The sequence below is a fragment of the Bos grunniens genome, chromosome 3 (genome assembly GCF_055505025.1).
Source record: "Bos grunniens cultivar Pamir isolate PY7600 chromosome 3, Bosgru_T2T1.0, whole genome shotgun sequence".
NCBI classification, from domain to species: Eukaryota; Metazoa; Chordata; class Mammalia; order Artiodactyla; family Bovidae; genus Bos; species Bos grunniens.
The window spans coordinates 79,054,874-79,126,962 of record NC_141167.1 but is presented as its reverse complement, the minus strand read 5'-3'; the positions used below and the strand labels follow the sequence as shown (position 1 = coordinate 79,126,962).

The 72,089-nt window shown below is 37.4% G+C and overlaps 1 protein-coding gene and 1 long non-coding RNA gene across 9 annotated transcripts; one reads left to right on the top strand and one right to left on the bottom strand.

The window, feature by feature from the left end:
• Window positions 1-19,690: 19,690 nt before the first annotated feature.
• LOC147375908 (uncharacterized) lies at window positions 19,691-21,648 on the bottom strand. Its single transcript, XR_015160582.1, has 2 exons — window positions 21,434-21,648; window positions 19,691-21,178 (listed from the first exon to the last, which is right to left on the bottom strand). It is a non-coding gene; the product is annotated as an uncharacterized LOC147375908 (long non-coding RNA).
• A 23-nt stretch (window positions 21,649-21,671) lies between these two features.
• Window positions 21,672-61,331, top strand: DPH5 (diphthamide biosynthesis 5). 8 transcript variants are annotated; one of them, XM_086391487.1, is made up of 8 exons: window positions 21,672-21,712; window positions 22,018-22,175; window positions 25,527-25,651; window positions 30,088-30,196; window positions 42,657-42,777; window positions 56,726-56,765; window positions 58,683-58,786; window positions 60,420-61,331. In XM_086391487.1, exons 2-8 carry the CDS (start codon window positions 22,041-22,043, stop codon window positions 60,641-60,643), a joined length of 858 nt encoding a protein of 285 aa, XP_086247613.1. In that variant the 5' UTR covers window positions 21,672-21,712; window positions 22,018-22,040; the 3' UTR covers window positions 60,644-61,331. The 8 variants fall into 8 exon arrangements, 7 of the variants coding, with proteins under 7 accessions (XP_086247613.1, XP_086247612.1, XP_086247616.1 ...); XM_086391486.1 differs by having other exon boundaries at window positions 21,672-21,803; XR_015160581.1 differs by lacking the exons at window positions 56,726-56,765; window positions 58,683-58,786; window positions 60,420-61,331 and adding exons at window positions 33,803-33,931; window positions 42,978-43,699 and having other exon boundaries at window positions 21,672-21,803.
• The last annotated feature ends 10,758 nt before the right edge of the window (window positions 61,332-72,089 follow it).

Here is a 72,089-nt window from a genome sequence, read left to right as displayed (position 1 = left end):
AAAGTATAAATACAAATTATTTGGGCCTTCCCAAGACTAAAACTACTCTCAGAAGTGCTTCTCCCAGCATTCAGGAGAAAGACCCTTGGACTTGTAAGTTAAAGCCAAAATTTGGCAAAATACTTATTTTTTAACATTGATATTGCAACAGAGGACCTACACTTAATTTATAAGCTAATTATAACATATATGGTTTTATTGTGGATGATTTTATTTAATTCAATAAATATTTCTACCAGCCTCAAATATACAAACACTGTCATAAATAAGCTGTCCCTTATTCTTATTTCCCATTTAAAAGTAAAAGATACAAGATTAAATGAAATAAAACTACTTTAAAAAAGGAAGAGAAAGTTTTTTTTTTAAAGCAATAAGAAGAACAAACACTATCTAGGAGCACAGCTCAGTTCAGTAAAGTCACTCAGTTGTGTCCGACTCTTTGCGACCCCATGAATCGCAGCACGCCAGGCCTCCCTGTCCATCACCAACTCCCGGAGTTCACCCAGACTCATGTCCATCGAGTCAGTGATGCCATCCAGCCATCTCATCCTCTGTCGTCCCCTTCTCCTCCTGCCCCCAATCCCTCCCCAATCAGAGGCTTTTCCAATGAGTCAACTCTTCTCATGAGGTGAACAAAGTACTGGAGTTTCATCTTTAGCATCATTTCTTCCAAAGAAATCCCAGGGTTGAGCTCCTTCAGAATGGACTGGTTGGATCTCTTGCAGTCCAAGGGACTCTCAAGAGTCTTCTCCAACACCACAGTTCAAAAGCATCAATTCTTCAGCACTCAGCTTTCTTCACAGTCCAACTCTCATATCCATACATGACCACAGGAAAAACCATGGCCTTGACTAGCTGCACCTTTGTTGGCAAAGTAATGTCTCTGCTTTTGAATATGCTATCTAGGTTGGTCATAACTTTCCTTCCAAGGAGTAAGCGTCTTTTAATTTCATGGCTGCAGTCACCACCTGCAGTGATTTTGGAGCCCCAAAAAATCAAGTCTGACACTGTTTCCACTGTTTCCCCATCTATTTCCCATGAAGTGATGGGACCAGATGCCATGATCTTTGTTTTCTGAATGTTGAGGGCAAATGCCCCTGTAATAAAGAACAACATGTCACCTTATCAAGTGGAAAGTTGGAGGAATAATGCAGGAAGAGTTTGTAAATCACAGACAAAAGTTTCTGAAGTTTTCACCAGCAGAAAAACTAAGACTTGGCCTTTGAAGGACTTATACGGGAATTGTTACTCCCGGTCCCCAGTGCTCATTCCCGCTTGCCGGGGGCCCTGGTAGGCAGCATCAACTGTCCTTCCTTTCTTCATCCATTGTCATCAGCACCAGCTGCAGACCCCTGGGCTCTGAAAGGTCACTCTTCATTTTTTTTTTTTTCTTTTTGGCTGCGGCACCTGGCTTCTAGGACCTTAGTTCCCCAATCAGGGATCAAACCCCAGGGCCCATAGCAATGAAACCCCCGAGTCCTAACCACTGAACCCCCAGGGAATTCCCTGAAAGTTCACTCTTAACCTCAGACTTTAATTATTATCAGTTCCTCTATGTTAAACAGATGGGTTTACATAAAAGCTTTGAGTATAGGGTTTTGTTTTTTTTTTACCAAGCAGAATTGATCATTGTTGAGCCTTTTCTCCCCATAGTGACTCAAAAGTTACGGAATATGTATCATGCAGAATACTGTGCTAAATACAGTAAAAAGAGGTGACATGATCAGCAAAGTGGAAAAAATAGAATATAAGCCCTTTCCTTAAGAAGATTATTAATTTGTTTTGTTTCTTTGCTTGAATTAAGTCAGGTCTAAAATGTGCTGGGATTGGAGATAAAGAGAAAACTAAGAGACTAATCAAGTCCTCTGGTTTCCAAGGATTCACAGCTAACTCAACATCTGTTTACTGATCTGACTAGGAATAGAATATAGTAAGGCAGATTAAAGCTGAAGGACCACAGACAGGTTGGGTAACATAGTGGTTAAAATCTTTGAGCCAAATGGAGTCAAGGTACAACTTCAGACCTAAACACTCTTTTTTCAGTTTCCTCATTTATAAGACAGGGACTATCACATGAATCTCATAAGGCTGTTGTGCCAATTAAATGAGAAAACTGATTTCAAAGCAACTAGCATGGTACCTAGCCTATGACAGAATATTTTTAAAAGTTAGTGATTATTATTAAACATCTAGTCTAAATTTCTCATTTAGTAGATGAAACTGCTGGAACTCCAAAAGAATATCTAAGGCAAGTGAACATACAAGTTAGATGTAAAGCTAAAGCTAGTGATCAGACAAGTTAGGAGTAAAATCCAGAATTATTTCACAGAGGGGACCAAGCTTCACTCTGAGAACAAAGCCAGAAATCCTACTAAGCCTTATTTTGTAATAGTAATGTAAAAGCATTCAAAATTTTTAATCAGATAATTCTTTTACTAAAATAAGGCACAATTTTCTTTACTATCTTTTCAGGACCTGCACAAATATCAATTATTTCCTTCAATGCCAGGAACTAACAAAATTCTTTCCTATATTTTCACTAGAATATAGTTTTTTAAAAATCTAAACATACCTGTTTCAGTATACTTACAATTGCCTTTGAGTTCTTTTTTTTCTCCTCTGCTATTCTTTACAATATAGGGACACAGTCCTTTGTCCTGCTTCTGAAGAATATACGGCACTACCTTTCATTCATTCTTCTCTTTGGTGCTTCTCTATTTTTAATATTGATGAATTGCATTGGTAGAAATGTAACTGAACTACTGATCAGTCTGTGACTTACGTAGTACGTAAGGACACAGACGAACTGTAGAGATTATTTGGGGGCCTGGGTCAGGGAGTGGAAGAGACTTCTGAAGCAGTAGCCAAGAAGTCAAGATGCTTAGGCCTCACTGGAATGATAAATCCACTGGACCCTACTGTATTCCAGCCTGCAAATCTTAACTGTGCTGCTTCTTCCATCCTTTCCTTTCTGAAATCTGGAACAGTGGGTAAAATGAAAAGAGTTTAAGTTTTGGAGTCAGTTGAATTAAGCTCAAATCTGGGTTCCAAGACTTACTAGCTTTGTATCTTTTAGCTATTCAGTCTTCCTAAATCTTAACATACTTATCTGTGAAATGGACTTTAGACTTCTTTACCAGGATTATAGTAAAGGTAACTGAAATAATGAACAAAACATCTAACTTGTAGCAAAAGTTTAGCAAGACTCCTCCTGCAATCCTGATTTTGATTTGAAGTCTGATACTGATCTGTAGTCTTTGTTTTTTATAACTCATTTAAAGATAGGCTTTTAATTTAGCATGAAGGAACCGACATGTGGCTTTCCATTTGAAAAAGAAATGATTTTAGATTTTATCAAATATTACAAAATAAAATATCATTTTGAAAAATACTGTAGTATGTTCAATGGTTTACAGAGGTACTAGTAAGTAGTGTTGCAAGAGATTTGCTTGGATTGGCTTCAGAAATGTTTTCACTGCAAGTTATACGTGTGCTTATATTTTGTTTTTTTTTTCCTAGTACATTTATATACAGTGAAATACACAATCTTAAGTGTAAAATAAGGTCTTGACAAATGTATAAATTCGTGTAACCAACAACCAGTTAATATATCACCTCAGAAAGTTCTATAGAGCACCTTTCTAGGCAAGTGCCACTCCCCATAGGCACCATGGATGAGTTTTGCCCAGTTTTTAGTTTCACTTAAATGAGAGCAATATGTATTCCTTTATGTCTAACTTCTTTTGATCAATATGTTTCTGATATTCACCCATCTTGCTGTGTGATCAGTAGTTCATTTTTAGTTGCTTATGGTATAGTATTCCATTGTATGACTGTATCACAATTTTTAAAAATCCATTTGACTTTTGATGGACATTTGGATTGTTTCCAATTTGTTGCAGATACAAATAAAACTGCTACAAAAACTTGTACAAGTCATTTCTGTGAGCATTTGTATTCATTTCCCTTGGATAAATATTGGGAGTTAAGTGGGTTATGTCATAGAATAGTTGCCTGCTTAATTGAAAAACAGGTCTCCAAAGTCCTTTTACCATTTTACATTCTACTAGAGAATTACAGTGCTCCACATTCTTGCAAACATTTCTTGGTGTTAGTTTTTAATGTTTTAGCCATTCTAATGGGTGTAAAGTGTTTCATTGTTAATATTAATATGCATTTCCCTAATAACTAATTATGCTGAGTACTTTTTCCTATGCATACCAGCTATCAATAAATCTTCTCTGATGATATGTCATTCACGTCATTTTTAAAAACTAGATAATCTTGTCTTTGAATGTTAGCGTAAAATAATAAGAAAATACATAAATATTTGTGTCTGCTCCTAGTTCTTGACACAGAACTCTTAAAATCCTTGTAAATAGGGATGCTAGGAGAATTTTTTTCTAATAGTCTTTGACCAGAGTTCCTGATGCAGAGATGCTAAGAACTTGGTAATTTCCTGAGTGATATTGAGTGTCTTTTGTTCTAACAAGATGACTCTTGATGGCTTCCAGATGGGACTGGTCACCAAAGATTGTCATAATCTTGGAACCTTCAGCTTCTCTCCACTCCCTCCTCTTGAATGTAATCATCAGTCATGCCTATATAGAGCCTCTGTAAATATCCAAATGGAGATTTGGAGAGGCTCTAAAAATGGAGTTAATAATCAATCATTCCTTTAAGTTGAAGCCTCCATAAAAACCCCAACAGTATAAGCTTCAGAGAGTTTCTGAGTAAGTGAACACATCTCTGTGCCATGAGGGTGGCTCACCCCAGTTCCACGGGGACAGAAGCTCCTGTGCTTGGGACACTGCCAGGTGATGCTCTATGCATCACTTCATCTGGCTATTCATGTGTATCCTTTAACATATCCTTTATTGTACAATAAGCTGGTAAACATGTGTTCCTGTGTCCTGCAGTTGTTCTAGATGATCCAATGCAAGGAGGGGGTCATGGGAACATCTGATTTGCAGCCAAACCAGACAGAAGTTGTGGGAAATGCTGTGATACTGGGCTTTATAGTAAGAAATACATTAATTGATCTCTGCCCACTGTTCCTTGCACATAGCTTATAAAACCTTGCAATTCCTTTTATAAGACCTGTAGGGGCATCTTTTGCTATATTTGGCCTTCTGTCATTGATTCCTGAAATAGCTCCAGAGCCATAAAGGTGAAAGGAATGCCTAGTTATTCACAAGCCCCTTTCAACTATACCTGAATTTATGTTAATGAGATGACTTTTGAAAATCTTCTAAGGATCGGGGCTAATTTTCAGGGAAACTAACCATGATTAAGCAATTGGAACTTTCAGTCCTACCACCTGAGCGCTGGAGAAGGGAGAGGGGCTTGTGGTTGGGTCAATCACCAATGGCCAATGATTTAATTAATCATGCCTCTTTAATGGAGCCTCTGCTGAACTGCTGCTTAGTCACTTCAGTAGTGTTCAACTCTGTGCGACCCCACAGACTGTTATCCACCAGGCTTCTGTGTCCATGGGATTCACCAGGCAAGAATACTGTAGTGGGTTGCCATGCATTCCTCCAGGGGATCTTCCTGACCCAGGGATGGAACCTGGGTCTCCAGCATTGCAGGATTCTTTACCGCTTGGTCACCAGGGAAGCCCAATGGAGCATCTACAGAAACTCAAAAGGAGAGGACTTGGAGAGCCTCTGGGTTTGTGAACAAGTGGCAATGGTGGGAGAATAGTGAGCCGAGAACATGGAAGCTCAGTACCCTTTCCACGTCTTGCCCTCTGCATCTCTTCCATCTGGCTGTTACTGAGTTATTTTTGTAATAAACCAGTGATGTGTTTGGAGGAGATGGCACTCCACTCCAGTACTCTTGCCTGGAAAACCCCATGGACGGAGGCGCCTGGTGGGCTGCAGTCCATGGGGTCGCTAAGAGTCCGACACGACTGAGCGACTTCACTTTCACTTTTCACTTTCATGCATTGGAGAAGGAAATGGCAACCCATTCCAGTGTTCTTACCTGGAAAATCCCAGGGACGGGGGAGCGTGGTAAGCTGCATCTATGGGGTCACACAGAGTCAGACATGACTGAAGTGACTTAGCAGCAGCAGCAGCAGTGATGTGGTAGTTCTATGAGCTACTATATCAAATTGATCAAGCCCAAAGAGAAGGTGGTGATACTCTCCAACCTATAGTCACTTGGTCAGCAGCACATGTAACACTGGAATTATGACTGGCACCTGAAGTGGGGGCAGTCTTGTGGGATTGAGCTCTTAACCTATGGGATCTTACACTATCTCCAGGTAGATAAAGCCAGAACTGAGTTAAATTTGTGGGACCAAGTAAGAGAAATAGAAAATTGGTGTTGGAAAAAAAAAAAAAGTTATACCTGGGCATCTACTACTTGTGATTGGCATCTGAAGTTGGGGGGCAGTCTTGTGAGACTGAGCCCTTAACCTGTGGAGTGTGTACTAACTCTGGTTAGTTTCAGAATTGAATTAAATTGTAAGCACTGAGCTGGTGCTGTGGGAAACCCCCTACATCTGGTGTCAGAAGTAGTATTGTAACAGTAACGTAGAAACAAAGAGTTCTATCTCTTTGTAGGACTTATTTATCCAGATATATATAGATAGATATCTATATATAGAGAGAGAATATCTTCTCTCAATCTGTGGCATCACTTTTTATTTTCTTAATGATGTCTCTGGATGAGCAGAATAATTTTGAATTTTCAGTTTATCAATTGCTTTTACGTTAGGGTTAGCACTTTTGGGGCCTTTTATAAGGAACTATAATCACAAGTCATTTTTATTCACACTATCTAAAACCAATGTGCTGTTTTATCCTCTGTAAATTTTTCAGAGTTTTGGAGGTTAAAGTCATAGAGAGATTTTCAGATTTCTTCCTATGAGTTATACTTCAGTCCAGCCTAACAGCTCTTAAGAAAGACTGCCAATATTGGTAAAATAGATTTAACATTGTCTGGTTACTTAAGGTAAATTTAATGCAGGTGGAAATCTTAATCAAGATTTAATTTGTTTATAAATAAAATTTTGATATATTATAAATGGTAAAAATATTAAATCAGTAAGAAATACCAAATTGAGGAAATAAATCTTTTCTAGGGAAGATAACTTTATCTATTCAATTTAATTTGTTTAATGCAGGACCTAACAAGATTTCATAGGTCATCAGCTTTATAAGAAGGAATATCCAAGTTTTATTCTCTTTAAATGCTCTTAATATTTGCATTAGCACAATTTCTGAAACATATTCTCTAAGTGAAGTTGGTATAACCTAACTCAGAAGTAGTTCTTAATTCTGATAAATTTTTCTCCTCTGGACAGCCTCTAACAGACTTTGCCAAATGGAAATTTATGCTATCAATTCAGTTTTTTAAGTGCCATTAAGACTTTTAAACTGTACATGAATGTCAAATTCCTTGCCCCACCCCATTTAAGAACATTTAAAGTCCACTGTCTTAGCAAATTTCAATTATACAATACAGTGTCATACACTATAGTCACCATGTTATATATCAGATCCTCAGACTTCATTGTTTCATAGCTGAAGTTTGTAACCTTTTATAACTTCTCCATATTTCCCACCACCCCCAGACCCTGGAAACCACTTTTTAACAACTTTTTAAAAGATTATACATATAAGTGATACCATGCAGAATTTGTTTGTGTCTGGCTTATTTCACTTTGTTTAATATCTTCAAGGTCCATCCATGTTGTTCAAATGGCAGGATTTCCTTCCTTGTCATGCCTGAATATTCCACTATGTATGTGCACATATACATGTATATGTGTGTGTACACACACACACACTCTGCATCTTCTTTATCTCTTCATTTGTTGATGGACACTTAGGTTGCTTCCATATCTTGGCTAATGTGAATGCTGTTACAATAAACACAAAAGTGCAAACCTCTCTTTGATACTGTTTTCATTTCCTTTAGACCATGGTCCTTTTTGGCATGATTAAAAAAGACAAATGAAGACAAATTCTAGGCTACCAATATAATTTAGGCTTTACCTAAGTTTCAATTCTGGTGGCCAGACTGTTTTAATTGTAGATGGTCTACTACTGGCTAGAGAATATAGCTGGTTTCTGTCCCCAGTTCCTGTGAGGTAGCCTTCTAAAGCCTTGGGATTTTGCCAGTGATAGGAGTGGCTCTATTATTCACGGTGGGCTTCTAGAGTTTATACTAGTGAGATTCAGAATGGGGGAGAGACATGCTAGAAAGAGCAATCAAGAGATTATAAGACAGGGACCTTAAGCACACAATATCAGTACAACCTTTGTGGAGGGGAGGGAGGATGGAGATTGAGTTTAACCTATGGCCAGTGATTTCTGGGGTTTCCCAGGTAGCTCAGTGGTAAAGAATCCTCCTTCCAGTGCAGGAGATGTGGGTTCAATCCCTGGATGGGGAAGATCACCTGGAGGAGGGCATGGCTACCCATTCCAGTATTCTTGCCTGGAGAATTCCAGGGATGGAAGAACCTGGCAGGCTACAGTCCACAGGATTGCAAAGAGCTGGACACGACTGAGCAACTAAGCTCACATGCATGCATGAACAGTTATTTGTCAAACTTACATAATGAATCCCAATAAAAACTCTGGACACTGAAGCTCAGATCTGCTTCCCTGGTTCAGTTCATTTCAGTCACTCAGTGATGTCTGACTCTTTGCAACCCCATGAATTGCAGCACACCAGGCCTCCCTGTCCATCATCAACTCCTGGAGTTTAACCAAACCCATGTCCATTGAGTCAGTGATGCCATCCAACCATCTCACCCTCTGTTGTCCCCTTCTCCTCCTGCCCTCAATCTTTCCCAGCATCAGGGTCTTTTCCAATGAGTCAATTCTTCACATGAGGTGGCCAAAGTACTGGAGTTTCAGCTTCAGTATCAGTCCTTCCAATGAACACCCAGGACTGATCTCCTTTAGGATAGACTGGTTGGATCTCCTTGCAGTCCAAGGGACTCTCAAGAGTCTTCTCCAACACCACAGTTCAAAAGCATCAATTCTTCGGTGCTCAGCTTTCCTCACAGTCCAACTCTCACATCCATGACCACTGGAAAAACCATAGCCTTGACTAGATGGACCTTTGTTGGCAAAGTAATGTCTCTGCTTTTCAATATGCTATCTAGGTTAGTGATACACTAATTATTGTCACACGTCAAATGTGAGGCAGGTAGCTGACTCCATGAGGAAAGGACACAGAAACTTCACACATCGGGCCCTTCCAGACACCACCCTATAAGTCTCTTCTTTTGACTGGTTCTGACTTGAATCTTCTGTGCCTAATAAAACTATAATTTATATTTAGTGCTTTCCTGAATTCTGTGAATTCTTCTAGTGAACAATCAAACCTGAGTGGGTCAAGGAAACCTCCCAAATTTATAAGCAGCTGGTCAGAAGTGAGGGTAGCTCTGGGAAATCATAAGCTTGTAGCTGGTGAATGAAATGTAGCTGGTGAACTGCCCTCAGGCAGTCTTGTGGAAGACCGTGCCCTTAACCTATGAAATTCGGCCCATGGGTAGACTCAGAATCGCATTGCAAAGGCTCTACATATTTACTGCCACCTGTATTCCTGAGCTACCTTCTTTAACCTCTAAGTTCTTTGGTTCAGAGAGGAATTTTGACCATTTTTAAAGAATAAGCTTGTTATACATTATATAATTTAATTGCAAGTGTAACAGTAGTGATTATTTCTGATGTAAATCAGACTCAGAGATTTTTTTCCCCAACAAACTTTTATTAAGGATATTCCATAGGTACGTTCTAGATGGCATGATACAGAGATAATACACAATTCCTGCTGCCAGGGAGTTTTGGTCTAGGAAAGACTCAGATAAACCATTACAGCAGAATTAATTAGTGTGATAAAAGAAACATGACATAGGAAACATGGCAATGCCAAATGAGTAAGTGAGAAAGAAAAGCAGAGGCCTGGAAGAAATGCTGTTAGAAGTAGGCGAGCTGGGCAGGATAAGAAGGAGAAAGAGGACAGTGTGGAAGGTGAAGAATGGAGTGCCCTCTGGGACCTGATACAAAGTTGACTTGTACATAGGAGAGGTAAGAGGTGCAGCAAGAGAGAAACATTGGGCCCAGAACATAAAATATCTTACAGACACTATGCTAAGAAGTGGGAGTGTACCTTGAATGTAGTTGGGAAGCACAGAAGGATTTCAAGCAGGAGAATAAAGTAAAAGATGTGTTTCAGAAAAAAAAAACAAAATAGAACAGTGTTATAAATAGATTAAATATCAGATGAGATTGGAATCAGTCTTAAGAAGTGACGAGGTAATTCCAGACAAAAACAGTAAGCTTTGGAATTGGAAAGATGGAGTCAGAAACAAGAGATATAAAGAGGTAAAATGGGAATGTACTTTTTTGATTTTGAAGGGGTCGGCACTTAGGGATGCATCAGGGTTTGGTCTGGATGGTGCTTCTTGTCACTAAATGGAATCCAGGAAGAAAAGCATCCATGGTGGGAAGAGTAGAGTTCAGTCCTGTATGTACTGAGATGCTGTGAAACAACTAAGTATAGCAGACATATGGCTGAACATGTGAGATGGCAGTTCGTGTAAGTTATTGCAAGTGAAAATGCAGACACGAGGCTCATAACTTTAACAATGATTCTGGAATTATAGGAATGAATAAGGTATCAAATTGGAGTTTGTAGAGCAAGGAAAGAATGAATAAGACCAAGAAAAGAATCCCCCCAAACGTCAACGTTTGAAAAGTAGAGGGAATGAGAACATAGAAATTGAAGAGAAATGGTGTCACAAACCAAGGAAGAATCTGCAAAGCTGCAAAGATCCAGCAGCAGAATTTAACGCAGGTCATTAGAGACCATGGTTTCACTGTAGAAGGGATGAAAATCAGATTAAAGAACAGCAGGATTAACAAAATAGCAGGAAGGAGGAATTTGAGATGACCTCTGGTTTTTGTTCAAAGCATGATATGTGAGGGGAAGAAGTATCGGGTAATAGCTAGGTGGGGTAACAATTAGAGGAAGGTTGTTCGATTATTTCTAAGATGGGTACACTCTAATATGCTGAAGGTAAAAAGCCAGCAGTGAGGGAGTAAGTGAAATTAGGGAAGAGGATAATGGTCTTCCCTGGTAGCTCAGTCAGTAAAGAAACTGCCTCAGTGCAGGAGACCTGGGTTCAATTCCTGGGTCAGGAAGATCCCCTGGAAAAGGAAATGGCAACCCACTCCAGTATTCTTGCCTGGGGAATCCCATGGACAGAGGAGCCTGGCAGGCTACAAGGGGGTCCATGGGGTTGCAAGACTCAGACACAACCTAGTGACTAAATCACCACCATAATGGATGAAGCGAAGGCTCTGTGAACATGGGAGAACAGAGTAACAGAATGGGTAGAGAGATACATGTTCAACAAACAATCTGAGGAATACCTTGTGGTGAGCAGAAAAGAAAAAACAATGGTAGGGATGCCACTAGGAAGAGAAAACTTAAATTACAACTCAAACTACTTACAAGGACAGGGCATTCCTTAACAATGGAAATCCTATTGAGCCTGCTATTCTTTGAAAATGATACAAAATAGGCAATGACTTATATACGTCCTCTATAGAGGAATGCCATACATAATATCAGGCCCAAATATCCCTTCCACACCATGGTTTCCTTTTCCTGAAGAAGCCAGGAATTAACTACTGAAGTAGATACATAAGTGGACACTCTGTTTCTGCTGAGTAGGCAGAAGGCATGACTATATTGTGGAGGTATATTTATAACATTTTAAACTAGCAATCACTAGTACTCATTTTTCTATGAAAACAGTTTCATAAAAATAGACCACAAAAACTTAATTCATCCTATAACAAATTTTTCAATATGACTTCAGCAGTTTTCATGGAAAAAACAAAACACTCTGAAATGATGGTGTACTTAGCTGTCTGGAATCCTTAAAAGGTGAGTCACTCATTTATGAATACCAACCCCACAGGGCAACCAATTCAAATTTATGTCCAGGAAACAGACTTCTGAAGGGGAACTTATAAAAATGGGGCTCTCAAGAATCCCATTAGCCTGCATGCTGTGTGGAAGACTGATATTTCCTTATGTTTTCCCAGAATCTAGGTAATAATATTCACTTTCCTGTAAGATTGTATGGTCATCAAGTAACCTTCAAGTTGGTATCTGAAAGAAGGAATGTCTAAATTAGGAATACACACCCCCTACCTCTCCCCAAACACTAATAAAGTTGACAAAATGATGCCCAGATTTTTGTATGGCAGAAACAGAAAAATATAGTTAGTATTAGTCCATTGCTATGACACTGGTATTCTGGGTAACCTGGAAAATCCAGTTAACATGTTTGTAAGGCTGAAGTTCATCTGCAACTAAGTAGTTCATCTGCAATATAGTTCCCCCCTCCAAACTGTGACATAAACAAACTGGTTATCTGGTGATCAGTCGAACATCCAGTTTCCTTGTGTTACCTAGATATTATAAAAAGAACAGAATTAGATCAAGCTATTAGAGCATTATCCAGTTTAATTAATCCCCTTTTCACTCTCTTCTCCCACTATACACTGCCTGTACCTTTATTATTGCATGTATTGCTGCCTATTATCATATTATCAGTATGGAACACAGCTACTGATGCTGTTTTTCCCACCTGAATATAATTTCTAGAGGGCATAGATAGTAATTTAAGCTTTTCTTTTTCCCTAAAAATACAGGGCACATAGCATTACATACAAGACACTCGATAAATATTTATTGTGTTGAACCAGGGACAATTAAGGTCAATAGGTATTATAGGGCTTCAAATTAGTTGTGAAAGGAATTAAGTTAAATCTCTACATGTGATGGACACTCACAGATATGCAAGAATATGTCAAAAATGCGGTGTTCCAGAAATTTGTATGTCTAGCTCTCAGGGCTTTTGGGGAGAAAGGCATAAAAAAGTATTCCAAGTAATTTGCAGAAATGAGTAATAGTCTCAGCTCTCACTCTATTTATTCCTGTATCCAGCTGGTTACAAGAGTGGGGGGGAGAAATCCCATAGCTCACTCTAGTTTTGTTGAATTTCACAAAAAAAACTGGATTTCATGTTTAAAATAATCAAATGTCATGACACCCCGGAAAGACTGAGAGTTTTTTAATGCTACATTTCTTTGTGGTTTTAAACATTACTAAAGTGAATGAAGAATATCATTAACTTAGGTCTGAATTTACTTTTATTCTCCTGACATTTGATATAAACTTCTAAAAGTAAGTTTAGAAATTTGTATTGAAACAGGTTCCAGTTTGGATTCACATCAGATTTTAATCAATCCTTGTCTTCCCTTCCTCCATTTAATTATGTTTCTGATCATCCACACTGATTTATATAATTAATGCATCTCAACTTATTTTGCCACCGAGTAGATTCAAGATTGATTATTACTTCAAACACAAGTCACTCTAATAGTTTATCAAATTACTTCCCTCTGTTTAGTCTCTCCCTTCTCAGTTCAGCATATCTACTTGATAGCTCTTGTTAAGCAGCAGTCTCACCAAGTCACTCTACAAATATTGAGCATCTATTACGAGCAAAGCACTGATACAGACGTTACAGAGAAGATAAAAACAGGTAAAACACTGCCCTTGTCCTTCAAATCCACAGTATAACTAAAGAAATAACAGGCAATAGTAATAAAACATTAAAGGAAATGAGAAGTGGAAGAAAGGAAAGAGATTGAAGCTCAGGTGAGATACTATAGTATACATTTAAAATATACTATATTTTAAACTAGAGTTTAAAAGTTAAGATGCCTATGGAATAGAGGTGTATTCCAGGTGGATGTAACAATACTAAGCAATGAGTGGCTGTGAAAGTTAAAATAACTGGAAGTAATATACAAAGCTTAGCCTCTCAGTCATGTCCAACTCTTTGCCACCCCATGGACTATAGCCCGCCAGGCTCCTCTGTCCATAGGGATTCTCCAGGCAAGAATACTGGAGTGGGTTTCTGTGCCTTCCTCCAGGGGATCTTCCCAACCCAGGCATCAAACCCAGGTCTCCTGCATTGCAGGCAGATTCTTTACCGTCTGATCCACCAGTGAATCCCAATATACAAAGAAGATGAGATAAAATAATTTGGGCTCAGCTAGTAAAGAACCCACCTACAATGTGGGAGACCTGCGTTCGATCCCTGGGTTGGGAAGATCCCCTGGAGAAGAAAACGGCTACCCACTCCAGTATTCTGGCCTGGAGAACTCCATGGGCTGTGTAGTCCATAAGGTCACAAAGAGTCAGACACAACCGAGCTACTTTCATTTTCACAAACCTGAGCAGCAATCTTATTACATGCTGTCTAATGAAGACTACTCTTTAAAAGTGCTACTCTAGTACACAATGATACAGCACATAATATTACCTTAAAATAAAAACAAACAAAAATCAAGTAACACAAGATCCAGGGTATGTACTCAAGAAAGAGCATAGCAGGTGAACAACAGTTTAAGAAACTGAAAACTGGTCATTGGGCCGGCAGGTGCAGCTGGGCAGGCTGTGTGCAGTCTATGTGAATGGCACTTTTGGTGCACTACCTGTTCAAAGGTACTCAGTAACCCTCAGGGTTTCAGACAGGTGAGTATTTAACTTTGTGGGGTCTCGCTTTGCAAAAGGGAGCTCACTCAGGGGGAGATGCATTTGAAGGCAAGAAATGGAAGTCAAAAGACTGAAATCGGTTGTATGGTTCGGTCTCTTGAAACAACAGGACAGAGATGCTGGTCCTTAGGAACTAGGTATAAGCAAGGAATCAAGATTAGTATGACTTCTGAGTGTAATTTCTATGTAAGATTATTACAGCTTCTTTAAGAAAAGGACTGGCCCCAGACAACACAATGCCATAATCCCCTCAAATATCCCCAACTTACTGATGGAGTTTAATTGGTCATAGACCAAAATTATTAGGACAGGAAATAATTGGAAGGAAATGTCATTGTATCATTATTAAAGGAAAAACATTTGTCTTTTCTTAATAGTGATTAATACCACATTTGCTTCCTTTCATTATAAATAACATTTCAGCTACATTATAATTTTTAAAAGCTTTGTGCTTTAGCTTAGAAATCTGTGCATTTTCTGAGTATAAATATACTAATGGCAAGTTCACTTTTTGGGTGAGGGGAGAGGAGAGAATGGTCCCAAAGTACAGCTTTAGTTAGACACAGAGAAATCTTGTAGAAACCAACTGATCAAAAAAAATCTTTGGTAATATATCAACTAATGTTAATTGTGTAGCACACTGAAGGCCTTTTGATATACACTTTACATACATTACTACATTTAATCCTCAGAAAACATCTAAAGGTAGTAATATTTATAATGGCAGCTAAGAACTGAATGATTACTAAGTACAACACACTGTTCAGAGCAATTCATATGCAGTATTACTGCCTGTAATCCACAAGACAGTCCTATGAGATAAATACCTTTATTATCTGCATTTTACAGATAATATATCTAAGGATTCAGGAATGTTCCTAAGGTCACACTTTTAGCACGGAGGGCCAGAATTCAAGTCTATTAGTCTGACTTCAAAGCCCAGGTCCTTAATCACAGCTTTTTACTGCTTCTGCAATTGGTATTCATGGCATAAACAGTATCTTTGATACTACTGTTGCATTTTATCAAGTGCCTATTTAATGAATTAAATATTATTATTTATTTAATAATAATATTATTATTTAATGAATGTTCAAAGAGAAGCAATAATCAGAAGTGAAGATAAGATTAAAATAGATTCTATTAGAGTCTGGATACCAATAAGCCATTATTTTCATAAAATGTAATGAACTTGGAAAGTGAGGTGCTGAAAATTGCTGGAAAGAAATAATACTACTCAGTTACAGCAGAAAACTTTACTGTAAATCAAGCAAAAAATAAATAAATAAATAAAATAAAATGCAAGGAAATAAGGTTAAGATGAATCATGCCCTATGCCTGCCTGGGATTTAGAAAATGAAAACCAAATCCACTCCAGGAAAATTAAGTTTGTGGAAATTCTGCAACTTGATATAGACAGGGGTTTAATTTTGGTTAAAAGGGTTTCTAGATTTACCACAGGAAAAAAACTGGCCTCTAAGTAACATAAGTGACCATATTATCTGAATAACTCAATGTCTACAGAGTTTATTAGTGTACATATTTAATAATGACAAGAACTTACATGGTTTAAAAAAAATTTATATTCTGGTTATGCTAAAAAAAAGTACTCTTTTAGTCATCCATATTGAGATTCTGAGATTCATCCAGGCTGTTTTATGTAGCAGTAGTTCACCTTTTTAATTGCTATATAGTATTGTATTGTAGAATGGACTACAATTTTCTTTTTAATTGTTGCTGAGCACCTAAAATTCTAAAAAATTAATTGTTTACAACCCAAGTGAACATTTTCTCTGCTCATCGGATTTTGTTTAGTAGAATACAAACAAAGTTCACCTGCATGCTAGCTTTCTTCTACTTTGAATATTAACATATTGGTAGGCAACACATATTTGGTGCCAATCAAGTCTACAGTGTAAAAGTCAATGACAGAATGATAGAAGCAAAGTTTTTCTCAGAAAAAGTAACTCAGAGTATAATAATAATGTTTGCTTAAGATGACTCTTGTGAATCAATAACATAGTCCACCTAGAGGTCTAATTGAACGATGTCAAGATTTCAGAGAACTATAGTGAATGAGGAAAAGAATGAGAACTAATCTTGGTGGAAGATGAGTCTGATTCTCATAATCTGATAGACATTGTAGATTACCATAAAATTAATTTCAAACCCCATATCTGCCATTATTGATTGAGTCTTTACTAAATGCCTAATACTGTACTAAGCCCTTAATATGTATTCTTTCATTTAACCTCATAATAATCCTATGAAGGATGGTATTATTACCTCTATTTCACAGATGAGACAACTGAAGTTTAGAAAGGGAATGCGCTACTGAAACCATATACAAGTCCCTTTGTCCCTGTCTTTTGAAATAAAACACTTCCCTGGTGGCTCAGATGGTAAAGAACCTGCCTGAAATGAGGGAGATCTGGGTTTGATCCCTGGGTCAGGAAGATCCCTGGAGAAGGGAATGGCAAACCACTCCAGTATTTGTGCCTGGAGAATTGCATGGACAGAGGAGCCTGGTGGGCTAGTATATGGGGTTGCAAAGAGTAGGACACAACTGAGTGACTAACAACCAACCAGTTTCCACTGAGTCTCCAAAGACTCGCTCAGTAGTTAATGATTAGGAAATGTGAAGGTACAAAGAATAGACATTGGCTTGGGAAACTGGTAACAATTTAGACTATAGATTGTTATCAGTAATCAGTTACTATAGATTCTTTCACATGGCAGAATCACTGATCTCACAGTTCCCTAAAAGATATAAAGGCCTGACACACATTCTTAAGCTGTCTTTAGAGGATGCAGACCCCCACCAGATGAAAACAATGCCCACAAGCACACAGACCCTAGACCTGTTGAGACCCAAAGGTTGATGAAGCTTGAAACTTCACCTTGATGTCAACCAATCTGAGAACTATGCATAAACTGATCATGTCTCCTCCCTTACAATGCCTTTAAAACCCCCTTTCCTAAGCACCTATATAAATGCCAATAAAAATTAATTAAAAACAACAACAAACACTCACCTGAAAGCCACTGGGGAGTCTGGGTCTTTTGAATATGAGCTACCCACTCCCCTTGCTTGGTGCCCTGCAATAAATGCTATACTTTCCTTCACCACAACTCAGTGTCAGTAGATTGGCTTTACTGTGCACAGGCAAGCAGACCCAAGTTTGGTTCATTAACACTACTGGGCAGAAACGCCTAAATTTAAACCAAGCTCTGAATGCTATCAAAATCTGAGTTCTTAATCATCATCCAAACTTCTCTCTGCATAATTCTTCCCTTACACATAATATATTTATAATACATTACTATATGTAGATGTGTACTCATTCATTCAACATATATCTACTGAGCATACATGCCAAACACTGTTCTAGTTTCTTTCACATTAGTAAACCAAATGGAACAACAAATTCTTGACTTTCTTGTGCTTATATTCTAGGATGGCACAGACAATAAACATAATAAATTAGTAAATTAAACAGTTATGTTAGAACGTAAATATGTGCTCTGGGGGAAACAGCAGATGAAGTGACTGAAACTGTCAGTTTTATACAGGTTAGGCCTCACAGAGGAGGTAAAACTGGGGCAAAGACTTCAAGGAAGTGCAGCCAGGAACAAACAGATATCTGTGGGGTGGTGGTGTGGAGAACACCAGGAGGTGAGGCCAGAGAAACAGAAGAGCAGTAAAATGCAATCACATGTGTACTTACGTAACTCCTGTAGAAATGCAACAAAATAATAACATAAGTTGACAGCTGAGTGGATGGATAAATATGTGATTGAACACATATAGTGAAATGTTAAAACTGTAAAACCTAGGAGGTAGCTATGTGGATATTTACTGTAAAACTGTTTTAACTTTTCTATATGTTTGAAACTTTTAATGATAAATTGTTGATGGAAATGCAGTCATACTTGAAACCTGTTTTAAATGGCAAGACAGAAATCAAACACACAGAAACATTCTGCAAAAGAAAAATAACACCAATTTTTTTCTGCTTATATTTGCTGAGGTGGGGAAGAAAAAAGACTGCCATAACATGTTTACTTTATCTACCTCCAGAAAAGTCCTCCAAATCCACACTCCTTTTGAGAAATGAAGGCAGGCAGAAAGGTGTGTTTAAGAATTCTATAGTGAAAGTAAGTTCCTTTGACTGAATTTTGAAAACTAAAATATGAATTACTTCTGTATTTAAAAAATACAGTATTTCTTTACCAACTCAGAATAACTTCACTTTCAATATAAATCTCCTGAAAATAGATAAAGTATACCTTCCTTTGGATTACAAATTATTCTTTATGGCAATGTTCTTTCCCTGTGAAGCTACCTTAAATCACTCAAGGAAAATCTGAAAACTGAAACATGCTAGAAATGATCAGTACATTGGAAAATTTACCTACTCAATAGTGAGCATATAAAGTATACATGATATGTCAGGAGCCTTTCAACATAAATGACTTCCTAAAGTATCATAAGCAAGGCATGTTTATGTTTGATAATTTCACCAATGATTTTTGACCGTCATCAAAATATCACTCTCTGCATTTCATAAAGACTGAAAAAGAAATCATTGTAACAAAGAAATTGCTCAGCTAGTAGTGAATAATGACCTATTTAACAAACATTTATTGAATACCTACCATGTACCAGACACTGTGATATGCCTTAGGGATGAGAATATAAATAAAATATGGCCCCTGATTTAATGAAATTTATGGTTTGATAAAGAAGATACACAACTACAAAACACCTAAATTGACCAGTAAGTATGTGTAAGGAGTGTTATTGTAACAAAAAGGAGATACCTAACCTAGTTTCAGGATCTCTGGGACTACTTCTTTGATTTAGTCTTAAAGAATGAGTAGCAGGGATTTAGGCAGGAGAAAATGGCCAAGGGTATTCCATGCTGAGGTGGCTGCCTGACTAAAGACAGAAAGGCACAGAGCAGCATGTTTTGGGCACAGAACTAGACAGCTAGAGAAAAAGCTCATGGTAAGTAGTGGAGACTATAGAGGTAGAGACTATGGAGGCTATAGAGGTAGACAACTGTCACATCATGGTTGATCTTGTGGGACATGTTAAGGAGACTGGACTTTCTCTTGGCCTCAAAAGGATTTAGAAGGGGAGTGACACTGTCCGATTGTATCTTAGCTCAATCTCCTTGGCTCTTGAGAGAAGGATGAGTGTGAAGGAGACGTGGTGACCAGCTGCAGGAGTGGCATAATGAGGACCTGAATCAAGATTGTGATGGTAGCCATGGTTTCTATTGAGAAAGACCAGCAGATTGTCAGATTAAAATGTGAGGTGACTTCCAGGTGTCTGGCTTCGATAAGAGTCTATAGATGGCAATGTCTTCCAATCAAAGCAGACAATACAGAAGGAAAAACTAAGTTGAAAGCTGATGGGTTCAGCTTTGGATGTGTTAGATTTGACATGCCTCTGGGTCACTCAGATGATTTCCAGAAAAAAGTTAAATACAGGATGCTGAGGAAGAGGTCTGAATGAGAGGTGAAAATTTGAGTCTGCAAAACATAAGAGATAACCTGAAATCATGGTAATGAATATTACAGATTTTGTTTCTTAATGTAGCCATTCTAATAGGTGTGCAACAGTAGGAATGGTTTTTAATAATTTCCCTAATGTCTAATGATGTTTGGCATCTTTTCAAATGTGTATTTGCTACTCAGGTAACTTCTTTGGGGATGTGTCCATATTTAATTTTTTCCTATTTTTAAAATTGTTTTCTTACTATTGTGTTTTGACAGTTCTTTGTATATTCTCAATATAAGTCCTTTATTGGATATATGCTTTGCAAATATTTCCTCCCAATGTGTGACTTCAATGTTTTCTGAAGACCATCGTTTTTATTTTGCTGAAATACAATTTTTTTTTTCTTTTCTCTATCATACTTCACGTGTTGCACCTAAGAAATCTTTGCCTAAATAAGTCACAAACCTTTTTCTCCAGTTTTCCCTCGGAAACTTGAAGTTTTCCACTTACATCTATGAGTGAATTTATTTTTGTTTATTATATGAGGAATGAATCTAACAGTGACAGTGGATAGAACCAATCATTAAGAGTGTACAGAATGAGAAGGCCAAAGCCTGGATGAAATTCAGAGTGAAAAGATGGTCAAGGCTAAAGGAAGCAGAATTGAGCAAAAAAGCACTGTCAGAGAAGCATAATGAAAATTCTGAATAATCAACATTGCCTGCTGAGATGTGCAATGGAAATTGTCTTTTTAACTTGGATGAGGTCATTAGTGACCTTAGGAAGAACATATTCAGTCATAACAAATCATCTCGGCATTGGAACTACATTTAACCAACTTTAAGAATTCCCCCTGTGGAAGCGTTGTGGCGAGGTCTGAAATCCGTGAGCATTCTTAAAGGTCACTTCTCGGGGCACAGGAGGGTTTTGGGCTTCCCGACACTGACGATGACTGAGGCAGATTCCAGTCACACACTCCTTGGGGCACTCCAGAATAAGGTTTCAGGGACAAACCCGAGGAATCACGGCCCCGCTAGGACCCGAGGAATCACGGCCCCGCTAGGAAATCAGAACCAACATTCATCACCAGTTTTGCCAAAATGACAGCTCGACAGGAAAGCAGCTGGTTAAATTACAGCCGAAAGAAAAGGCGAGGATGGGAATGTGTGCATTAGGGCTATCTCGGGGCAGACTAGGGAAACCCCTTCCACCCGCCACCCTCTGGTCTTTCTGGGGGAAAGAAGGAAGGCGTGGAGCTCCTTGGTCCAACCTCGCGGCTGGCTTTCCTCGCTGGCGAAAAGCTCTTGCACTTACCTGGTTCCAGGCTGGGATGTTTATAAAATTAGGGGATCGTGGGCAGGCCTCGTCCCTTCCCAAAGGCCATGCTGGGGAACTGGTCGGACTCCCCTGAACGGGTGAACTTTCGCCTCCCAGCCCCAGCACCCCGTGGGTCAACCTTAGTGGCGGTGGGACCGGGGTGCCCCAGCCCGGAGCCTGCAGAAGCCACCCCTTTCAGCTAGTCGTGAAATGCCGTAAAGCGGAGGCGCTTTGCGGCATCGTAGGTGAGGCCGGCGGCGTGGATCCTTTCTCCGGGTAAATCCTCCGCTTGGGCAACTACTTCTGGGGAACGGCGGCAGATAGGAATTTGGGGAGAACAGGGATTCAACTGTCGTTTTCTCAGCGGGTAATTGTCTACTCCTAGCGTTGTGTAATAAGAGAGAAAGCGGGTAGAGCTATTTAAAAACACTCCAGTCCTTATTTAAAAGGCGGGAAGTTCTTAAATCTCCCGCTGACATGCCGTCCCTCCTCGTGTTATTTTGGTTTTCGTTTTCATTACTAGATTTTAGGTATCCCCGGTGTAGCTGACACTTGATTTTCATATCCATTTCGTCCTGCAGTCACCCTCCCCCTGTTATTTGAGATGCTTTACATGATTGGTTTGGGCCTGGGAGATGCCAAGGACATCACAGTCAAGGGCCTGGAAGTTGTCAGACGCTGCAGTCGAGTGTATCTGGAAACCTATACGTCAGTTCTGACTGTAGGGAAAGAAGTTCTGGTAAGTGCTTAAGGCTTTCCAGCCTCCTGGGAAGACGGATATTTAACAGCTGATTCTTTTTACACTAAGCTGAATCGAATTTTTCAGGTCTCCTGGTTCAAACCCTTTAAAATACATCCCTTTCTCATGAAGAATCTGAGGAGTACAAGAATGGCAATCATACACTAACCATGTGACTTGGAAAATGAAAGCGTGCTTTTTCTTACAAGTCTAATTGTGTAGCTTTCTCCATTAAATAGGAAAGGAAAGTTATTTTACACTCCTGGGGATAGTCATCAGAATCCCTTATTTCGTGAGATAGCCAAGAAATCCTTTCTGAGTTGGGTGCTAATGAGGTGCTAACACAGCCTTAATGAGTTGGTTATGTATTCAGGGACCAAACTGAAGGCTTCCCCCTTTGAAGTATTTCCATAGGGAATGGTAATCACCTTTCTGCCTGTGTCATATCCAGAGAGATCTAACCTTTAAATAGGCTGTTCCCAGTCAAGCTTATACCCATACTCTTGAATGGGTTAAGTGAGCCAGGAACTTGGTAACCATAGAATTTGCTAGCATATCATGCATTTAGCTGGGTTTGGTTAAAGGCTCAGTAAATTTTGAAAGAGGGGTCAGATTCAGGTTCATCGTCAAGTTTCAAATGGAATGTAGATTAAGATGCAAAAACTGATGGCTATATCACAGGAGGAGGGAGAAGATTTTAGGATTGTCTGGTCTATCAAGTCATCCAAAGAAAAAGGTGACCTAGAGAATTTCCAGTCTTCTGGCCTCTCAGATTAACAGCCCAGGGAATTCTGAAGGTCTCACAGTTACTTTAAAACCTGAAGAAGGACTGCTAACTTGAATTAGCCATACTTTGAAATGAAAGGTGTGTCTAATGACCAGCTTTGATTTGTTGGCTTCAATTTAATAGGATGGAGCCACAGTCTCCAGCTCAAGATGATAGAAATATTCCTTTCTAATTAGTTATCAGGGGCATTTAGAATGAACTTAAAATCTTCTTAGAGAATATAGACAAATAACAAGTCAGTAGTTTTAAAGAACTGGGCCTGGTTTTATGTTCTGTCACATGTTAACATGTGACCTTAGACAAGCCCTTTAACTTTTGTTTCTTACTTTGTAAAAAGAGGATAGAAATGCCTGCCTTACAGGATTTTAGCATAGTGGACGGCACATTTCCAAACATCTCCACATGTCAATTCCTTCATTTGTCAAATGGAGATAATAACCAGTTGGAAGGCTGTTAAGATTCTATCATTTATTAGTGTATTTGAAACTGCTTTGCAAATTTAAGTGCTAGCTAAATGTTAATTGTGGTTGCTATGATTTTTAGAGTTTTTCCCACAAAAACATTTGAACAAGTATTACTTATAGGGTGAAGATCTGGGCCTGGAAGGGGGATGGAAAGTGAGGAAAGCATGGATTAAGAGTTTGGGATAGAGAATGGATAAACAATAAGGTCTTACTCCACAGCAGTAAGTGAACTATAGTCAATATCCTTTGATAAACCACGATGGAAAAGAACATGACACTAGATATTATGCTTCTTAGAGCAGAGGTTGGGTATGTCCACACTGTTTGCAACATCATGCATAGAGCTTGGCATGGAGGTTGTACACAAGAAATATTTTTCAAATGAGTGAATGAACAAATTCATAAATGGTTATGTTAAAAATAATGTAGTATCTGTCTATTTCTGCTTTAGCAGTTTCTTCCCTTTTTTAAGTATTCTTTTTAAAGAGGATCAACCATTTGATTATATTGAGGTATTAATGTGTATTTCTCTTTGAGGATTTTTTTTTAATATTCTGTTGTCTCAATTAGATAATGAAATATATCTTGAGTTAGGATAAGTGATAAATATGGAGTAAACATGATAGAAGTCTTAAGGAGAGAATGGGTTTTCTGTTGTTAAGTCATTTATAAAAGATTGTATCAGATTACTGCCAGCATTAAGCTAGTAACATGTGATTCCTTGATCTTTAAGGAATCTTAGAAGCTCAGAAAAGAACATCATTTCTTTCAGCTTTCAGTAATCATATGTGTGTTCTCTTACATATGTGACTATAAATGTTCTGCAACTATTAAGTTTACTGGGCTCACAAAATTAAAATAAGGTATATAAAGTGAGTGATTAAGAAAAGGTATGTGGTAAGAGGGAAAATAAAACATTTTTCATCCATGAAAACGTTGTCATTGGGAACTTCTGGAACATTATCTCTAAGAAGATGTGCAATGAAAAGGAAAGGATCTTTTTTCACAATTGAGAAACTGATTGTAGTTAAGTATTAGGAAATAATTATCACTTGGAACTATTTAGCCTTTATCTTCAAATGCTTAATGATTTGTTCATTTGCTTGACAAATATTACTGAGTAGCTGACACTTTTCCATTATAGCAATCTTATAACTTTTGACATATGATATAATCCTTAATGACTAAAATAAATTTATTAGCATGTAAGAAATAGTATTTATCTATGCATCCACTTTTACTGTATTTGAGTTATATATTACTCCACAGGAAATCAGTTATAAGATTCGTGATCTTGCGTAATAGGTTGTAACCACTACCCCATGACCCCTAGCTCAGTCTTACATGCTGCCATTCCAGTTAAGGTCAGCCTCTTAGGTTTATGCATTGGGGTTGAACTTCTGGGGATTTGTTCACAAGCAGTTGGTATGGAGATTTCCTATATATTTAGAATTCTTTTTTTTCTCCTGCAACTCTGCCTTTTTTTTTTTTTTTACCAGAAACTAGGAAGTACAGTTTTAAATTAGTCTTTCCTGCAATTATGTAGGAATGATTGCTGGTTTTGTAAACAACTAAATCATAATTTTTTACTATTTCTCATTGAAATTATCTTTTATTTTCATCAGGGTCTCATAGATTTTCCCAAGGAAATTTTAATAAAACCCAACTACCATATATGTATGGTAAACATATGTTAAATAAACATATATTATTGTTTAATATATTTATTCTGTAGTATTGTGTTTCTGAAGCAAGTAAGGCTCATGCATACATATTTTCTATTTAAAGTACAATGTTTGGCCTGGTCTATTAGACCCAAATTTAGAGGTTAATTTAAAATGCAAAAAGCCTCAGATGTTAGGAGGTCTACCTCCTCTTGGGATATTAAGATAGCCCCAAAGACAGAATTTAATTGCAACATGATACAGGGTACTAGTTCATTGATGAGTTGTATTCAGGGATCAGTGTTTGGATGGTTGCCAGGATTTGCACCAGCCACAGACAAAGATTGTTTTGTGTGTGTGAGAGTGTGTATGTGTGTTTATATGTGTTGAAATGGTCACCTGCTATCTCATTTTTATATTGAATTTAAATCTATAGGAAGAGTTTTATGAGAGAAAATTGATTCTTGCTGATAGAGAAGAAGTGGAACAGGAGGCAGATAATATTTTAAAGGATGCTGATATCAGTGATGTTGCATTCCTTGTAGTTGGTGATCCATTTGGGTAAGTCAAAGCAGATACTTTGACTTTTAATTTATTTACTTTTTTCATCACTAAGAATTATTATATTTAGAACTTTGTCTTCCAGGTGCTGATAGGAGACTCTGTTTACATAGGCTCTGTCTAAAATTTTATAGTTTAAACTTTGGTTATCTTTGAGATTAATGAAGAAAATTTACTTGGGAAAGATGGCATCATGTATCACTTACACTGGTTATCAGGTGTCAAGTTTATGTTGTTGCTTCTGCTTTCGTTTAGAAAGTCACTTAGGACATCAAGTAACAAAGTAGTATATTGTTATTAAATAAGTATATTGCATTATCAAGAGTCATACATGCCATTTATTTTGCAGGTAAGTGCAAGTGTCTTCTGCTTGCTTTGTCTTAGACTCCCCCCATTCCCGCCCCATTTTAATCATCTGCTATTTAGTGGTACTGCTATCACTTTACTTGCCTTGAATTTATCATTTATGAAGCCTCAGCTTTCAATTTCTTTTATCCACTGGAAGCTCTGTTCTTGCCCACATTACTGCAAAGATGGGCTTGTACTTGTCTAGTCAAGCATCATCAATCTCTAATGTCAAGCCAAATAGAACAATTCTTTTTCTCCAGCTGGTGACCCAAAATTTATGTCACAGATTTAAGGAGCATAAGGACAATTAAATCACTTTGAGCCCACCACCAAGGATAGTTTTCAAAACAATGGAGTTATATGTACATGTGTCTGTCAAAAAGAAAATAATTTATATCAATATGAGGTTTCAGAGATTATGTATCATTATTATATTTGGTTGCAAATGGTATCCAGTCACTGACAAAGTCCAGGAAACCAATGCTACTTGAAGTAAGATTTGCAGACTGTTACCAGCCTATAAACTTACCAGTCCATGATGAGATAAGTACAGAAATTGAAGGTAAGCATTTAGATACTTTTATAGCAGTTTCACAAAATAATTTTATCTCTGCTGAAACTAATAATAAAATAATAAAAATAAGCAGCAAATAATCACAATCTCATTGATATTCTTAAAAGATCACTAAATGTGTGGGTGAATGGACTTTAGGGAAGCAAAGTAGCCCTGGTGCAAGAGAGAAAAAAGACAAATTGGGGAAAATTTAGAAGGAAAAAATGCTCAGATGTATGTAATAGATGAGGAAAGGAAAGAAGTAAGTAAGTATTCTGGCTTTAGTAACTGAGTAGTTGATGCTGCCATTTTTTGAAATGAGGAAAACCAGCAAGGAAGAGGGCTGGGGGAAACAGGAATTGGTCCTGGAAACATTTTCACTTTCATGATACCTGCTAATGGAGTTCAGGGGAGAATCTATCCTGGTTATATGACTTTTAAAACCATCCATATCTAGATATTTAAAACCAGAGGAATGGGTGGAATTACTCTAGGAAAGAATAAGAGCAAGAAAAGAAGACCTAGGATGGGTCAGTCCCTAGGATGCTGGCATTTCATGGTCTCTCAAGAGCAGAGGAAGATGAAAACCATTAGAGTTGTGCTAAAGCAGAAGCCAAGGAAAGAGAATGTTTTAGAAAAGAAAGAGTGGTCAACTTTGATGTACTGCTGAAATGTTGAGTAGAAGACAAGGATAGAAAAGTCTGTGTAATTTAAAGACTTCATGGAGGAGTTGGTGCTGGGGGAAGGTCTGGTTTAACAGTTGAAGATTGTGAGGTAGGATGGTGGGGAGTTGGGGAGAAAGGGAAATTTCAGTATAAATGAAAAAACCTGAGGTCCAGAGCAAGTACTGCCGTGCTACTCAGAATCCTTCAGTGACTTCATGGCCTTAAGTCTTTTAACAGTTTATCTACTTTTTCCAAAAAGAGGCTGCTCCTCTTTTTGACTGTGGTAGAACCAAGCTATTTTGTAAATGTTTCAAGTATTCATTTTCTGTTTCTTTGCTCATACTGTTTCCTTAAAACATACTGTTCTTCCCAGTTTCTATTTAGTAAAATAATAGATTCTTTGAGACCCAGCTTAGATGCCACCTCTTCTAAGAATCTTCCCATATTTTATTCAGGAGTAAATGCTTTTTTTTTTTAAACTTCTAGCGAATTAATTTTCCTTATGTCAGTGACTAGTCATATCTAACATTGTTTTCGTATTTATGTGGTATTTACTGTACTGTAGTTGTTTTTCATTTACCAACTGGATTACTATTCAGATATATTAGTCATTGGAGATAAGATGATAAGGAAGGTATAAATTTTAATTGGGCTGTGAAAAATTTGAATTTAAATTAATTAAATGGATAAACCAGGAGTGGAATACAAAATGTAACAACGCACTGAAATGCTTCCTTATATGTGACCAAAAAATGTGTTTAAGTTTAAGCCTCTTTCTACTTTTTGAATAAAAAATTCAAAAAGAAGGGAAAATTGTTTACTCGATCTTAAATTATTTTTTGTAATTTTTTAAAAATTTCAAATATTTATAAATTTATAAAATTTATCATTTTAACCATTTTTGAGTGTACAGTTCAGTAGCATTAAGAACATTCATATCACTGTGCATCTATCGGCACCATCCATCTCCAGCAATCTTAAATTCATGAAGAAGGTACTTGAAAGTCAGTTAAGTCAGTTGGTGTAGTTCTCATCTTTGCCCTTTTATCTAGGTTGTTTAAAGGAATGTGGAAGTTAATCACATAATGAATGTAAATGACTTTAAAATATACTGCATCAGTAGATCTAACTCAGTCATGTGAAAGATGACAGTGCTAAACTTTCTATCCCCGTAAAGAGCAGTTGAACAAGGTTGTCATTAAACAGATTCTTTCTAAAGATAGTTCTGTTTTTATTCCATTCTGTATTTTAATGTGCTCTGTAACTATATGTATTTTCTAATAAATGAACACGTAATTTTTTATCTTTATGTTGTGTGCCATTTCCTTCGTGGCATGCACGTGTATGCACGGACACACACACACACACACACACACACACACAAATCTACCTTTCTTTGCCTGTCTCCTGTGTACCTTAATGTGAGTCATTTGATTGTTTCCATTCTGCAAATTAATGTTATTATAAAGTAAAATGTAAAATAAACATACTAAGCCTTATATATTCAAATTGATTTTGGTTAGAGCCACACATGCCCAGAAATAGTAATAAATTTGTCTTTACACACAGCAGTGCACATATGCATGTACACACCCACTCACACACACACACACACAGCCTTTCTCAGTCTACTATAGTGAAATATTTTCATGAGCCACAGACAGGAATGCCTGGTATGAAGGTGTTAAACATGCAGTTCATTCCAGTTTTTTTCTTTTTTTTTTAAATGAAGCAATATAATCTAGGTAATTGTAATAAAATAACAGTTTTACCACAGTTTTTCATAGCAGAAATCTGAGAAGCTCATTTAATCACATTTATAGCAGTTTCACAAAATCAAATCACTTTGCCAGGTCATTAAATCTTCATAGTATACCAACCACATCTGGTCATTTTAAATGAACTTGTGAAAAGGAGAATAATTCCAAACCAGTTTTTCTTTCTGCTCATCTATTTAAATAACTCACCAAGTAACTAATTTCATTTTCCCATATCTTAGTGTTAACTAGTGAAATTCTGTTTGAAAGGGATATTAAAAACATTCTTTACAATGGGCATTTGTATTTTTTTAAAAAGCTTATTCTAAGTCAAATTAATGATTATTTTTATAGTAGCTGTTGTTTCATTTTATGTGTGTGATTAAAAACAGACTTCCCTGGTGGGCATTTGTTAATCTGTTTCTGACTGCCTCGTGGGGTAAAAGCCCTTGATCTTGCTACTTGGTATGCGCTGACCAGTTGACAGGTTCTGCTTGTTTGTGTGTAGTTTCTCAAACATGCTAATGTTGCTTTCCCCAGTTGGGCCTGGAGTTTTCATCAAGGGGGAAACAAGCTGTTAATAATGCAGTTCTAAATTGATTTGAGGTTAAGTTTCACAGTATCCATATTTATGTTTACATGTATTCTCCCTTTACCCTGAGAAACAAAGCCTTCAAAATAGAGCAGAAATTAAGAAGTAGTCTGGTTGTGCTATAATTTGAACCTTTGTCACAGAAATTATAAGAGATTAGAGGTCAAAATATTTGAGAATTGCTTCTCAAGTTCAGTTGCTGAGTAATATTCACAGATGTCTTTTGTAGGTATTAACAGAATAAAAAGAGCAAGTTAAAAGTTCCCTTTTTTCTGTAGCTGCCAAGGCTGCTTTAAGAGTGTTAAAGGTATAATTTAACATTGTACAGGGTCTGTGTAAACTTATACACTTGCCAGAATTCCCGGATGACAGCTTAAGCAGGTGCTTTGAAATATTTGAGGGAGAACAGTGTCCTTGACTGATTCTTCTTGACGATTTGGGCTCATGAAATGTTGTAGATTTACTGTCTTAAAAAGTCAGTTTTTGTTAGTTTAACCCAACCTGATCTTTTCTCACTACAGGGCTACAACACACAGTGATCTTATTCTGAGAGCAACAAAACTGGGGATCCCTTATAGAGTTATTCACAATGCATCCATAATGAATGCTGTAGGCTGCTGCGGTTTGCAGGTAATACTACAAAAGAACGGTTTTCTTAGTGGTATTTAGCAAAAATGTTTTTGTTTTCTGCAAATTCCCATAGATTTTATTATATTTCATGAGTTATAAGACAATATTATTTTATATAAGACTGTGTATTAAGTTTTTTAATACTAGATATTTTATACTAATTTTCCTCTATCTTAGATTTTCTCCCCTCCCCCTTAGAATAGATCATTGAAATTTATCTAAAGAAAGATTTTAATTCTGTATCCAATTGGTACATACAAAAAAGGGACTATAACTCAATTGGTTAAGTATTCCTAAAACCTTTTTACATTATTCCAAATGACTTACTCTGCATTGCTGAGGGCCATGTTTTTCCACACTGGTATTGTTTTCTGTGTGGTCAAGAGCACTATGATGGAGCACTTCTTAAAATAATACATAAAAGAGCTAAATGCCAGTGATACTAGGCTTTTATGCCAACTTTGCAGTTACTGATATGCAAAGTTAGTTGTTTTTAACCCAGAAATCTTGGTTCTGAGGAGTTAAAGGAGTGTTCTGTAGCTGCGTTTAAGATTTTCTATTTCAAAGTTGGAACACGAATGCCAGGAACATTCATGTTCCAAGTTTGAAATTTGTGTTCTGATGTTCACATGTATGTAATCCATGACAGTTGTGACTGCTTATGGCCAATAGTAGTCTTAAGACTCCATTGATTGTTAAGACATAGTCCTTATTTCAGATATAATAGGAAAGAGAATTTGCACCTTACAACCTGTGAAATAAATTATGTATTCTTCCTGGAATACATAATTTAAAATAACTTTGCAAAGTAAGGGACAACATGAGCTGAGAACTGTTGGCCTGTATTACTTGGTTTCCTCTCTGTGAATATGAAACAGACATTTTATTTTCATGAAATCTTAAATATTTCGTTTATATATGTGGAATATTCTCAAAATCAAATAAAAGAAAAAATAGTTATTCTTTGGGGAATCATTTATGTATTTCCAGTATCTTGGGAGGTATAAAGATAGCTTGATCCTTTCTGCACATTTATTTTAAAGGAAATATAATCATATAAAACTTAATTAATACTTGTATGCTTTAGTGAAGCCCATGGGTAAAAGCTGCTGTTAGTTATGAAGTAGTGGCATGATTATTCTGATAAATGCAGTTTAAAATTTTCTACACGCTAGTTAGATGTCCCAGATGCATTACCACATAGAATAAGAGCTACTAATTATTAGGCACAAAGAGACGACTCACAGCCAGTGGATCACCTAGCTTCTGAATTCAGTGCTAGCTGTATATATGGGAAATCTCAGAAAACACTTTTTCTTTTATTCTGAGGGTCAATAAAATTCTATCTAATAATTCATCCGTTAAAAAAAAAAATAGCTGTTTACAGCAAGAAGCTACATTACCCTTGGAACTCAGTGCTGTCTCTGGGGCTTTAGAGGGACCTATATTTTTTGTATTACCTAGGAAGAGTAGTTCACTTTAATTGACTAGTCCTGGCCAGTCATCCCAGAAATATTGCTTTTGGTTCTGAAGAACCAGAGAAAAAGTATAAATTATTTACCTTTCAGTATTCATTACTTGCTCTTGGTTATAATTATGTCCAAATTGGTAAAGAACTTTGCTGTCTGTTTTGTCTCCTAACAAAATGCATACTTAAAAAAGCCTTGCCAACTCAAGTCTTTTTTTTTTGCACTTAAAATTCTTTCTGAACATTTCTGTGTTGGAGTAAATTGAATTCTTGATGCTCAGATTCTTGAGTGATTCTCAGTCTAATATGCTTTCCTCTGGATAATGCTGCCTTTCAATCACTTAAGAGTGATTGCCAGGAGAAAGGAAAAAAGAGAGGGCAAAAATTTTCATGTGTTAGACAAAAATATGTGAATGTTAAGCTAATTGACTATATGTATGTTTTCATATTGGTTTTGTTTTTATATCTGAAGAAGGTTAGTTAGTCCCTTTCCATCATATTTTGCTCTAAATTATCTTATGATAATCTATTATTTAGTTTTTAAGCCTAAATTTTTAAAAAGATCCTTGTCTTTATTACATAAATCTGTTATCCAGACTGGTTAAAGTTAGACTTGTCCCTCTGATCCTCTGCATTGATAAAGAAGTGCAGAGTTATTTTTCTTATGTTTAAAATGAATGAAGGTATTTGAGAAGGTATTTACTAAGAGAATTGAAGTTTCTATACATATAAGCCCTCAAGATCATATCCACATTTACATATATTATTATTATTTTTAAGTGTAACTTTCAGTTTTACGTGAGATTTCCCTAAGCAGCCACAAAGTATTGTTTCCTCATCTTAGTTCTGTTCTCTAATCTGGATATGAAATGACTTACTGCTTGTGTGAAAAACAGAAGATAGCTTTCTGTTTTCTGGTTTACATATTTATGAAATCTCTATGAAAGTATAATTCTTGTTCCATGCAAGGTATTCATATGCCAGGAGAAGGAGGGATTGATGCCTTAAGTATTGATGCCTTTGTATAGTTTTCTAAGATAAAAAACATGGAAAAATAATTGTATGCATGGCATGCTTAAATTTTAAAATAAACATCTATCAGTATCCTGCATAATGTAAAAATTCTGGCCAAGTCTCCTTCCTTATATTAGCTGGTCTTTTTCTCTGTACTGTTTTGACTAGCATTTATGGAAAAGACAGTAACCTGTACCAGTGGTCCTCTGTCTTTAGTGTTCATCAGAATTACCTAGAGGGACTATTAAAGAGTTTGCTGGACCTTCCCTTAAGATTTTCTGATACAGTATATATCTGGGGTAAGGGTCTGAAAATTTGCATTTCTAACAAATTCTCAGGTGATACTGAAGCTGCTGGTTATAGGCACCACACCTTGAGAATCACCAACATAGATAAAACATTTCTTAGAAAGTTAAAAACTGTACTGTCATTCTTTTAGTATGATAGAGTTGGAAAAGTCGATCTTAGTTCCCAGAAATATGCTTGCTAAATGTAGAATGTTACCTTGCTGTGCTCTCTTGCTCAATTTCCTAAAAGGGAAGTGGGCACCACTTTCGAAAGGCATTCTGTCATCTCTGTGAAAGAGCTTTCCTATGAATTCAAAAACAGCCATCAAGTTATGGAAGAGAAGTGCTACTCTGGGTAAGGGGACAGGCCTGGACCACATGTACTTTCCAACACCTTTCCCTTAGGTTAAGGAAGAGTGGTATGAAATTCCTTACCTGAAAATGGGTGCAGTATTTTTCAGCTATCACTTATTATCCTTCCAAACTGTCTTTTTTGTTGTTTTTAAAAGCAGCATAGAGAGCTCAGAATCAACCATCGAGTATTTTTTTATTAACTTTGTAGTTTATTAACCAACAGGAGACTCTTAATTATTAGTATCAGTGAAGGTAAGTAGTTGCATAGGCTAACACTTCTACTCACACACACAGACAGTTGCTATGTGTTTTATTACAGTATGCCATAAATACAGTTCTTTACCACAAATCACATATACCTAATGAAACTTTTGTTGTTGTTAAATGGAAAGTATATTAGAGGTTGCCAAGTTAGACATCGTTAAGAGGAATAGTTATCTGTTTATTCAGCAAATACCGTTTGCCTTCTTATTGGGTTTTCAGATGGTGAAGAATTGGCCTGCAATGCAGGAGACCTGGGTTCAATCCCTGTGTTGGGAAGATCCCGTGGAGGATAAATGACAACCTACGCCAGTATTCTTGCCTGGAGAATTCCAGGGACAGAGGAGCCTGGTGGGTTATAGTCCATGGGGTCATAAACAGTCAGACTTGACTGGATGACTTTTACTTTCTTATCATTTGCCTATTGAGTTTCTTTCAATATGGTAATAAACCTGACCAAGAAGGTCTCTGCTCTCAAAGAGCTTACATTCTAGTAGGACAGAGAAGCGATAACAAAATAAATGTCAGGTAGTGGTAAGTATAAGAAATTCAAGAAGTCTGCTAGGTTAGAGAGTGACTAGATCACTCCTGTTGTTGGGTGGTCAGGAGAGGTCTCTCAGGGTGCTAACATTTAAGATTAGATAGGAATCAGGAAGGGACAACCATATCCCAAAGTTTGGACAAAGACTCTAAAGTGGAAATGAGCTTGGCTTCTTAAAAGAAACAAAGGAAGGCTTGCTGGAGAGTTAGCAGGCACAGGGGAGAGTGATCTGAGGCTGGATAGGTGGGTGGACTTGGATCACTAGGCTGTCTAATACACTATCAGGAGTTTGGATTGTATTCTAAGTGATATAGACTAACTGCCTTTAGAGGGCTTTAAGCAGAGCAAATACTTGATCTGATAAGTGTGTTAAAAAGATATCTCTAGTTGGTATGTGGAGATAGAATTGGTACCAGGCAAGACTAGAAGTGAGGAAATCAGTTAGTAAGTTTATTGTATTCCTTTAGAGGAGAGATGATGGGGGCTTAGATCGCATGGAGAGGGTGGGGTATAATAGATGATAAGTTCTAATATCCTATATATTGGAAGCTAAAAAGTTGGCCTGTTTTCCAACTTATTTTTTTATTTATTTATAAAATATTTATTTGTCTGTGGTATCATGCGGGATCTTTCTTTGCATCATGCAGGCTTCCCTCTAGTTGCAGTGTGCAGGCTTAGTTGCTCCTTAGTATGTGGGATCTTAGTTCCCCTACCAGGAATTGAACTTGAGTCTCATGCATTGTACGGCAGGCTCTTAACCCCTGGACCACCAGTGAAGTCCGTTTGCCAACTTTAGGCAAAGGTTCCCTAGATTTTCACTGAGTTAACTTTGAGATTTTTCATAATTAAAATGTTAGTTACAAACGTGTACTTTAAAATCATGTTGTTTTAAATACCTAGGCAACAGGTAACACATTATTTGTATTCTGAGGATTTTTCTAGTCAAAGAAAAATCTATTTATTTATCAAGAGCCAGGCATATTTATACTTAAATTTATATTTAAATTTTCCTGGTAATGAAAAATCAAGGATTTTTCTAAGTATACAAAAGACAAGAGGAACAAGTCCTCTTTTTCTTGAAATCTTCAAGTTAAACATTTAGCAGTGTAATCATGCTCTGCTTTTGAAGAGTCATTTTGTGATTTTTTTCTTGATAATAAATGACATATATACTCAAAAAATTGGAAAAATACAGTAAGTATAAAGAAAATAAAAGCATCTATTGTCTCACCTCCTAAAGGTAAACACAGTTATCATTTTGGTATATTTTCTTTCAGTCTTTTTACTTAGCACTTACTATGTGTACATTCTCCTGAATCTCACAAACTAAAGAACTATGTAATAATGAAATGCTTTTTTTTTGGCCTAGTATTTATTTATAAATAATAAGTTTATTTATTATAAATAACAAATTTATTTAGAATTTATTATTAGCAATTTGTGTGATAGAATGTATTAATTCCTGTAAAAGTTTGATGACTGAAATAATTTTGAGATATTTAAAGGAAATGTAAATAAAATGGTTTGATGAAACCAGGTAGCAATGATTTCTGCATAAAAACTTCCTTATCAGTTGTGGCTGACTTCAGGGAAAAGGCTGTATAAAAGCATTTCATCATTATGAAATGCTTCCACTTTCTCTGACTGTTGCATGAGTGACCTTGATTATTGCCATATGTTCCCCTGTTTATATAATACCTTTCTACTTTGGGAAAAATATATATTACTTTCAAAAAGTAAGAACTCATTTCCTTCCTTTTGTAAAATAACATTCATTGTGATAGTCAACATTTTTGACCTTGTCCTAGTTCTTACTGTTAGTTTTCAGAAGCATTAAATTGGTTTCATTGTTGTCCAGGCACTATTGTAGAAATGATAAAACCTAATGAGTACAAAGAACACTAGATTAGGTAATAAGGGGATCAGAGCTCTGCATTACTATTGTAACCTTAGAAAATCTTAGAAAAACTCATCCAGTAAGTTCTCTTTTCTTTTAGTCACTTCAGAATTATTTTTGACCACCTGTTAAATCATGAGTACATTAAATTTTTTCCCCTTCCTTTTCATTTCCTTTTTTTTAGTCACTGTTTTAATAGCCATCTTACCATCATTCTCTTACAGTTTATAGTTTTCTGCTTAAATTGTATGTCTGATTATGCCATTCTTCTATTCAAACAGTCCTGGTAAATCTCCATCCTAAAAGAGAGTTCAGTTACTTGTGTATGTTTATGTGCTCATCGTATTACAAACTCCTTAATTTACTCATCTTCACATCTTCCTTGCTACTTTATTGCAGTGTCATGCATGTAATCAATGTGCAACAAATATTTGCTGAGTTGCATTGCTTATTTATTTATCCCCCCCTGCTTGCCCCCTACCCCAAGTGAATCTTGTCTTTGGAATTGTATGCTTTAAATTGTGATTCTTTCACTTAATTTGTATGTGGGCTCTCTTATTTATATGTGAAAATATAAATCTTAAAGCTCTTCTGTCTACATAGTCATTCAACTTTATCTGTGTATCTACTTCTGTTTGGACTAAGGTTCATGACATTGTACAGGAGACAGGGATCAAGACCATCCCCATGGAAAAGAAATGCAAAAAAGCAAAATGGCTGTCTGGGGAGGCCTTACAAATAGCTGTGAAAAGAAGAAAAGCGAAAAGCAAAGGAGAAAAGGAAAGATATAAGCATCTGAATGCAGAGTTCCAAAGAATAGCAAGAAGAGATAAGAAAGCCTTCCTCAGCGATCAATGCAAAGAAATAGAGGAAAACAACAGAATGGGAAAGACTAGAGATCTCTTCAAGAAAATGAGAGATACCAAGGGAACATTTCATGCAAAGATGGGCTCAATAAAGGACAGAAATGATATGGACCTAACAGAAGCAGAAGATGTTAAGAAGAGGTGGCAAGAATACACAGAAGAACTGTACAAAAAAGATATTCACGGCCAAGATGATCACAATGGTGTGATCACTCACCTAGATCCAGACATACTGGAATGTGAAGTCAAGTGGGCCTTAGAAAGCATCACTACGATCAAAGCCAGTGGAGGTGATGGAATTTCAGTTGAGCTATTTCAAATCCTGAAAGATGATGCTGTGAAAGTGCTACACTCAATATGCCAGCACATTTGGAAAACTCAGCAGTGGCCACAGGAATGGAAAAGGTCAGTTTTCATTCCAATCCCAAAGAAAGGCAATGCCAAAGAATGTTCAAACTACTGCACAGTTGCACTCATCTCACACGCTAGTAAAGTAATGCTCAAAATTCTCCAAGCCAAGCTTCAGCAGTACGTGAACCATGAACTTCCAGATGTTCAAGCTGGTTTTAGAAAAGGCAGAGGAACCAGAGAGATCAAATTGCCAACATCCGCTGGATCATCGAAAAAGCAAGAGAGTTCCAGAAAAACATCTATTTCTGCTTTATTGACTATGCCAAAGCCTTTGACTGTGTGGATCACAATAAACTGTGGAAAATTCTTCAGGAGATGGGAATACCAGACCACCTGACCTGCCTCTTGAGAAACCTATATGCAGGTCAGGAAGCAACAGTTAGAACTGGACATGGAACAACAGACTGGTTCCAAATAGGAAAAGGAGTATGTCAAGGGTGTGTACTGTCACCCTGCTTATTTAACTTCTATGCAGAGTACATAATGAGAATTGCTGGGCTGGAAGAAGCACAAGCTGGAATCAAGATTGCCGGGAGAAATATCAATAACCTCAGATATGCAGATGACACCACCCTTACGGCAGAAAGTGAAGAGGAACTCAAAAGCCTCTTGATGAAACTGAAAGAGGAGAGTGAAAAAGTGGACTTAAAGCTCAACCTTCAGAAAATGAAGATCATGGCATCTGGGCCCATCACTTCATGGGAAATAGATGGGGAAACAGTGGAAACAGTGTCAGACTTTATTTTGGGGGACTCCAAAATCACTGCAGATGGTGACTGCAGCCATGAAATTAAAAGACCCTTACTCCTTGGAAGAAAAGTTATGACCAACCTAGATAGCATATTCAAAAGCAGAGACGTTACTTTGCCAACAAAGGTCCGTCTAGTCAAGGCTATGGTTTTTCCACTGGTCATGTATGGATGTGAGAGTTGGACTGTGAAGAAAGCTGAGCACTGAAGAATTGATGCTTTTGAACTGTGCTGTTGGAGAAGACTCTTGAGAGTCCCTTGGACTGCAAGGAGATCCAACCAGTCCATTCTAAAGGAGATCAGTCCTGGGTGTTCTTTGGAAGGAATGATACTAAAACTGAAACTCCAGTACTTTGGCCACCTCATGTGAAGAGTTGACTCATTGGAAAAGAGTCTGATGCTGGGAGGGATTGGGGTCAGGAGGAGAAGGGGACGACAGAGGATGAGATGGCTGGATGGTATCACCGACTCGATGGACATGAGTCTGAGTGAACTCCGGGAATTGGTGATGGACAGGGAGGCCTGGCGTGCTGCGATTCATGGGGTCTCAAAGAGTCGGACGCAACTGAGCGACTGAACTGAACTGAACTGAACTTCTGTGTATAATCTTTCTTACTGTTAGCAAAAATCAGTGTGGTATCAGTGTTAAGCAAAATGCATGTGAAGATTAAAAACAAAAACAAGTATTCTATATAAAAAAGAAAACTAGTAACTCTTGATTAAATGGTTTTGTGGTACATTTTTGGACAGCCCTGCTGGCTCAGCTTTCTTTTACATCACAAATTTAAGTGATCTGGTTAGGATATACATACATAAAATGATATATGTAGGGCTCGCTAAAGTTCTTAGCAAGTTAAATTTTCTAATTTTTCCATATCCAAAAAAGATACTTTTTAACTTAAAAATCACAAAATATTTTCATTTGAATATAAAATGTGTGTGCGTTCTCAGTTATGTCTAACTCTTTGTGACCCCATGGATGGTAGCCCTCCAGGCTCCTCTGTCCATGGGATTTTCCAGGCACGAACACTGGAATGGGCTGCCATTTCCTTCTCCAGGGGTTCTTCCCAACCCACGGGACTGACCCCGGGTCTCCTGCAGTGCAAGCAGATTCTTTACCATCTGAGCCACCAGGGAAGCCCTTGAATATAAAATACCAAAGCATTAAAATCTAATTATAAAATGGAGTTTACAAAGCATCTGTGCTTCTGAAAGAAAGGAAATATCAGCAGTGAGATGAACAATAAGACTATTAAGGTCATTCAGGCAAGTGGTATTGAGAATTCAAACTAAGGTAGAGAGAAAAGAAATGAATAGTCTCTGGGTAAACTATAGAGCAAGAATTGACAGGAATTGGTGCATAATAAGATGTCAGGAATTAGACATGTTAGAGGCAAGTCAGGCAGTACTTACTTCTAGATAGTTGCTTAATGTCACTCTCAGTATTGCCCAAGATTTCCCGCCTCTGATCCTTTGTTTACATCATCTCGTTCTGCATGTTCAGCTTCCCTAGGCTAAATCTTACCCATCCTCTAAGGTCCAGCTTGTATTCTGTCTATTCAAAAGTTACCTTCAGGTGCTCTCTAGGTGGGGGAAACACTAAACTCATAATCTATATCAAATTTTTTATTATTGTTTATTACCTCATATTTGTCTTATGCATTTTTTCACTCTTAACTAGTGCCTTATATATGATTAAATATTTCATTTTGAATTGAGTTTTTATCTTCAATAGATTAAAAAAAATCATTATTCAGTATCAAGTTAGATAAACTGCTTTCCCTATAACTTACTCTCGGTTAAAATAAAAAAAGCCTGTATTTACCTCATGTTTTTGAAAACTGCTCTTTTTATAATCTTTAAATGTAGACCTGCATCAGTAATGGTTTGAAGGGAAATGATCATAAGAACAAATGCTTACATTTTTAGAATAGTAGGTACACAGGCCTCGGCAACCTCAGTTCTCGTCAACTGTATGATTTTGTTCCAGTTTCCTTTTGTACTTTACTGGTAAGTCCTTGAATTGTGAAACACAAAGGGACTGGTCCTTCTGTTCTTTGAGGTACTGACATCTAAATGGTGAAACTGTTTGCATAATGTTCCAGAATTCATTGAAGAAGTTTGTACCACAGCCATGGAAATGGTTACAGTCTATAAATCAGGGTCCTAGAAAGCAGTGCTTATGTGAGGTTTTCTTTAATCGCCCAAATTAGACAGTTCAGAGAAGCTTTTACACAAAGTGTTTCAGCTAGTGTTTACATGTGACTAGCATCTCAATGCTTTTTTAAATGAACTGTTCCTTGCTTTTTGAATGAAGAATTTATGTCCATGACTATATTTCTGTGACTCTTAAAATATTGAAAACTTGTTTATTTATTTATGGTGACATATATAATTTTCTTTAATGGTTTTACCTTAAGGTTTTTTTAAATAGAGTAATGTTAATATTCCAAAATCTGATCAGAGATGCCAAAAATCCTTTTCAAAATGTAAACGATTGAACTTGTCAGATTAAGTCATAAGCATAGTTTCAAATATTTGGTAATATTTGAGCTCATTCCAATAAGGAAAGCAGTTGGATTATAGTGTGACACAGCATTTTAGAGCATCTTCATTATAAACATTATCATTGTTAGATTATCACATCCCTAACATTTATTAAGTCTTTACTATAGCACTGGGCGCTACATACAGTATATCAGTTAATCCTTAACAAAACAGATTGTTAGGTTTATAATTATTGTATCGAATTGGCAGGGGAGTTCCTCCTGGAAGTCACCCAGCTAGTCACCATGATCATCCAGGTAGTAGGAACCAGAGCAATGCTTGCTCCACAGCGTTTGCTTGCTGTGTGAGGTATTAGTAAGACTGCATATTTCCTGAGAGCTGGAGCTCTGTTTGCTTCTCACTTTATACCCATGCATAATGTAATGCCTGGCACATTGTGGATGATTCATAGTAAATATTTGTTAGATACGTTTGCCTCTCATAGAACAATAGCAGTGACAGAAACCCCCAACAGAGCAAGGCTTATTCCTTGTAGCCTACCTGAATGAATTCCAAAGATCTCACATTGAAACTCTACAGTTTTTTTACAGAGAAATCATATTAGGTATGGCTGGAAGGTTTATGATTTCATTCTGAGAGTTATATAGGTCTTTGTAAACTAATCTGTGAGTTTGACTGCCCTTGAATAGCATGGCTTCAATGCCTCTTTAGACAATTTTCAAATGGACTTTGGGAATAAAGCCTACTGGTAAGTAGGTTGGAGGTTGTGACCATGTGAGGAATATGATGAAATGAACCTTCTCTTGGTAGCTCAGAGTCATCATTATGAGTGTGAGTGATAGATTTTAAGCCTTCCATGTATAAACATCCAGAAGGGTCGAGCTTCTTTAGGCATGTAGAGATGGGGGACTCTGAACATGCCTCTTGCAGCAGCATTGTTCAAATGAAGAACTTTAGGCTTAGAAAAGTTAGGTGATCTCGTGAAGTCATACAGCTGTTTCAACCGAACAGCTAATTTGTGGCAGAGGACTAGGTGTGATTTTCAGCATTTAGTGCTTTCCAGCTGTATTAAACATTATTTTAGGCACTCTTTAAATTGAATAGTTAAGATCTTTATGTAACAGCTTTAGTATTAGGTTTTACAATATATTAAGTCTTTGAAAATAAAGTCCATTGTGCAATACCTAGATAAGAATTAATATAAGAATATCATTCACAGCTTAAATAACTTTTTACATGTTATTTGGTTCACACAACTCTGTGGGTAGGAAGGGCATGTGTTATCACTGTTCTATTATAGAGATTAAGACTTGGAAAGAAAGAGTAATGTCACCCAGCTAACAAGTTGCAGAACCAAAGCTCAAAACTAGATTTTCTCAACATAAGATTTGGAGTTGGATTCATTTAAGTGAGATGTGTGGCTAGCCTGGAAGCAAGTTGGAACAAAGACGCTTCTTGGTTGTGTGATGATCATGTGGAGTAGATGGGCCACCGTAGGGGGAAAGAAGGAGGTTTGGGAAAAGGCCCTTATCATTGAACTCTAGAGTCGGGGAATAAAGAGTGGGGAAAGTAAGGGCGTAGGTTTTGAGATGTGACGACAGTGAGTATGCAGTGTATGAATTTTACTGAGCTGGCATGGTGGAAAGGAACTCTCCCTCAGACCCAGGTTTGAGTTTCTTCTTACTAAGTAGCTGTGTGACCTTAGGCAAGCCAGTTCATCTTTCTGAGCCTTGGTGGACTCCTCCATAAAATGAGGGTAATAGGAACCTTGTGAATACTGCTCTGACTGCTCACATGTCTTTTTTTTTTGGCTTCCTTCTGGGTTCTCTGTATTTCAGTATTTTTAGCAGCTACCTAGCTAAATCATGAACTAGTTACATGTGTTCCTGTACTGAATACAGAAATACTAGAAGCCTCCTACCGAAAGGGCATCAGAATGACACCAGCTGCTATGGAGCAAAGGGAATTTTTATTACTTTTTTTGATGACAGAGTTGATCCCCAGTCCATCTCAAGTTTGGGTCTCACTTTTTATTTTGGTTGTTATCTATGAGACAGTAGTTAGTGAATTGTTACATCATTAACTAATGTTTTATTTCTTCTAGTTGTATAAGTTTGGAGAGACAGTGTCTATTGTTTTCTGGACAGACACTTGGAGACCAGAAAGCTTCTTTGACAAAGTGAAGAAGAACAGACAAAATGGCATGCACACATTATGCCTACTAGGTAAGTGCTCTGCAGTTTCTCTAGGGTCACAGTATGGAGTTGTCATATTGTTCTTGTTTTGATTTTGTATGAAGGTAAAACTGTTCTGTGTGATGTGGTCTAGCTACTCTGTGCATGGTGTGCCCCCCGCCGATATTCTTGTGGAGAAGTGAATTTTCATTCCAAATAAGAATTAAGAGCCTGTCCTTATCAATTTACAGCAACTCAGAAGACTTATACTGAACATTTACTCTTACCAAGTTCCATCCTATCTTTCTTGAGGTGTCCTTTGAATACTGCAGTCGTGATGCTATCAGAATCACAGAATTGTAGATCTGAGAGAGACTCTGGAGATCATCTTCAGTGAAATTGAGGCCCAGAGACATTGGATCATTTTCCCACTTATTGGTTGCAGAATTGGTAGAATCTACAGAGCTTGTAATTCACAGCTCTTTTCACAGTATTATGCTGCCAAATTGTATTTCCTACCTAGTGTGGAAAGAGTTGGGGTGGCTGTCTTTGTGTACAAAGATGATGGCACTGATAGAGCTTCAGGAGTTTCAGCTACTGCATTTGCCAGCAGAGGTACTGGAATTATAATGATTCACATTCATTTTCAGTTCCTTTTCTACAGTATGTGTTGTAAAAATACTGTAATCAGAGCTTTAATCTGTGGCTGGTCAACAGAAGAGAAATAACTGTCGTCTTTGATAACTTGGAAGTGACACTTGTACTTGACATCAGAAGACAAAATCTGAGTGCTACTCTGTACTAGCTAGAGAGTATTTTGAACAGTCCATACCTTTGCCTTCTTTTTTATCAAATAGTAATAACCTTTTTCTTGTCTTTTGGAAGTGTTTAGATCAGTATATATGTGTGTGTGTGTATGCACATACACATATATAAAATAAATACATAAAAATAAATGCATTTTATTTATTTACTTTAAAGTTTCTAGTCTTTTGTGTTGAAGTCAGATTACTATAACACTGTAATACTGTAAACACTGATTCACACTCTTGTAGTTTTTTTTTTTTTTTTTTTTTATCATTTGTTGGGAACAAAATGCTCACATATTGGCATCAGTCCCTGGATCATACACTGAATTGCACTGTTTTGATTCTACTGTGTGTGAAGTTATCCAGTAGAAGGATGTCTGCCATGGAGCACAGAATCAGGGCAAAGAAAGAACCCATAATTTTGACCTCTGTAGTAAGTATAGATATTCAGAACATTAGAAGAGATTCCTATTTGCCAAAGACATTTAGGTTGTCTTGAGGGGCGGTCCTAGGATGGCAGAAGAATAGGATGGGGAGACCACTTTCTCCCCCACAAATCATCAAAAGAACATTTAAATGCTGAGTAAATTCCACAAAACAACTTCTGAATGCTGGCAGAGGACATCAAGCACCCAGAAAAGCAGCCCATTGTCTTTGGAGATAGGAAAAAATATAAAAGGTAAAAAGAGAGACAAAAGAGGTAGGGTTGGAGATCCGTCTCGGGAAGGGAGTCTTTAAAAAGAGAGAAGTTTCCAAACACCAGGAAACACTCTCACTGGCAAGTCTGTGGCGAGCCTTGGAACCTCAGAGGGCAACATAACCAGGAGAAAAAATAAATAAATAATTAAACCCCACAGATTACATGCCCAATGGTAGCTGTCAGTGGAGGAGCAGCGTAGATGCTCGCATCCACTACTAGCAAGTGAGGGATGGGCAGGGAGGTGCGGGCTGCATTGCTTAGGGTAAGGACCAGGCCTGAATGCCCTGAGGGCAATCTGAGGGAACTAACTTGAGATAGCAAACCAGACTGTGGGATAGCTATCCCACCAAAAGCCCTAACCTAAGACACCACCAGGCCCACTCACAGAACAAAGGACTGAGCAGAGCTAGCCAGCTGTGGATCAGCCCATCCCCTGCTGGAGACAGGCAGGCGAAGGCAGCCAGAGACGGAAGGGCACAATCACGGCCCCAAAGAGGCACCATCTACCAAACTGCGAGCAGGCTTCATTGCTAACCAAGACTTCTTGGGATTCTGGACAATCAACGTCCGCCAGGAGGGTCGCAGCCAGAGATCAGCTCCGCAGAAGAGACACATGGCACACCTGAGAAGATGTGCTGGTTGTACACCCAGAAAACTGAGTGGCAGGGATGGGGGAGGTGATAAGTTGCAGCCTTCAACTGGGGGCAACCGCGCTCACCAAGCACCTGGTCACCTGAGCTGCTAGGACCTCGGAAGGGCACAAAACACAGGCCCAACTGAGTCTGCGCCTTTGTGGAGTACTCGAGTACCTGAACCTGTGTGGCTTAGACCTGGAAAGTGCATACAACCCAGGGCTGGCCTCAGACAGTTCCCGGCAGAGGAACCCAGAGCCTAAGCAGTGTAGACTGGGAAAGCACACACACTGTGAGTGGGGGCAAACCCAGTGTGGCTGAGACACTGCAAGCACACACCAGTGTTATTTGTTTGCAGTGTTCCTCCCTCCCCACAGCATGACTGAACAAGTGAGGCCTAAAAAAGTGACTACCGCCCCCTGGCATCAGGGCGGAAATTAGACACTGAAGAGACCAGCAAACAGAAGAAGCTAAAACAGAGGGAACCACCTTGGAAGTGACAGGTGCAATAGATTAAAACCCTGTAGTTAGCACCAGGAGAAGGCAATGGCAACCCACTCCAGTACTCTTGCCTGGAAAATCCCATAGATGGAGGAGCCTGGTGGGCTGCAGTCCATGGGGTCGCTAAGAGTCGGGCATGACTGAGTGACTTTACTTTCACTTTTCACTTTCATGCATTGGAGAAGGAAATGGCAACCTACTCCAGTATTCTTGCCTGGAGAATCCCAGGGACAGAGGAGCCTAGTGGGCTGCCATCTATGGGGTCGCACAGAGTCGGACACGACTGAAGTGACTTAGCAGCAGCAGTTAGCACCAACTACATAGGAAGGGGCCTACAGATCTTGAGAAGTGTAAGCCAGATCAAGGAACTATCTGAAAATGAACTGACCCCACACTGTTCACAACAACATCAGAGAAAGTCCTAGATATATTTTTACTATTATCATTTTTTAAATTAAAAAAAAAAATTTAAGTCCTCTATTACTCCTTTAATTTTCATTTTTATAACCTACTATTACTTTGCAAAAAAGAGACCCTATTTTTTAAAGCAAACTTCATATATTTATATTTAATAATTTTTGTGACTTTGTTTTTTTCTTTAATATTGTATTTTTGAGAATCCAACCTCTACTCTAGATTTTTAATCTTTGCTTTTTGGTATTTGTTATTAATTTTGTACCTTTAAGAACCCAATCTTCAGTACCTATTTTTACTTGGGAACGAGATTACTGGCTTGACTGCTCTCTCCCCCTTTGGACTCTCCTTTCTCTCCACTAGGTCACCTCTATCTCCTTCCTCCCTCTTCTCTTCTCTACCCAACACTGTGAATCTCTTTGTGTGTTCCGGACTGTGGAGAACACTTAAGGAACTGATTACTGGCTGGATCTGTCTTGCTCTTTTTGATTCCCCCTCTTTTCCTCCTGGTCACCTCTGTCTCCTTCCTCCCTCTTCTCTTCTCTGTATAACTCCGTGAATATCTGTGAGCAGTCCAGACTGTGGAGAGCACATAAGGAAGTGATTACTGGCTAGCTTGCTCTCTCCCCTTTTGATTCCCCATCTTATCCTCCTGGTCACCTCTATCTCCCTCTTCCCCCTTCTCTTCTCCCTGTAACTCTGTGAACTTCTCTGGGTGTCCCTCACTGTGGAGAAATTTTTCATCTTTAACCTAGATGTTTTATCATCAGTGCTGTATAGATGGGGAAGTCTTGAGGCTACTGTAAGAATAAGATTGAAAACCAGAGGCAGGAGGCTTAAGTCCAAATCCTGAGGACACCAGAGAACTCCTTACTCCAGGGAGCATTAATCAATAGGAGCTCATCAAAGCCTCCATACCTACACTGAAACCAAGCACCACCCAAGGGCCAAAAAGTTCCGGAGCAAGACATACCATGCAAATTCTCCAGCAACACAGTAACATAGCCCTGAGCTTCAATATACAGGTTGCCCAAAGTCACACCAAACCCATTGACATCTCAAAACTCATTACTGGACACTTCATTGCACTCCAGAGAGAAGAAATCCAGCTCCACCCACCAGAATATGGACACAAGCTTCCCTAACCAGGAAACCTTGACAAGCCACCCATCCAACCCCACCCACAGTGAGCAAACTCCACAATGAAGAGAACTCCACAAACGACCAGAATACGGAAAGGCCACCCCAAACACAGCAATATAAACAAGATGAAAAGGCAGAGAAATACCCAGTAGGTAAAGGAACAGGATAAATGCCCACCAAACCAAACCAAAGAGGAAGAGATAGGGAATCTACCTGATAAAGAATTCTGAATAATGATAGTAAAAATGATCCAAAATCTTGAAAACAAAATGGAGTTACAGATAAATAGCTGGGAGACAAGGATTGAGAAGATGCAAGAAAGGTTTAACAAGGACCTAGAAGAAATAAAAAAGAGTCAATATATAATGAATAATGCAATAAATGAGATCAAAAACACTCTGGAGGGAACCAACAGTAGAATAACAGAGGCAGAAGATAGGATAAGTGAGGTAGAAGATAGAATGGTAGAAATAAATGAAACAGAGAGGAAAAAAGAAAAATGAATTAAAGAAATGAGGACCTCAGAGATCTCTGGGACAATATTAAACGCCCAACATGCGAATCATAGGCGTCCCAGAAGAAGACAAAAAGAAAGACCATGAGAAAATACTTGAGGAGATAATAGTTGAAAACTTCCCTAAAATGGGGAAGGAAGTAAGCACCCAAGTCCAAGAAACCCAGAAAGTCCCTAACAGGATAAACCCAAGGTGAAACACCCCAGGACACATATTAATCAAATTAGCAAAGATCAAAAACACAAAGAACAAAGATTAAAAGCAGCAAGGGAAAAACAACAAATAACACACAAGGGGATTCCTATAAGGATAACAGCTGATCTTTCAATAGGAACTCTTCAGGCCAGGAGGGAATGACAGGACATACTTAAAGTGATGAAAGAAAATAACCTGCAGCCCAGATTACTATACCCAGCAAGGATCTCATTCAAATATGAAGGAGAAATCAAAAGCTTTACAGACAAGCAAAAGCTGAGAGAATTCAGCACCACCAAACCAGCTCTCCAACAGATGCTAAAGGATCTTCTCTAGACAGGAAACACAGAAAGGATGTATAAACTCAAACCCAAAACAATAAAGTAAATGGCAATGGGATCATCCTTATCAATAATTACCTTAAATGTAAATGGTTGAATGCCCCAACCAAAAGACAAAGACTGGCTGAATGGATACAAAAACAAGACCCCTATATATGTTCTCTACAGGAGACCCACCTCAAAACAAGGTACACGTACAGACTAAAAGTGAAGGGCTGGAAAAAGATATTCCATGCAAATAGAGACCAAAAGAAAGCAGGAGTAGCAATACTCATATCAGATGACATAGAATTTAAAACAAAGGCTGTGAAAAGAGACAAAAAAGGACACTACATAATGATCAAAGGATCAATCCAAGAAGAAGAGATAACAATTATATATGCACCCAACGTAGGAACACCGCAATATGTAAGAGAAATGCTAACAAGTATGAAGCAACAGTTAGAACTGGACATGGAACAACAGACTGGTTCCAAATAGGAAAAGGGGTACGTCAAGGCTGTATATTGACCCCCTGCTTATTTAACTTATACACAGAGTACATCATGAGAAACGCTGGGCTGGGGAAGCACAAGCTGGAATCAAGATTGCCGCGAGAAATATCAATAACCTCAGATATGCAGATGACACCACCCTTATGGCAGAAAGTGAAGAGGAACTAAAAAGCCTCTTGATTAAAGTGAAACAGGAGAGTGAAAAAGTTGGCTTAAAGCTCAACATTCAGAAAACAAAGATCATGCCATCCGGTCCCATCACTTCATGGGAAATAGATGGGGAAACAGTGGAAACAGTGTCAGACTTTATTTTTTTGGGCTCCAAAATCACTGCAAGATGGTGATTGCAGCCATGAAATTAAAAGACGCTTACTCCTTGGAAGAAAAGTTATGACCAACCTAGATAGCATATTGAAAAGCAGAGACATTACTTTGCCAACAAAGGTCCGTCTAGTCAAGGCTATGGTTTTTCCTGTGGTCATGTTGGACTGTGAAGAAAGCTGAGCACTGAAGAATTGATGCTTTTGAACTGTGGTGTTGGAGAAGACTCTTGAGAGTCCCTTAGACTGCAAGGAGATCCAACCAGTCCATTCTGAAGGAGATCAGCCCTGGGATTTCTTTGGAGGGAATGATGCTAAAGCTGAAACTCCAGTACTTTGGCCACCTCATGCGAAGAGTTGACTTATTGGAAAAGTCTCTGATGCTGGGAGGGATTGGGGGCAGGAGGAGAAGGGGACGACAGAGGATGAGATGGCTGGGTGGCATCACTGACTCGATGGACATGAGTCTGAGTGAACTTCAGGAGTTGGTGACGGACAGGGAGGCCTGGCATGCTGCGATTCATGGGGTCGCAAAGAATTGGACACAACTGAGCGACTGAACTGAACTGAACAAGTATGTAAGGGGAAATTAACAATAACACAATAATAGTGGGAGACTTTAATACCCCACTCACACCTATGGATAGATCAACTAAACAGAAAATTAACAAGGAAACACAAAATTTAAATCATACGATAGACCAGTTAGACCTAATTGATATCTATAGGACATTTCACCCCAAAACAATGAATTTCACCTTTTTCTCAAGCGCACACACAACCTTCTCCAGGATAGATCACATCCTGGGCCATAAATCTAGCCTTGGTAAATTCAAAAAAATTGAAATCATTCCAAGCATCTTTTCTGATCACAATAGAGTATGATTAGATCTCAATTACAGGAGAAAAACTTAAAAATTCCAACATATGGAGGCTGAACAACACGCTGCTGAATAACCAATGAATCACAGAATATATCAAAAAAGGAATCAAAATATGCATAGAAATGAATGAAAATGAAAACACAACAACTCAAAACCTGTGGGACACTGTAAAAGCAGTGCTAAGGGGAAGGTTCATAGCAATACAGGCATACCTCAAGAAACAAGAAAAAAAATCAAATAAATAACCTAACTCTACACCTAAAACAAGTAGAAAAGGAAGAAATGAAGAACACCAGGGTTAGTAGAAGGAAAGAAATCTTAAAAAATTAGGGCAGAAATAAATGCAAAAGAAACAAAAGAGACCATAGCAAAAATCAGCAAAGCCAAAAATTGGTTCTTTGAGAAGATAAATAAAATTGACAAACCATTAGCTAGATTCATCAAGAAACAAAGGGAGGAAAATCAAATCAATAAAATTAGAAAAGAAAACGGAGAGATCACAACAAACAACACAGAGATACAAAGGATCGTAAGAGACTACTGTCAGCAACTATATGCCAATAAACTGAACAACGTGGAAGAAGTGGACGAATTCTTAGAAAAGTACAACTTTCCAAAACTGAACCAGGAAGAAACAGAAAATCTTAATAGACCCATCACAAGCACAGAAATTGAAAGTGTAATCTGAAATCTTCCTGCAAACAAAAGCCCAGGACCAGATGGCTTCACAGCTGAATTCTACCAAAAATTTAGAGAAGAGCTAACACCTATCCTACTCAAACTCTTCCAGAAAATTGCAGAGGAAGGTAAACTTCCAAACTCATTCTATGAGGCCACCATCACCCTAATACCAAAACCTGACAAAGATGCCACAAAAAAAGAAAACTTCAGGCCAGTATCACTGATGAACATAGATGCAAAAATCCTTAACAAAATTCTAGCAAACAGACTCTAACAGCATATTAAAAAGATCATACATCATGACCAAGTGGGCTTTATCCCAGGGATGCAAGGATTCTTCAATATCGGCAAATCAATGTAATACACCACATTAGTAAATTGACAAATAAAAACCATATGATTATCTCAATAGATGCAGAGAAAGCCTTTGACAAAATTCAACATCCATTTATGATAAAAACCCTCCAGAAAGCAGACATAGAAGGAACATACCTCAACATAATAAAAGCTATTTATGACAAACCCTCAGCAAACATTATCCTCAATGGTGAAAAATTGAAAGCATCCCTAAAGTCAGGAACAAAACAAGGGTGCCCCCTCTCACCACTACTGTTCAACATAGTTTTGGAAGTTTTGGCCACAGCAATCAGAGCAGAAAAAGAAATAAAAGGAATCCAGATTGGAAAAGAAGAAGTAAAACTCTCACTGTTTGCAGATGACATGATCCTCTACATAGAAAACCCTAAAGACTCCACCAGAAAATTACTAGAGCTAATCAATGAATATAGTAAAGTTGCAGGATATAAAATCAACACACAGAAATCCCTTGCATTCCTATACACTAATAATGAGAAAATAGAGAAATTAAGGAAACAATTCCATTCACCACTGCAATGAAAAGAATAAAATACTTAGGAATATATCTACCTAAAGAAACTAAAGACCTATGTATAGAAAACTATAAAACACTGGTGAAAGAAATCAAAGAGGACACTAATAGGTGGAGAAATATACCATGTTCATGGATTGGAAGAATCAATATAGTGAAAATGAGTATACTTCCCAAAGCAATCTATAGATTCAGTGCAATCCCTATCAAGCTACCAATGGTATTTTTCACGGAGCTAGAACAAATAATTTCACAATTTGTATAGAAATACAAAAAGCCTCAAATAGCCAAAGCAGTCTTGAGAAAGAAGAATGGAACTGGAGGAATCAACCTGCCTGACTTCAGGCTCTACTGCAAAGCCACAGTCATCAAGACAGTATGGTACTGGCACAAAGACAGAAATATAGATCAATGGAACAAAATAGAAAGCCCAGAGATAAATCCACCCACCCATGGACACCTTATCTTTGACAAAGGAGGCAAGAATATATAATGGAAAAAAGACAATCTCTAACAAGTGGTGCTGGGAAAACTGGTCAACCACTTGTAAAAGAATGAAACTAGAACACTTTCTATCACCATACACAAAAATAAACTCAAAATGGATTAAAGATCTAAACGTAAGACCAGAAACTATAAAACTCCTAGAGGAGAACATAGGCAAAACACTCTCGGACATACATCACAGCAGGATCCTCTATGACCCACCTCCCAGAATATTGGAAATAAAAGCAAAAATAAACAAATAGGACCTAATTAAACTTAAAAGCTTCTGCACAACAAAGGAAACTATAAGCAAGGTGAAAAGACAACCTTCAGAATGGGAGAAAATAATTGCAAATGAAGCAGCTGACAAAGAAGTAATCTCAAAAATATACAAGCAACTCCTGCAGCTCAATTCCAGAAAAATAAATGACCCAATCAAAAGATGGGCCAAAGAACTAAACAGACATTTCCCCAAAGAAGACATACAGATGACACAAACACATGAAAAGGTGCTCAACATCACTCATTATCAGAGAAATGCAAATCAAAACCACAATGAGGTACCATTTCACGCCAGTCAGAATGGCTGCTATCCAAAAGTCTACAAGCAATAAATGCTGGAGAGGGTGTGGAGAAAAGGGAACCAACCCTCTTACACTGTTGGTGGGAATGCAAACTAGTACAGCCACTATCGAGAACAGTGTGGAAAAACTGGAAATAGAACTGCCATATGACCCATCAATCTCACTGCTGGGCATACACACCAAGGAAACCATAATTGAAAGAGACACATGTACCCCAATGTTCATCACAGCACTGTTTATAATAGCCAGGACATGGAAGCAACCTAGATGTCCATCAGCAGACGAATGGATAAGAAAGCTGTGGTACATATACACATTGGAGTATTACTCAGTCATTAAAAAGAATACATTTGAATCAATTCTAATGAGGTGGATGAAACTGGAGCCTATTATACAGAGTGAAGTGATCCAGAAAGAAAAACAGCAATACAGTATAATAACGCATATATATGGAATTTAGAAAGATGGTAATGATAACCCTATATGTGAAACAGCAAAAGAGACACAGATATGTAGAACAGTCTTTTGGACTCTGTGGGAGAGGGCGAGGGTGGGATGATTTGGGAGAATGGCATTGAAACACGTATATTATCATATGTGAAACGAATTGCCAGTCCAGGTTCAATGCATGATACAGGGTGCTCAGGGCTGGTGCACTGGGATGACCCAGAGGGATGGGATGGGGATGGAGGTAGGGAGGGGGGTTCAGGATGGGGAACACATGTACATCTGTGGCAGATTCATGTCAATGTATGGCAAAACCAATACAATATTGTAAAGTAAAAAAAAAAAAAGACATTTAGGTTGTCTCATGTACAAAGTTCTCTATTATTCAATAATATATAAATTTGTACATTATCAGAACCCCAATCAATATGTCTCTTTAAAAGAGAAGACTGTAGAAAAGTTTTACTAATGGTTAGCATTTCTTATAGGGTAGAATTTGGAAATTATGTAGAGCAAAGGTTAGCAAACCACCTCTGCTGGATGAGATATAGGCTACCACCTGTTTCATAAAGTTTAATTGGAACACAGCCGCGCTACTTCATTTATGTATTATCTATGTCTGTTTCATGCTACAATGGCAGCAATAAGTAGTTTTGACAGAGACCTTGTGGCCTTCAGAACCTAAAATATTTACTACCTGGTTCTTTACAGAAACATTTACTGACTCCTGATCTAAAGTAAAATTCTGCCTAATGTAATGTACACCCTGTATTCCCCAGTGATTTTCTTTCCCATTACCTTGTGTAACTTCTTGTATTACCATTCATCTGAATTGTTTTATTAACTCGTTGGTTTTCTTCTTTACTTTGTAAGAGCAGGGACTTTGTTTTACTGATTCCTCTCTTTCTAATGTCTAGAAGTGTAGCACAGTGTAGCTGTCCAACAGATATGTAATAGAAGTTAATTGGTTAACATTTACTTTTAGTTTCAGACTTGATCTTATTACCCATTGTCACAGAAAATCTTTAATTCTTGCTAGTTCATTCAGTTCCAGCTAGATAACATTCCTTTTTTACTCCAGTAAGAGTGACACCTAATTAGTTCTAGATCTAGATCAGGCCATGCATGCTTCTCTGGTATTTTTTTTGGCTTATGCCTGAATCCCACAATTTACTGGTATGATAATGCTTTCTTATTTTAGTTAATTATCAGTGTAATTTAGTAATTCATTATTAGCTAATTAGCTTTATAGTTTTGTGTTTGGATTTTCCATGTGGAAAGATACTAGTCTCCCTCTTTAGTAGTTCTTATTGGCAGAACTTATTTTGTGGTTCTTGTTAATTCATGTGGAATATGCCATTAAAGGTATCCATCATGTTATCTTAAACTTAGAGCCAATTAAGGCCAGCGCTATGTAGAAAGTCAAAGGAGAATGATGCAAGAGGTACAGGCATTTAAAAAAGCTTTTATTAAAGGCAGAGGTAGAAATATATGCAACTGAGGGATGACAAATAGGGATTCATTGGAGCTCAGATATGAAGTGTGTGTGTGTGTGTGTGTGTGTGTGTGTGTGTGTGTTTAAACAACAGAACTGAGTTTTTAAAACAGAATGAGGATAAAAGTAGTCTTAAGAGGCAAGCTACCTGTGATAACATCTTCATGTATCACGAAAAAAAAAATAGAGGAAAGGGGGGAAAATTGGAATTATCTTTTGGAAGCTTTGAAAGGGCAGTTAGAAATTCAGCTCACAGTATTTATTAAGTATTTATGCCCACTGTGGAGTTAGGTTCTTCTGGAATACCAAGGAAGTATTAGACCTGGGTCCTGCTCTCAGGATTTTGAAATCTAGTTGGAACTAATGTGCTGTGTACCTGAAAGTTGAGAGAACAATTAAGTTCTATTGTATCGAGGCAGGAAGGACAAACCAGAACTTTGGCTCCTGAACTTTCTCTAAGAGCTGCTGCCTCTTTTCTTGGCTTTCCTGGGAAAAGACAAACAAGGTTAAACAATATATCTTCCTTGCTCCATTAACAAAAACAGGAACAAGGTGTGAAGTATAAGATATCATGATTCTGACTTCGCAAACCATAGATCTCATCATTTAATCACCTGGAGTTCTCATTATTTTTAATTAGTATGTATTTATTGAATGGCTGCTCTTATGGGCCATACCCTGTAAGGATTAGTGAGAATATGTCATGGTAAGAAACCATAGAGAATTTAAAATTTACTTGGAAAGGCAAGACTAATATATATGATGTAATTGGAGATTAACAAAATATAGCACTAATTGTATGTCTGTCTCAAAGGACAAAGAGCCTTTGGGAGGAAGTCTATAAAGGTTTCTGAAGGAGTTGGGACTTTTACTCTACTTAAGAGGTAGATAGTTTAAATTAGCTGTCATAGTAGAGCCACATGAACAAATTTATTCAGTAGAATTTATGGTGTATCTGCTAGGTACTCTACATTATGCTAGATGCTGGTACTAAAATGAATAAGAGAAGCTTACATTCTAGAAAGTAGAAAGGAATAAATATGGCCTGTGTAAATACAAGGTAAGATGAGTCTGGCTTGAATTTATTTACTAATACACACTTACATTAGTGAAGAAGCATTTGCCCATAAAAATTCTCCCCAGCCCTCTTCATTTTTAAAATAAAATTCTATAGAATGTATCATTTAAAAAGTGAAAAAATGGAAATATTAAAAACTTAACTATCACAAATAACATTTCAGAAGCTCAAGGTGAATGCATTAATAAATGTTTACTTTTTAAAAATGATTACAGCTATTAGGTAGAGGAGATCTAAGTTGATGTTTATATCATTAATTGTATTGCAGGCCATATTTCAATAACAGGTATACATATTTCCTATATGTGCCATACAATGAAAATGCCTAAATAATGAATTTCAAACCTGAAAAATATATTCATTGCTGGTTCTAAGAACATTTAGAATATATGTAAGGGATTATCTCTAGAGCATTTTCCAAGCAAATACTTAGTATTCTTTGTAAGAAAAACTTTTATAATCACTCGAGAAAGTTTATAATCACTTGAGAAAGTTGTCAAAGTCTATCAAAAAGACCACTCGGTTACACTCTATTTATTTTTGCAGTAACAAACTTTGGCCGAACCATTTGTTTTTAGCATGTAGAACAGGAAGCAGCTGTTGCTCTTGCTGTTGTGTACTGAGTTCCTGTGAGGATGTAGAGTGATTCTGCTCTTTTACCTTCTACCAGATTGTTTAGCTGAGCATCAGTGATTACAAAGCATAAAGAACCAAATCTTTGTGATGTTTGCATCATCAAGCTTTATGAGAGCAAGGGCTATATGTGTTTTGGCTGTTGTGGCTACCAGTCCATGCTTGGGAAATCCCCATTAAATTATGAATATTTGGTATTAAAATGTTTCATAAGTTACTGGCATATCTTACCATTCACAGAAAAGCGAAAGTCTCTTCAATACGTGGTAAGAATTTTCTTTTATTTACATTACATGCATTTAAGCTTATATTCTAGTGCCTGAAAAATAGGTAAGAATAGGAACATGTTAACAAGAACTTTCCAGTTGGATCTGTGCAGTTACCAGCTAATAGAAATGAACACAAAGATTTTGATTAGCTGTTAGATAGTGTATATGCCAATATTTGTCTAACTCTTTCCTGTCTTCTTTTCCAAGAGGAAATTCAGTCCATTCAGGATGGTCTCAGGGCCAACCTCATGTTTGTTTTCTAACTAATGATCTTTATACAACCACAAGCTTCCATTCTTCTTTATATTTCCTTAAAAATGTGGCCAGATACAAGTGTGAGGGAAGATTGTCACAGACTCTCAAATTAGCATTTTAGAGACTTGAGAATAATATTTACCAAAAATTTAGGTGTTTCAGCTGAAGTTTACATGTAGGATTTTGGGTAAAGTACTTAATTAAAATAGAACTATCTGTTTTTGCTTCCTACAGACATCAAAGTAAAGGAGCAGTCTTTGGAAAATCTAATCAAGTAAGTTCATATTCTGAGAATGCTTAATTCTATTTTAATTCCATGGACTATAAATTCTACTTAAATGACATAAGTTCTAAAGATTGTTGAAAATCAGTTTTCAGTAACAGTGCAAAATTTAACACTTTCAATCTTATGAAATGTTAAGCAGTATGATAGAATAGAAATAGCAGTAAATTTCATGGGTTCAGTATTGAGAACAGTGGTTGGCACCTAATAGGCACTCAGTAAATATATGTGGAATGAGTTAACTGAGAGTCAGAAAACATGGGTTTGAGTCATGAGTTGGACTCTGGTTATGTGCTCTTGGGAAAGTTACTTGCATTTCTGAGCCGTATTGTCTTCAATTGTATATTGGGGGAAATAACCCCTTTTTACTTATAGATGCAGTAGCTGCTACCCATATATAACTAACGAGAGCTTTAAATACATATGACTAATGTAACTGAGGAATGGAATTTATAATTTAGTTTTAATTAATTTAAAACTAATACTCAACTAAGTAACTAGATAACATTTAAGTATATTTAGAACAATTCAATATGTAAATCTACTTTTACAACCATGAATTTTATGATCTGAATACGGATCAAGTATTTCCAGTGAAAATTTAACATTTGAATTAAGATGTACTAAAATATAGAATACATTCCAGATTTCAAAGACTTAGTACAAAAATGATGTATAATAATTTGTATAGGAATAAATGTTGAAATATAACATTCTGGATATATTGGGCTAAATAAATACATTATTAAAATTAATTTTGTCTCTTTTTTTTACTTTTGTTATTGTAGATACTATTGAAAATTTTAAATTCTATTTGTGGCTTGCATTATATTTCTCTTAGACCTGAGTTACAGAATTGTTTTGAGAGTCAACAAAATAATCTATATGAATTTTTTTGTAAACTGCAAAAGCAATATTTTGACCATTGAGCACATTTGATAGGCTTTTGAGGCATATGGAAGTAAACATATCTTATCCTCCAAGACTTTGAGATATTTATTGCTGTAGTTTACTTTTCTTAGAGGAAGATATGAAAAGAGGAATATGTGGTTTAAACATGGTAATAAAAATGAACCCTATAAAATCTGATTAGAGTATAGAACAAATTTCTACTTATTTTGAATTATTTTTGCCTAAAGAACCACTTTGAATAAGAGTAAGTAGAGACATTACTTTGCCAACAAAGGTCCATCTAGTCAAGGCTATGGTTTTTCCTGTGGTCATGTATGGATGTGAGAGTTGGACTGTGAAGAAGGCTGAGCACTGAAGAATTGATGCTTTTGAACTGTGGTGTTGGAGAAGACTCTTGAGAGTCCCTTGGACTGCAAGGAGATCCAACCAGTCCATTCTGAAGGAGATCAGCCCTGGGATTTCTTTGGAGGGAATGATGCTGAAGCTGAAACTCCAGTACTTTGGCCACCTCATGCGAAGAGTTGACTCATTGGAAAAGACTCTGATGCTGGGAGGGATTTGGGGCAGGAGGAGAAGGGGACGACAGAAGATGGGATGGCTGGATGGCATCACTGACTCGATGGACGAGAGTCTGAGTGAACTCTGGGAGTTGGTGATGGACAGGGAGGCCTGGCGTGCTGCGATTCATGGGGTCGCAAAGAGTCGGACACGACTGAGCGACTGAACTGAACTGAACTTTGATTTAAGCATTTATCTTTAAGTTGTTGCACTTATTTCTGCCAACATTTCAGTGAGATGAGAGAGCATTTGAAATAGGACAATGAAGAAAGCTTAAGAAACTAAAGGTAAATGATTTACTTAAAGTGAGTAACAAGTGGCAGCTTCAAACAGAACATAGAATGTGGTAATTGACTATACCTGGGGGAATAATTACATTAAAAATGTATTATGTAATTTCATGGCTAAGAACAGTGGCATCTACTTTTACACTTACAGGGGAAGAAAGATCTATGAACCTCCTCGGTATATGAGTGTCAACCAAGCAGCCCAGCAACTTCTGGAGATTGTTCAGAATCAGCGAATACGAGGAGAAGAACCAGGTACTCAGGAATCTTAAAAGGGCTCTCATATTCCCCTCATGCTGCATTGAGATGAGTATGTAACATCTGAAACACACACATGCATTACCAACACCACTAAAGTGAGTCAGTGTGTTTGCATTCATTTTTTTCTTATCATTTTTTTCATCTTTCCCTTAAATCTCATAGGCTGAAAGTTCTACTCAAAAGTAATGGATTTCTTTCTAGTAATGGAAATGGATTCTTTCTAGTAATATTAATATCATTCTAGAAAGTAAGGATTTTTTTTTCAAATTAAATATAAATCAGATTTTATGTAAATAGGTTAGTATAAATATTTTGGTGAAATACAGAACCTCCATTTTAGCCCAAGTCTATATTAAGCTCTATCCTGCAAAAGTATACTGAGACCAGGTATAGTTGTTTTTTCAGGATAAAGACCAGAGAATTTACCCTTGCATTCTTAATATCTAGACACAATAGATGTGCTATATAATAAAATGTTCATTGTCAATAGATTTTTATTGAGAGGTTCTTAAATAAATCTGTCATTATATTCTATTACAAGGTGCTGACTGGCGTTGAACACATATTTCCTGATGGGAAAGATACACAAAAAGATTCTTTAATAACCATTGGCCTCAGTAGGCCTTGTTAAAACCATGAAACAAAGAACCTGCAGGGGTGCTGTATGCCCATACCTTTGTACAGAGTTCCTTACATTCCTGCTCGTCCTTGGAGAAGTCATTTGCCCCATTTTGGTCATTTGTCAATCAGGACAGCTTTTCCAACTAAAGAAAATCACAAGAGGGTCTGCTAAAGAGCAGACACACTGGAATGAATAATGAAGTTCACTAATGTATGTTATTTCGAACTTAAAAGCTTAAGTAATGTCATAATGTCTATTATTTCTTCAGGGCTGTGTAGTTTACTAAGTACTTTCATATCTATTATCTTAGTCCTTAAACCACCCTTTATGAAGGATAGTTTTCCCACAAAAAAGAAGAAACTGAAGGTTTGTCATATAGCAGAATGGTCAAGCACAGACTCAAATCTATGTGTTTATCTCATAATCTTCTGCTTTTTCCAGTATATCTTGGTCAATGTGAAAATATCTCAAACATTTTATTTACAATATAATCATGTAATAAACACTGTCCACTCAGAACCTAGTTAAAGACAAATGCTATGTGATAGAGTATGGATACAGGTAATTATTCATCAAGTCCTAAAATTTTAAACTAAAGTAAGTCTTTGGAATTCCGAAATGGTAAAGTTAGGAAGTACTACTTTACTTTAAATGTTAGGTAGTGCAAATGGAAATGGCAACCCACTCCAGTGTTCTTGCCTGGAGAATCCCAGGGACTGGATCCTGGTGGGCTGCCGTCTCTGGGGTTGCACACGACTGGGGTTGCACAGTCGGACACGACTGAAGCGACTTAGCAGCAGCAGCAGCAGTGCAAATAATTTAGAAAAGCCTTAGATAAATCAGCAGATAGTATGTCTATAATGAGTGACTAAAGGAGATTTAATATATTTGCGACTTATTTGGGACTTCTTTAAATGTATTTTTAGTACTAGTGTTAGTTTGAGTGGATTCAGGATAATGCATTTACTGAATTGAATGGTGGCATCTTTGTTTTTCTTTTAATAGCAGTCACCGAGGAGACACTCTGTGTTGGCTTAGCCAGGGTTGGCGCTGAGGACCAGAAAATTGCAGCAGGCACTTTGCAGCAGATGTCTACTGTGGACTTGGGAGGACCATTGCATTCCTTGATTATCACTGGAGGCAGCTTGCATCCACTGGAGATGGAGATGCTAAGTCTGTTTACCATACCAGAAAATAGCTCAGAAGCCCAAAGCATTGGTGGACTCTGAATACAGGCATCTTCTATTGTGAGATGTTAATTTCAGTCATATATACACATACATGTATTTGTGTAACAAATCCAATAGGTCTTTTGGTTTACCTAATAAGTATAAATTGAGTGACCAAGAAGAAAGATACTCCAACAGTGCTTGGTTTCCTGTGTCAATGAGTTTTTACCCTGTGATATCATCAGTTGTTGCTGCTAATTTGGCAGTTTTTCAGGATGAACATAAGTGGAACAGACCAAACTGGAGAACTTACAGCTAGATAGCCATAGACAGAATCATTTAAAGGCAATGTCTGTTTATGAAACCAGTTTATACAAGATAGAACTTTCTTCTCTCTTAAAAAGTCTGATGTCCTGACTGCAAGATACATTGTCCTGACAGCATGTGGTATTAATACATATAAACAGAGATGAGAAGAATATGTTACCAGCCAACAGTCCCACTTACTTAGGGCTCAGCTGAGCACACGCCACAGAATGACATCCTTTTGCATTGCTTTGTGTTGTTTAGCTGACGTCCTAATTATGTGCCTCGTATTCTGCTGTATTTTGGAGGTTATATAATTATTGAATTATAAATGTTCAGGCAGCCATGAACAGTTGCTGTTTGGTTTTAAATAGCATCTTTCACATCCATGCTGAAAAGTGGAAAATTTGCTGACTACAAAATAAAATTTTTAAAAATTTAAGCTTGAAGACAACAATAGATTGGTCAAGATTTGTCATATCACTTAACAGTTAATATGCCTCCCTATGTATGCAAGTAGCCACATTCTTCTTCCTAGTTGTAAATCACACTCCATTTATTATGTTTCATGACTATGAAGTGTTACACTTTTTGTCAGTTCAAAATAGAAATAGCCTTGCTCCATGGCCTTGCTTCAGTTGGTCTAACTCTGATTTCAGTTGACCCTTGAACAACACAGGTTTGAACTGTGTAGGTCCACAAAATACATACTAAGTACTGCACAGTCTGGTCGGTTGAATCTGCAGTTGGTTGAATCCATGGACATGGAACCACAGATGTTTTCAACTGCATGGAAGGGTCAGTTCCCCTAACTTCTATATTGTTCAAGGTCAGTCAACTCTGTTTCCATGGCCTAATCAGTTTATCTGACCTCTTTGCTCAATAGATTCACTAAAGTTCATCAACTACTTCCCTCTTTTCTGGGAGCAACAATTAATAGGAGATTATTTTGAGTTACTTCATTTGAGATAAAAGATATTTTAATATATGTGAACCATTCTATTTTCAATCTGTCAGATGCAAAATAAGAGAGACCCAAGGACATTTAAGTAACAGTTCTGTATTTTTTTTCTAAAGCGTTAAATTAAACAGTGAAGAATTATAAAATGAAGGACTTCTGATTTGGGTAGTGGTGGAATAGGTTGCAATGTACAAACTCTCCCAATGATAAACTCTGGGAAAATATAATAAATAACTGTCTAAAGGCACCAAGGAGTGACCAGAAGTAGTAAGAGAACTATACTTACATGATTTTTCCCTCAGGGAATTTACCAGTCAGTCTGGTGAGTGGGAGGCTAGAATGGAAGAGAAAGTTTAAGTCTTAATGACTTGAGTTGTTGGAATTGGCTGCTGCTGGAGGAGCTGTATACTGAAGGAGAAAATTCTAGAAATGAAGGTGGCACTGAGGGAGGAGACTTCTAATCTGCATGATCTCCTCTTAAATCTTTGGCTAACTCTGGCATTGTGCATGTGCAGGGAAGACTCCAGTGAACCTGATGGAAAGCTGTAGCTGGGAGGCTGAAAAAGCTGAGCAGAGATTGTTGCTCTCTGTTGCAAGAGAACTCAAGAGTTTGAATCCCAACAAGTTAGAAAGCTTGTACCTTAGACTTTGCATCAAATCCCTAGAATGGTTGTTTATTAGCAGTAAAGGCTGTGCCTAGGGCTAAGTATTTGTGCTAAAACTAAAGACAGAATCTTTAACATAATGTGAAATCAAGCCTCCATAAAATCAAAGTGACTAGCCAATAATTACCTGCCTGCTAGAACAAAGCTTATCATTTCCAGAGCATAATAACAAAATGAATCAATCTATCAACAATGCCTCGAATGCTATAAAATATTATGAGGCATGCAGTAAAATAGGAAAATATGACTTAAGGTCAAAAAGAGAAAAACACACAGTAAAAAGAGATCCTACCAACCCAGATATTGGAATTAGCCAACAAGGATTTCAAAGCAGCTCAGAACTGTGTTCAAGTATGAAAAGGAAAAGTGGTTGTAGTGAATTAATGTAACTGAGTACTCTTAGCAGAGTAATGGAAACAAAGAGAAAACCCCAAATGGTTGAAGTTAACAACAGAGTGCAGATGATGAACAGAAATTTTCTGAGGAAAAAAGATTGGAGGGAAGAATAAAAGAGCACAGAACCTCAATGCCATGTGAGGCAGTATCAAGCAATTCAACATATATGTGATTGGGTCCCCAGAAGCAGAACAGAAAACAAATAGGACAGAAAAATACAAATTAAACAATCTTCATGAAAGCAGAATTAGTCACCAGCAGACGCACACTACAAGGAAAGCTGAGGGAAGTGTTTTGGGTTGAAGGTAAATGACATCAGCTGAAAGAAAGGAAATAATAAAATGTAAGTATAAATGACTATCAGATTTTCTTTGCTTTATGTTTTTAAAAGCTATTGGGCTTTCCTGATAGCTCAGTTGATAAAGAATCTGCCTGCAGTGCTGGAGATCCCAGTTCGATTCCTGGCTTGGGAAGAGCTAGTATTCTTGGGCTTCCCTGGTGGCTCAGCTGATAAAGAATCCGCCTGCAATGCGGGAGTCCTGGGTTCAATCCCTGGGTTGGGGAGATCCCCCGGAGAAGGGAATGGCTACCCACTCCAGTATCCTGGCTTGGAGAAGTCCATGGACTGTATAGTCCATGGGGTTGCAAAGAGTAGGACACAACTGAGCGACTTTCCCTTTTAAAAGACAACTGACAATTTAACATAGTATTGTGGCATGTATTTAGCTATAAAATATGTGCAAACAATAACACAAGTTGCAGGGGGAAAGGGAATTATACAGTTTCAGGATTATTACATTTTATTTGAAGTAGTAGAATAATAACTGTAGGTAGACTGTGTTAAGGATATATATTGTAATCCTTTGGCAACTACTACCAAAAACACACACACACACACACACACACACACACACACACACTTGGCAGAAGTTAAAAAAAATGAGAAGAATTAAATACTGAAAGACATATAATTAACCAAAAGAGGACAGGAAAGGAGGAAATAAACATTAAAAAACATAGGACAAAGAACAAGCAAATAGTGGAATGGAAGACTTAAATCCAGCCAAATCAATAATTGCTTATTGGTATCACAGTTGTAAATTAAGTAGTCCAACCAAGAGGAGTAGTTTTTTTTTCAACTATATGTTGTCTACAAGAGTTAAACTATATATATAAAGACTCTGGATGAAAGTAGAAGAATAGGGAAAAAATAAACAATACAAACAGTAAGCATAAGAAAACAAGTGGCTGTATCAGCATAAGACAAAATAGACTTAAAAAGAAGGAGTATACTAGAGATATACTTTTCATAAAGAAAAGGGGCAGTTCATCAAGAAGACAATCCTGCATGTGTATGCATTGAATACCAGCTTGAAAATACATAAGGCAAAAATTGGCAAAATTGAACGAAGATGCAGACAAATCCACAAAGTTGGGGATTTTAACAACCTTCTGTCAGCAACTGATAGAAGTAAACAATATCAGTAAAAGTATTGATTTGAACAAACCAACCATTTAGGTCAAATTGTTAGGTCACTACAGTCAACAGTGGTAGAATAGATATTTTCAAGCACACATGAAACACTTATGAAAGTAGACCGTAAGCTTGGCTATTGACCACACTGAAATTAAATAAAAATTGCTGGCAAAAAAAAAAAAGATATCTCTAAAAGTCCCAAAATTTGGAGATAAAAGAATGTATTTCTGAGTAAAAACATAAACAAAATGTGAAAATTTGTGGGATTCAGATAAAGTAGTATTTAGAAATTTACTGCTTTAGAAAAGAAGAAAGTTTTAAAATCAGTGATCCAATTCTGGAAAAGCAGAGTGTATTAAATTTTAAGTAATTAGAAGGAAGCATCCTGGAATGCAAAATCAAGTGAGCCTTAGGAAACATCACTACGAACAAAGCTAGTGAAGGTGATGGTATTCCTGTTGAGCTATTTGAAATCCTAAAAGACGATGAGCTGAAAGTGCTGCACTCAGTATGCCAGCAAATTTGGAAAACTCAGCAGTGGCCACAGGACTGGAAAATGTCAGTTTTCATTCCAATCCCAAAGGCAATGCCAAAGAATGCTCAAACTACTGCACAATTGCACTTATCTCACACACTAGCAAAGTAATGCTCAAAATTCTCCAAGCCAGGCTTCAACAGTATGTGAACTGTGAACTTCCACATGTTCAAGCTGGATTTAGAAAAGACAGAGGAACCAGAGATCAGATTGCCAATATCTGCTGGATCATCGAAAAAGCATGAGAGTTCCAGGAAAACATCTGCTTTATTGAGTACACCAAAGCCTTTGTATGAATCACAACAAACTGTGGAATATTCTTAAAGAACTGGGAATACCAGACCCCTGACCTGCCTCCTGAGAAATCTGTATTCAGGTCAAGAAGCAACAGTTACAACTGGACATAGAACAGCAGACTGGTTCCAAATCGGGAAAGGAGTATGTTAAGGCTGTATATTGTCACCCTGCTTATTTAACTTACATGCATAGTACATCATGTGAAATGCCAGGCTGGATGAAGCACAAGCTGGAATCAAGATTTCCGGGAGAAATATCAATAACCTCAGATACTCAGATGTCCCCACTCTTGTGGCAGAAAGCGAAGAAGAACTAAAGAGCTTCTTGATTAAAGTGAAAGAAGAGAGTGAAAAAGTTGGCTTAAAACTCAACATTAAGAAAACTAAGATCATGGCATCCAGTCCCATCACTTCATGGCAAATAGATAGGGAAACAGTGGAAACAGTGAGAGACTATATCTTTGGGCTTCAAAATCACTGCAGGTGATGACTGCAGCCATGAAATTAAAAGACGCTTTTTCCTTGGAAGAAAAGCCATGACCAACTTAGACAGCATATTAAAAAGCAAAGACATCACTTTACCAACAAAGGTCCATCTAGTCAAAGCTATGGTTTTTCCAGTAGTCATGTATGGATATGAGAGTTGGACCATAAAGAAAGCTGAGTGCCGAAGAATTGATGCTTTTGCACTGTGGTGTTGGAGAAGACTCTTGAGAGTCCCTTGGAGTGCAAGGAGATCCATCCTAAAGGAAGTCAGTCCTGAATATTCATTCGAAGGGCTGATGCTGCAGCTGAAACTCCAATACTTTGGCCACCTGATGTGAAGAACTGACTCACTGGAAAAGACCCTGATGCTGCGAAAGATTGAAGGCAGGAGGAGAAGGGAATGACAGAGGATGAGATGGTTGGGTGGCATCACCGACTCGATGGACATGAGTTTCAGTATGCTCCAGGAGTTGGTGATGGACAGGGAAGCCTGTCGTGCATGGGGTCACAAAGAGTCAGACACAACTGAGCAACTGAACTGACTGAGAAGGAAGCAAATACTTCACATAAGAGCAAAAACTGGTAAAATAGAAAATGGACAAATAGTAAAGAAAAGCCAATAGAATATCAAAAATATTAAGTTGCCAGGGGATGTAATAACTGAAAATCTCATTACTGGTAGGTATATAAATTGGTACAACTACTTTGGAAACTAGCAGTTTCATATAAATTAAACATACAACTGCCCCATGAAGTTTCAAAGCCAGTCCTATGTATTTACTGAAAAGAAATGAAAACCTACTGACAAAAATAGTCCATGAATGTTTATAACTTTGTATCTTTATTCATTCATAGCCCCAAACTGGAACCAAGCCATGTGTCCTTTACAGGACAATGGACTTAAAAATTGTAGTATGTTTTGCAATGGAATATTACTTTACCGTAAAACAGAATGAACCACTGCTGACACAAAAAACCTGAGTGAATTTTAAAAACAGGTGAAAGAAACCAGACATAAAAGGGTACACTTCCATTTATATGAATTATAGCAACAGGCAAAACAGTGCTTGAAAACAGTTGTTACGGAGAGAGTAAGAGTGACTAGAAGAAGAGAGAGAGTGAGGAGTGACGAGTGACTAGGAGACAGAAAGGCACTGTGGTCATGGAAAGCTTCTGTATCTTGACGTGGTGTTGATTGTATGCGTATAAATATTTACCAAAATTCATTAAGTTGTATAAATTCAGGATCTGTGCATTTTTCTGTTATGTTTTCCAGATAAAATAGGCTTATGCATTTAAGCTGAATTTCAGATCAACAACTTTTTAAAATACGTTTATGTTCCATTCAATATTTGGGACACTTAAGAAAATATTTATTTGAAATTGAATTGAGTGCCTGTGTTTTTATTTGCTCATTTTGCCAAATCTAATCTTTATGTAATTTAACCTCAATAAATGAAATTGTAAAATGAAAAATGTGCACTATTCATCAAATAGTTTAATGCTATTTTAAACTATTACACAGTGAAACTGCTTTCATAATCTAGACACAGACTAGTTCTCTCTCTCACAAACACACCTTCACCCTTTCCCTTTATGTTCGCCCCTTCTACCCACCTATAATGCCTGGCAACCATTGATCTGATCTTTCTCTGTAGTTCTGTCCTTTTGAGAATATCATGTAAATGAGACTGGCTTCTTTCAATAAAATGCTGTTTAAGATGCATCCAAGTTATTGTTATGTGTCAGAAGTTCATTTTTTTTTAATTGCTAAGTAGCAGTCTCATATAGACACAGTATTCTTTATCCATTAACTATTTGAAAGAGATTTGGGTTTTTTTCAGTTTTTAGCAGTTATACATATAGTTGTTAAAATAGTCACATACTGTTATTTGTATGAATGTAGATTTTTATTTCTCTAGAATAGACACCCCACAGTGCAATTGCTGCATCATATGATAAATGTACATTTAAGCTTATAAAAAACTGCCAAAATGATTTCCAGAGTGCCTATGTCATTTTACTTTCTTGCAAGCAATGTGAGAGTTCCCATTGCTGTGTATCTTTGTCAGCACTTCATATTGACAGTTTTTTTATTTTAGCTCTTCTAATAGGTGTGTTGTGGTATATCATCATAATTTTAATTTGCATTTTCCTGGTGGCTAATAATGTTGAACATCTTTTCATGTATTTATTTACCATTTTTATACCCTGCTTAATGAAACATCTGTTCATGCCTTCTGCCCGTTTTTAATTTGAATTTTCTTATGGTTAAATTTTGATTATTCTTTATCTATTTTGGATATAGAGCTTCCCAGGTGGCACTAGTGGTAAAGAACCTGCCTGCCATCGCAGGAAACCTAAGAGACACAGATTTGATCCCTGGGTCAGGAAGATCCCCTGGAGGAGGGCATGGTAACCCACGCTAGCATTCTTGCCTGGGAAATTTCATGGACAGAGGAACAGTCTGCAGTCCATAGGGTCGCGAAGAATCAGACATGACTGAAGCGACTTAGCACACATACCTACTGGATATAAGTTCTTTGTCAGATTGTGATTTGTAAATATTTTCTCCTAATCTGTAGCTTGTCCTTTTATTTCCTTAACTATGTCTTTGCAAAGCACAAGTTTTTCATTTTGATGAAATTCAGTTTATTAACTTTTTCTTGATCATGTTTGTTACATTGTATAAGAACCAATAAGCAAACTCAAGGACATGTAGATTTTATCCTATGTTTTCTTCTAAAATTTTTTACAGTTTTGTAGTTTACACTTATCTGTAGTATATTTTGTTAATTTTTATCTGAAGTGTGAGTTTTAGATGAAAGTTGTTGTTTTTTTCTTTTTTTGCATGGAGATATTCAATTGCTTCAACACCGTTTGTTTAAAAAGACTATCATTGAACTGTTTCTGTGCTGTTGTCAAAATCCGTTTGCCATAATTGTGTTGACCGTATTTGTGTGGATCTATTTCTGAGCCCTTTGCTATTCTGTCGGTCTATGTCTCTCTCCCTTCTGTAATAGCACACTGTCTTGATTTCTTTAGCTTTATGGTAAATCTTAAAAGCAGCTAGTATAATTCCTCTAGTTTTCTCTTTTTTCAAAATTGTATCTAGTTTAGTTCCTTTGCCTTTTTATATGAATGTCAGAATGAACTTAACATTTATGTAGAGCTTGTGAATTTTGATTGTAATTATCTGATCATGTTGCATTTCATGTGGATATTTTAGCATTTATCCTTTGGGCGTTTGCTTAGCTTCCTGTTGCTTAGCTTTATGTCACCAAATTTGGGAAGTTACCAGCCATTGTTTCTTCAAATATTTTTTTCAGCACTTCTGCTTCATCATTGTATGTAGAGTCCTCTCCTTCTGGGCATCTGATAACAAAAGTGTTAAGACATTTCTTATTGTCCCACAGGTCTCTGAGCTCTGTTTTGTTTTGTTTTTCCAATCTATTTTCTCTGTTATTTAGTATGGATCATTTTTATTGATATATTTTCAAGTTCACTGACTTCTCTGTCTTCATTCTGCTGTTGACTTGATTTTGTTTTAATTTTGGATACTGTTTTAAAATTTCCATTTGGTTCTTTTTATATCTGCAGTTTTCTGTTTTAACTTTTGTTGCAAGATAAGTGATTGCTTGTTCAAGCATTTTTGTAATAGTTGCTTTAAAGTCTTTGTCCAATAATTCCAACTTTGGTATCATCTCAGCCATGGTATCTGTTGATTGTTTTTCATCTGGAAGTTGAAATTTTCGTGGCACTTTGCCAAGTTGGATTGTAGCTTGAACATGTTGAATATTATGAGATTCTGGTTCTTGTTTAGATTCTGTGGTTTGTGTTTTAGCAGGCAATGAGCCTGATTAGGTGCAGGATGCAATTACTAGTCCACCTTCTATGGATTGAGGTTCCAGTGTCAGTTGGGTTTTCAAGGACTGCAGTTCTTTTTTGATCTATCTCAAGTTTATGTGACCCAGGCTGGGACCTAGACAGTTGGATAATTTAGTCTTTTGGTATGCCAGGTAGGATCAGATACAAGCCTTACTGACTTGAGTGTGAAACTTGGGGTTGATCATTGACTCCTCCAAGTTGCTTTCCTGAGCTCCTCTTCATGATCTCGCTACTTCCCGGTTCCCTAGGTTTTTTTTTTTTTTTTTTTTTGGTGCTCTGTTCAGAAACTTGGAGTTCCGTTTATTCTGTTGCTCTGTGACTCTTTCATGATTGGGCTTACATTCTGACCCATGTGCAGAGGCGGACAGAGGAAAAAAGCAACAGGGAGATACACTACCCTTTTGAAATCATAACTCAAATAGAAAAATTCTTCTCTCAGTTGTTGTTCTTGTGGGTTTCCTTAGTTGGTGGCCACCACTACCAGATTGTCTTTGGAAGCCAACGGGAAGTCTTTGCTCTGATTTAACTACAAATGTAGTGACTTTGTCTTGTTTTGAAGCTCTGAGGAAATCAATATGAACTGTGTACAAATTATTGCTTAAGGGGAAGTAGTATGATGCACATACAAGACAGATAACCCCTGTGAACTTGAACAACAATCTGATCTAACAATGCTTAGAGTAGAAAAACACCCTAATGGCTAATCAGACAGACCTTATTATTATTATTATAGTTTTAGAAGCAGTTGCAATGTTTTCAAAAGTCCGGGTCAAATGGCAGGGTTCTAATTGCACTGAAACCGTACCTATGCTTTCCTGACTTTCCTAAAGTCAGGAAATATTTTGGGGAATGCTTTTGTTTTCATATTATTTTGTTTTTCTTCTGGCTTTAGCAGTGACTCCCCTACAAAGAATACAGTTCACTTTGCCAATCCATATAGTACTATTTTTCAAAGAGGTGCTAAACTTTATATTAAAAGCAAAATTCACCCATTTTTTCAATAAATTTTGATTGCTTAAACTGTGCCAGAGTATTGTTATACTATTATACCAACTGCTATTGGTTATAGGACTTTATTAAAGCCTGAACTTCATGGTAAATTATCTTTAAAGTGTAGAAGTAGAGCTGGATGAGCTGACAGAGTATTTGAATGAGCTAGAATCCTATTAAAATGGTGTTGTCTTTTTCTCTTTTTCATGCAGAATGAAAAATAGTAAATTACTGTCATTCTGTCTAATCTGTTAAACCTGCTTGCTTCTTCTCCCTTTCTTTGCTGTTTCTTTGGTCTAGAGTAATGCAAAGTTTGCTTATTCCATATCATGAGTAATGAGATTGAATAAGGAGGGAAAGAAAAGCATTACAAGTTGCTGAAATTATTCAGAGGAATTTGTATTTGATGAGCATTTAAGACAACCACTCAAGATTCTTGAGCTAAAGGAATTAAAAGTGGAAACTGGGTAGCTTACTTCATTAGTATAACACAAGTTGGCTTCTGGGGGAAGGAAGCAAAAACTCAAAGATTGGGTAATGAACTGTTATAGTAAATAATTTGCCTAAACATGTATGTAAACAGAAAGGGCTGCTCTAATGGGCTGTTGACAGACCACTGTAGACTTCCCTTAGGCCAGAGGCTGCTTCCAGAGAGCACAGGAAAAGCAGGGCAGGGCATCCCTGGCAGGTGCTTCAGCTCTAGGAGGTCAAAGTCCACTATGCAAAAGGGCCAGCAGAAGGTAGTCAGGAAACCAGGATAGGGGAAATGTTTGAAAAGAACTTAGGCGTCTGACTCAGCAGAAATTCCGTGTACTTCCTGGCTAAGGCCAGAATTGTTTTTGTGGTGTGTTGAGGCTGTTTGTGCATGTGTGCTGAAATGGAGGTGGCTAGAGTTGGACACGGAGAAGGCAATGGCAACCCACTCCAGCACTCTTGCCTGGAAAATCCCATGGACGAAGGAGCCTGGTAGGCTGCAGTCCATGGGGTGGCTAAGAGTTGGACGTGACTGAGCAACTTCACTTTCTTTTCACTTTCATGCACTGGAGAAGGAAATGGCAACCCACTCCAGTGTTCTTGCCTGGAGAATCCCAGGGACGGGGGAGCCTGGTGGGCTGCCGTCTATGGGGTCGCACAGAGTCGGACATGACTGAAGTGACTCAGCAGCAGCAGCAGCAGAGTCGGACACTATTTGAATAGGAGAGAAGTCAGACAATTCCACATTGTGACTCTGCACACAGCAATGAAGTACTAGACAGGGCAGTAGGAATGCAAAGGTGAGTTTAAAAGATTTCCAATAAATGAGGAGGATTTTTTGATAGGGGATTCAGGATATGGAAGGTGGCAAAGGCAGTATTTAGATTTCTAAGAATTCTTTAAGGAATTCTGAACAGAAATGGTAGTTGAAGAGATTTGAGTGGGAAAAGTAAAATTAGAGATGCTGGTAGTTCTGCCATGGCGTGACAAGAAGTAAGCCACTGATGGCTTCTGATTACCTCTACAAACTAG

What these genes read in the sequence shown, in the direction of transcription:
- DPH5 (XM_086391487.1), top strand. Translation starts at nt 22,041, where the DNA reads ATGCTTTACATGATTGGTTTGGGCCTGGGAGATGCCAAGGACATCACA. An exon ending in CTGTAGGGAAAGAAGTTCTG is followed by an intron (nt 22,176 to 25,526) that starts GTAAGTGCTTAA and finishes TTAAATCTATAG; the next exon opens with GAAGAGTTTTATGAGAGAAA. An exon ending in TAGGCTGCTGCGGTTTGCAG is followed by an intron (nt 30,197 to 42,656) that starts GTAATACTACAA and finishes TATTTCTTCTAG; the next exon opens with TTGTATAAGTTTGGAGAGAC.